Source organism: Marmota monax, unplaced genomic scaffold (genome assembly GCF_021218885.2).
Source record: "Marmota monax isolate L192 unplaced genomic scaffold, Marmota_monax_Labrador192_F-V1.1 WCK01_AAM20220418_F8-fsc00001, whole genome shotgun sequence".
Taxonomy (NCBI): Eukaryota; Metazoa; Chordata; class Mammalia; order Rodentia; family Sciuridae; genus Marmota; species Marmota monax.
This window is the reverse complement of record NW_026693777.1, coordinates 22,474,736-22,546,824: the sequence shown is the minus strand read 5'-3', so window position 1 is coordinate 22,546,824 and position 72,089 is coordinate 22,474,736. Positions and strand designations below refer to the sequence as shown.

The window sequence follows — 72,089 nt, the reverse complement described above, 5'->3', positions numbered from 1 at the left end:
CATTTATGTCCATGTTTTAAGGAAAAAAGAAGAGTAAGCTCTTGCTAATGAGCACAATGTCTAAGTGGCCTCTTAGCTGCCTTATTTGCCCTCTCCCATTATCTTTGCCTAATCTAGATTCACATCTAATTTCAAATTGTCACATTTTAGAAAGTCAACTTATCCCTCTAACTCCCAGTTTTCTCATTTGTATATAATATAAAACCTACTTCTTGGAGTGATTGGAAGATCTCTGTAAGAACCTGGCCTGATACACAGAGTAGGCACTTAGTTACCACCTGCCTTGTTTGACATTCCTTCCTATCTTTGATAAAGAAGGGGCTTAATTTCTTAAAAATAAATTATAGTTTAGGGCTGAGGCTATGGCTCAGCGGTAGCACATTTGCCTGCCATGTGTGAGGCACTGGGTTCAATTCTTAGCACCATGCATAAAAAAATAAAGGTCTATCAACAACTAAAAAAAAAATTAATTTATTTAAAAAAATTATGGTTTAGGCAAATAGGAAAAAAGAAAATGGCCTTCCTAGAAAAATTAAAAGGAGAAACTAAAAAATATCTCAGATGATTTTTGTTGTTCATTTGGCAAATTTTATGTCATCTTCTGCCAATATCATCAGCAATGTTGTATTGAAATCAATTTGTTCTTCAATTACTGACACTTTGGTAAGTCTATCGTTCAGCTCCACAAATCAGCCCTCAATTTTCTGGCTTTGATTTTCCTCGTACATTATATCTTCTATACTTCAGCGCTGCCTGGTTTTATGCATTTCATTGCCCATTTTCTTCTTAATCATGTAAAGTGTCAGAATTCAAAGTCATAACTTTGTTGCTAACAGATTAGTAAAAATTATATATAATATAAATAGTATATATTTATAACTTATTATTATATTATAAGATCAAGGTGGTTTTTAGAGCATCTCAGATGATTAGGAATGTTATAAAACCTTAAGCAGTTACTCTTCATTGAGTGCAGTTGGGTTGACTTGAAGGAAAGACTAGTTTAATCAAGCCCTGCTAGTAAAGGAATGTGACTTATATTGTCTTACTCCCATGCTCATTTTTCTTCATTTTTTAAAAAATTTTGGTACTAGGGATTAAACCCAAAGGTGCTTTATTACTAAGCCACATCCCTAGACCTTTTTATTTTGAGACAGGGCTTACTAAATTGCTTAGGGGCTTGCTATTGCTGAGGCTGACCTCCAATTTGTGATCCTCCCGCCTTAGCCTCCTAAGCCACTGGGATTACAGGCATGCACTAACACACCAGGCTTATTTTTCTCTGAGGCAAAACACTATTAAAAAATGAATCCTGTTTGTTTTTATATTGCATTATTAACATCTAGCCAAGTTTTTTCCCTTAAGGGATAAAATGTTTGAGAGTTCTGTTTGTTCAGTTTAGTTTTTTTTTAAGTTTAACTTCTCAAATCTGACTTTGTTTCCCCTGTGGCCCTTCTCTCCAATATTACTGTCTAATTACAGGGATACTTTCTTTTAGAGCATGATAAATGCAAAATTACAAACTATTCTTGCTACTCAGTCTGCTAATTTCAAATCTGAAAGAAATATATGTTTTGTAAGATTCAGTTAACCTACAAATATTCACTAATGTATCAAGCATCAGCTAGGGACATAGCAATCAGCAATGGATAAGATCTTTGTTGTTATTTATATTCTATATCCCCCTCTATTAATTCTCAAGAAGTGAGATAGCATTAAGCAAGAACACTAAAGTGAAGGTTGTGTTCATTGTGTAGAAGGGAATAATCAGAGTGGTGAAAGAGAGAATGACCTCAAATAGGGGTTTCTTGAATCATATTGCAATATCAAAAATGTGACTTATATGCTAATATTTTTGCCTCTCATTGAAAAATGAGGGTATGTGGGAGCTACAATATATGTTATCTTCCATAAATGTATACACGTCTTTTTCATTCTACTTCAGGTTTGCATATTTGCTGTTTCCCCTACCAGGAATGCACTTCTTTTAATACTCTAGAATGATCAACTCCCTCTTATTCTTCAGGTGTGGGTTCAAATGTCATCTCCTTTTCAGAAACTTGGCAAAGTTTTCCAAGAAGTTAGTAATCCTTTTGTGTACAATGCTATTTCTTTACTGTTTTACCTACTTGTTTGTGCCCCCACCCCTATCTGCCAGTACTGGGGCTTGGAACCCAGGGGCCTTGCACATGTGAGGCAAGTGCTCTACCACTGAGTACATCCCCAGCCCTCTGTCTTACTTTGACACAGGCTCTTGCAAAGTTGTCCAGGCTGTTTTAGAACTTGTGATCCTCCTGCTTCAGCCTCCTGAACAGTTGGGATTACAGATGTGTTCCATTGCACTGGCTTCTCCTTTCCTCCTTTTAAAAAAAGTAAATGAGGCCAGGCATGGTGGCACATGCCTGCAATCACAATGGCTCGGGAGGCTGAGGCAGGAGGATCTTGAGTCCAAAGCCAACCTCAGCAAAAGCGAGGCACTAAGCAACTCAATGAGACCCTGTCTCTAAATATAATTCAAAATAGGGCTGGGGATGTGGCTTAGTGGTCTTGTGCCCCTGAATTAAATCCCCAGTTTCCCACCCTCAAAAAAAAGTAGTGAAATGTTACTTATATTCTATATCCCCCTCTATTAAATTAGTATTTATTCTTTTAGTGGTTAACCTATAAATTACAACATGCATATTAACTTATTACCATATACAACAAATCTTTAGTTTTGCTACATTTTTTTTTTTTTGGTACTGGGAGTTGAACCTAGGGGCACTTGACCAGTGAACCAAATCCCCAACCTTTTTTCTTTTTAAATTTTGAGACAGGGTCTCACTAAGTTCCTTAGGGCCTTGCTAAATTGCTGGGGCTGGCTTTGAACTAATGATCGTCCTGCCTCAGCCTCCTGAGATGCTGGGATTATAGGCATGTGCCACCACTCCCTGCTACTTTTATTACTTCTTAACAGTCCTAGAACATCAGACACCTAAGTTCCATGTATTTCCTTCTTGCCTTTTTCATTGTTTTCATACATCTTAATTCTACATGTATTTTCAATTCCACAAGACCTTTCTAGTATATCTGTGTTAGTCAACTTTGTGTCACTGTGACCAAAATACCTGAACAACTTAGATGAGAGAAAGTTTTTTTTGGCTCATGGTTTTAGAGGGCTTAATCTGGACAGCTGACTCCATTGCTCTGGGCCCAAAACCAAGCAGTACATCATGGCCAAAGGGCCTGGTGGGGAAAGGCTGCTTACCCCATGGCAGCCAAGAAACAGAAAAGGAGGGGAAGGGGCTGCTGGGAGGATGCACACTTCCAAGGCATGCCCCCATGACCCACCTCCTTCAGCCATGCCCCACCTGCCTATAGTTATCACCCAGTCAGTCCATTCAAACCAGATGAACTGGTTAGGCTATAGCTCACAATCCAGTAACTTCACCTCCATAACATTCCTGCAGTAACACAGTGTTATGCTCAAATTCGGGACCCCCAAAAGACCACCAGAGACCAAGATCGATGTAAGCAGCAAAGAGGTGTTTATTGCGGTCCCCCGCGCACACACAACAACTGGTGAAGCTGAGAGGCCCTGAGCCCAGGGTATGCAGCAGTTTTATACACTCTTTGGGGAAGGCAGGGACTTCACATACATCATAGCATCTCTTAGTAAATCATCACACGTTATCAACCACCATAAACTACTGGGAGGGTCATCTGGCATCCCAGGTATTTTCCCAGTCTCATGCTGATTGATGGCTGCCAGGGGGTTGCTGTGGGTCCCCACCTAGCCTGACTGAGTCAGGGACACCTGGTGCAGCAGATCTCTCCAGCTAGGCAAGCGCTCCACCACTGAGCCAACAATCCCAGCCCAAAGAGCTAAGGGATTTTAAAAACATAGTTTGGCTGGAAAAGTACAAGTAAAGCTGGGGCCCAGGAAATGTGCTTGTGGAAAAGATGACAGCGCCTAAAGAAATGCTAAGTACTTTACACAGTGACAAGAGGAAAGATACCTTGAAGATATCTCAGGAATTTGCAAGACCTACTCTCTTGCAGGCTCCAGGGTATAGAAGGGGAAATTCTTGCACAGAGGGGGTCTAAGAATTTGTTTCACCCTTCTCATCCACAGGTGCTAGTTTTGCAGGAATTCTGAATGCTAAAGTTCAAGGGTCATGGAGGCTTACACCAAGATTTCAAAGGAAGGCCTGGGTGACCAGGCAAAGTGTTGCAGGGTCTGAGTCCTTGCAGACTGCCCCTGAGAGGGCAATTCATGAAGATAAAGCCCAAAGCAGGAATCGAGACCCCGAGAAGCTAAAAGATGACGGTTATGTAAACTGTCTGCCAAGGAAAGCATCTGACTGCTGGGGATTTGGGGGAGCCTGGCTAAAGATAGCCTGTGAGCACAGCAAACAGCCAAATGAAAGGGGTGGAACTGCCCAATGTCCTTTGGAGAGAACATATCAATACCTTGTGCCCTACATAATGGAGGCAGAACTACAGGAAATATTTGTGCCACTGAATTTAGGTCTCGCTTTGGTTTCATCCTTTTTTTTTCAATATCCCAATTCCTTTCTTTTAGAATAAGAATGTTTACTCTGTGTCACTGTGTATTGGAAATATGTAATTTGCTTTTGATGTTCATAAGGGCTCACAACCAAGGGATTGCCTTGAGTCTCTGAGAAGATTTTGGACTTGGATTTTTGGGCATTGTTGGAACTCTTGGAGATGGAGTAAGTATTTTGCAATGTGAAATGGATGTGAGCTTAGGAGCCTGACGTGGGATATTATGGTTTGTATCTGAGGTGTCCCCCATAATAATCCTGTTGAAAAACCAGCCTCCACCTCAGAGCAAAGCCTGTCCAAGGAAGGGGCATGACCTTCGTCCTTGGAAAGACCCATAGATCACTCCTAGGTACAGACCCACCCTGCTGAGTTGTTTATTTACAAATAACAGGAGAGATCTGCTGCACCAGGTGTCCCTGACTCAGTCAGGCTAGGTGGGGACCCATAGCAACCCCCTAGCAACCACCAATCAGTATGAGACAGGGAAAATACCTGGGATGCCAGATGACCCCCCAGTAGTTTATGGTGGTTGATAACATGTTGGGAAACCATGTAGTTCAGCACGAACACACCTCTTGGCTTAAACCAATCAGTTCAAACGAATCCTCCTCTTGTAGTAACCAATCACCTTTACCCAACTTGTTCCAGCCAGTAAATGTGCTAATCATGTTTTAGAGTTGTTTTATGATTTTCCCATGGGTGTGTGATGATTTGCTAAGAGAAGCTATGATGTATGTGAAGTCCCTGCCTTCCCCAAAGAGTGCATAAAACTGCTGCAAACCCTGGGCTGGAGGCCTCTCAGCGTCACCAGTTGCTGTGTGTGCGTGGGGGATCGAGCTAGCTCGCAATAATCTTGGTCTCTGGTGGTCTTTTGGGGGTTCCGAATTCAAGCATAACAGTGGCTTTGAAACTTACATGTTTTTTTCTTTCTCCCAATATTTTCCCTACCTAAACTTCTCCTCTCTGATCTTTTCCCTAATCTTCTCCTGCCTGATCTCCCTGATTTTTGTGTGTGTGTGTGTGTGTGGGGGGGGGGGTTAACTGGGGACTAAACTCAAGGGCATTGGCATTAGGGAGAAGAACCAAGGGGCATTGGGGAGGACCACTGAGCCACATCCCCAGCCCTATTTTGTATTTTATTTAGATATAGGGTCTCATTTATTTAGATATAGGGTCTCACCTCATTTTTGCTGAGGCTGGCTTTGAACTCATGATCCTCCTGCCTCAGCCTCCCAAGCCACTGGGATTACTGGCCTGCACCACTGCACCTGGCTCCTCTCTGATCTTCTTTTCCTTGACCTTCTCCTTTCTGATCTCTCCTCCCTAATATCATTTTCTCAGAATCACCTCTATAAAAGCTCCTTTTCCTGCTAATGGGCAGAATCACAGCCTTTGGGACAGGAGTCCCCTGTGTTTCTCTTTTGCCAGCAAAGCAATAAACCTTCTTTTTCCTTTTTCTCAAAACCCTGTCCTTGTTATTGGATTGGCAATGGGGATAAGGATGGAGCTAAGTAACTGGGATTACAAGCATGTCTTACACTGAACCTACAATCAATTTTAATTTATACTTTCCCACATGGTATCAAAAGCTTGGTTCTTGTCCCCAATGCCAATTTAATAAGGAGGATACAATTTTGAGAAAAAAAAAGGGAAAAGAAAGTTTGTTTTGCTGGCAAAGGAGGAGCACAGGGTACTTCTGTCCTCGAGGCTGTGATTCTGCCCTTAAGGGAGAAGAGAGGGCTTTTACAGAAGCTCTTCAAAGGCTGTATTCCAGGTGTGTCCAGACTGGGGTGAATAGGGTGTGTGTCTCTAGTACACCCTGGTATGTTGAAATTCACTTGTAATTTGGGAGATAGTCACTGCCTAGATCTTCCAGTGACATCTCCTTTCTGTGGTGGGTGTGTGCTGAAAGATAATTCTCCCTAGGAGGGAAAAAGGTAATCTTGTTTTCTGCCCACAGGTTAGGGAGGGGAAGAGGAGAAGAAAAACATGCTTTTTCTCTTTTTTAATATTTATTTTTTTAATTATAGGTGGATATAATACGTTTATTTTTATGGGGTGCTGAGGATAGAACCCAGTGCCTCACACATGCTAGGCGAGAGCTCTAACTCTGAGCCACAACCCCAGCCCAAATATGTACCTTTTAAAATAAGCAGTCAGGGCTATATTCAAAAGGTGAAGTGGACCGTTATCACACACACAGTTACTATCTGGAGACTCTTTATTTTTTTATTTCTAGGTTTTGGTCTTAAATCATTTTCCTTTATCTGAATAACCCTTGTAGTGTTTTTGTTGTTGTTGTTTTTGTTTTGGTACTAGGGATTGAAGTCAGGATGCTTAACCCCTGAGCCATACCCCCAACACTTTGTATATTTTATATAGAAACAGGGTCTCCCTGAGTTGCTTAGGGCCTCGCTAAATTGCTGAGGCTGGCTTTGAACTCAGATCCTCCTGCCTCAGCCTCCTGAATTGCTGGGATTATGGATGTAGGCCACTGTGCCATGCTCTCAGTATTTCTTTTAATGCAGGCCAGCTGATGAGTAATTCTATTTGTTTGTCTAAAAAACACTTTAATTTTTTTTTTTTTTTTTGGTGGTGCTGGGCATTGAACCCAAGGCCTTGTGCATGCAAGACAAGCACTCTACCAACTGATCTGTATCCCCAGCCTTAATTTCCTTTTTAACAATTTTTTTTTCTGCTTAAAATTCTGTATTGGCTGGGTTATTTTTTGTTTTTTTCATTTTTTAAAAAGTTTTTTCTTAAGATGGACACAATATCTTTATTTCATTTACTTATTTTTATGTGGTGCTGAGGATAGAACCCAATGCCTCACATGTGAAAGGCAAGCTCTCTAACTCTGAGCTATAACCCCAGCCCCTTGTTTTATCATTTTAAGTATTTTCTTTCCTGCCTCCTGGATACCAGTTTTTCTCTTAAGTTGGTTGTTAGCCTAATGTTATTGCTGAGAAGGGAGCTTGCCTTTTTCTTCCTCTAGATTTCAGAAATTTGATAATGAAACCATGCATTTTTTGTTTGTTTGTTTGTTTTTGTATTTATCCAGTTTGGAGATACTAAATTTAATGAATCTGTGGATCAATGACATTTTTAAAAAATTCGTGGCTATTATCCTTGTAGATACTTGATTTGCCCCACATTTTCTCTCCCTGTTCCTGCTACAGCTCTAATTATACAAATGGCAGAACTTATGGTCTCACATGTCTCCTAACCTTTTTTAAGGCTTTTTTTCTCTTTACTGCATTTTGTATATTTTTTATTGACTTGTCTTCCAGTTCACTAATACAGTCTTTTGCTACATCTGATATAAAATTCATTCACTGAGTTCTTAATTCAGTGATAAAATGTCCATAAGGATGTGTGTGTGTGTGTGTGTTAATTTTTTTTATATATATATAGTTTGATGCTAAGGGCTGGGATGTAGCTCAGGGGCAAACTGCTTGCCTCGAATGCATGAAGCCCTGGCTTTGATCCCCAGTTCTAAAAAAGAAAAGACAACAACAACAACAACAACAACAAAAAAGCCCAACTAACATTGTTTGATGTTAAAATAATCATCCTTCTAATCTATTGTCTATTTAATACATATTATCTAGTAATTAAGGCTTTGTCTGCCAATGATAATATCTAGATCAGCTTTTTTTCTTTTCCCATAGATTTTCAGTTAGTTTTGTCTTTTCATGTGCCTATGTATTTATTACAGAATATCAGATGTTGAGTGTAATCTGATGATATTGTCTTCCACCAGAGAGGATCCATCCCTCCATGAATGATTTTAATACAGAGAGAGGTTAAAATAACCACTGTACTTCCTAGGATATTAAATGTCAGACATTCGCACTGGTGATATTAAAGTTCATAAGAGCTTCACTTGAATTTGTAGGAAGTATCACAAACTTCTTTGAAATCGGTATAAAACAGCATAAAAAATGATTCACTGGAAGCTCAACTAGAAGGTGTTTTAAAGTTCACGTATGTCCATTCATCTGCCTATACCTATCTTTATATAATAATAGTCTCATTCTTTTCTGTCTTTCAAAATTCATATGAATACCTCTTATTTGCAGATTTGCCAGATGGATGGGAAAGACTGTTCTGAGGAATGTTCCTAACTTTTCTACAATGAAAAGAGAAAAAAAGCCTCTTAAAATGGAGGTGTTTGTGATGCCAAGCTGAAAACAAATAATTTATCACAAGAGAAACACCTGATTCAATGTCAGATTTAGTGATATCAATTTTTCCTCCTCATCATTTTATTACAGAAAGTATCTCAAATAACTTCAGCATTAAAAACACAAAAATGCTGGGTGTGGTGGCATGCACCTATAATCCCAGTGGTTTAGGAGGCTAAGGCAGGAGTTCAAAGCCAGCCTCTGCAAAAGTAAGGCTCTAGGGCTGGGTTTGTGGCACAGTGATAGAGCATTTGCATAGCATGTGTGAGGAACTCAGCACTGCATATAAATAAAATAAAGGTCAATTAACTAGTGAGTATTAAAAAAAAAAAAAAAGCAAGGTTCTAAATAACTCAGTGAGACCCTGTCTCTAGATAAAATACAAAATAGGGCTAGGGATGTGGCTCAGTGGTCGAGTGCCCTGAGTTCAATCCCCTGTACCCCCAAAACAAAAACAAAAACAAAAAAATGACCATTAGAATAATCAGTTAGTTTAATTCAAGTAGAATACCAAGTTTCAAACCAAAAATGTAATGAAATTTTTTTTTTTTTTTTGGTAACAGAGATTAAACCCAGGGGTGCTTAACCACTGGGTCACAACCCCAACCCTTTTTAAAAATATTTTTATTTAGACACAGGTTCTTGCTGAATTGCTTTGTGCCTCCCTAATTTGCTGAGGCTGGCTTTGAACTTGCAATACTTCTGCCTCAGCCTCCTGAGCTACTGGCATTACAGCATGTGCCACTGTGCCTGGTTTATAATGAATTATTTCCTTTTTTTTTTTTTTTGGCAGTGCTGGGTGTTGAACTCAGGGCCTTACACATGCTAGGCAAGTGCTTTTACCACTAAGCCACATCCCCAGCCAAATAATGAATTATTTCTAATGAAACTTTCTGTTCACACACTTGTGTCCTTGGTTGAATACTCTATAATCCAGCTGGTAAGAGGTAGCTGAAAGCAAACATATATATATATATATATATATATATATATATATATATAATATGTATTTCTAATTTCACTTATTTTTTGTTTTTATAGGAACAAATGGATCAGTAATATAATAGTAAAATTACAGTGAACAAAGTAATACTCACGTAGTTGCTTTCAACAACTTACACAGAAATTCACCTAATAGAATTGGATGGATATGTTATTACATACAGCAATGGCTGAACCTCCAGTTTGTTTGTTTAATTTTTTTTTAGTTGTAGTTGGGCACAATTTTGTTTATTTATTTTATGTGGTGCTGAGGATTGAACCCAGGGCCTCACACATGCTAAGTAAGCGCTCTACGGCTAAGCCACAACCCCAGCCCAAACTTTCAGTTTTTTTTTTTTAATTAATATTTTTTAGTTATAGGCGGACACAACATCTTTGTTTGTATGTGGTGCTAAGGATCAAACCCGGGCCGCACGCACGCCAGGAGAGCGTGCTACTGCTTGGGCCACATCCCCAGCCCCAAACTTTCAGTTTTTTAAAGGAAGATAGGATTTTCCAATGATCCTATCTTTAAAGAAGAGAACAAATTAATATGATTGACTCATAGAAGTAATATTAGGATCTGGACGTGATGATACATGCCTGTAATTACAGATACTTGAGAGGCTTGGCAGGAAGATCATGAGTTTCAGACCAGCCTGGGCAATTGTGGTTTTCTTCGTGTGACTGAAATACCTGACAAGAACAACTTCAAGGAGGAAAAGTTTATTTTGGGGTTATAGGTTCAGAGGATCAGTCCAGGCTTAGGTGACTTGATAGCTCTGGGCTGAAGGAAGGCAGAAAGCTGAGGCGGGAGAACATGGTAGAAGGGTGTTACTCTATTCATGGCCACCAGAAAGAAGAGAGAGTGAAATCTCTTTATCAACCACACCTCCTTTGGCCCCAGTTTTTCATGCACTTTTCTGGGCAAATTGTAAGTTTTTAAAATTCTTCAGGTCTGCTTTATGCTCCTGATTCTAACAGTAAATATGGCTGTCATCAGAATCCATGCCACTATCTGAATGCTTTGCTGTCTTGAAATTTTCTCCACCAGATTAACTAGTCCATCACTTTTATATTCAGCCTCAGGCAAAGTCTCAGAATATGGATGAAATGTAGATAAGTTCTTTGCCAGAATGTAATATGAATGGCCTCTAGTCCTATTTCCAATAGAGTCCCTGTTCTGAAACTACATGGACAGTCTTTACTGTCTGCTACGCTCTTAACATTCTGGTCATCACCAGCACCACCCATTAAGCTTTGGTTACAATATTTTAAGTTTTTTCCACCATGCATCTCCAAACTTTTCAAATTCCTTTGAAAAATCAGTTCCAAAGACTTGTGAACCAATGGTCAGGTTAGTCACAACAATGACCCCACTCCTGGTACCAATTTCTTTATTCTTTTTTATTAGATTTTTAAAAATTGTAGATGGACACACTACCTTTATTTTACTTATTTTTAAAAATGTGATGCTGGGCTGGGGATGTGGCTCAAGCGGTAGCGCGCTCTCCTGGCATGCGTGGGGGTTCGATCCTCAGCACCACATACAAACAAAGATGTTGTGTCCGCCGAAAACTAGAAAATAAGTATTAAAATTCTCTCTCTCTCTCTTTCTAAAAAACAAATATATATTAAAAATGTGATGCTGAGGATCAAACACAGTGCCTCATGTGCTACATGAGCTACAACTGAGCTACAACCACAGCGCCAAAGCAAATCTTTTAATCAATCACCATCAGAGACTTCTGTAACTCTGAACACTAAAGGGAGAGCTCAACTATAACAAGTTGACTGGCAGGCTTAAGAAGAAAGGATGGGGAGGAAGGCAAGAACAGTGAACAATGGTAAACGACAAAGGAGAAAAGTGAATTGCTACTACAATTGTACATATTATGGCACTTTGCCATCTGGATTTCACACAACATTTTGTTCATGCTTACAGCTCTTTCGATGCTGTATTTATTTATTTATTTATCGATGCTGTATTTAAATATGCTTAATGTAAACGTGTCTATCTCATAATCTGTGACCTCTTACAAGACACAACTGCATCTCACTCCATGGTATCCCTTCTGTAGGATCCATAGTAAATACTGGAACAGAGTTGAATTAATGTATGTCATTACCTAGGTTATCCATTTCCCTTCTAACAATCCAATAGGAGTCCAAACACAACTTGTATCTGAAGCACATTGACTAAAGTAAAATAGTGCAATTTAACTATTACTTCTTAAAGGATATGTAATATCTTTTAATATAGCATTTCCACATTAAGTATAATGGTTAGTGTAGGTTTTTTTTTGGGGGGGGGATTGAATTCAGGGGCACTTGGCCACTAAGCCATATCTCCAGCCCTATTTCATATTTTATTTAGAGACAGGGTCTCACTGAGTTGCTTAGCACCTCAATGTTGCTGAGGCTGGCTTTGAACCCGTGATCCTCCTAAGTAGCTGGACTTACAGGTGTGTGCCACCATGCCCAACTGGCCCTAAGGAACTTTGTGAGACCCTGTCTCAATATAAAAATATATAAAGGGCTGAGGATGTGGCTCAGTGGTAAAGCACCTCTGGGTTCAATCCTTAGTACAAAAAAAGAAAAAACAAAAAAGCATTCTGTTGCTAGCTTGGTATTTGTATTTTTTTCTTAAACAGATGTAAAATCTTCCCATGTATTTTTCTGTATCAATTAAGATAATCTTTTTTTCCCCTTCAGTATCATATAATTTTTTTCTTTAGTATCTCAGATTTTCTTTCTTCTTCTTCATTTTTTTTGCGGGGGGTACCAGGGATTGAACTCAGGGATATTCACCACTGAGCCACATCCCCAGCCTATTTTGTATTTTACTTAGAGACAGGGTCTCACTGAGTTGCTTAGCACCTCACTAAATTGCTGAGGCTGGCTTTGAACTCATGATCCTCCTGCCTCAGCCTCCAGAGCCACTGAGATTACAGGCATGAGCAACTGCACCCAGCCTCCTCTTTTTTAATGGCCAAATATCATCCTACTGAATGGATGTACTACATTTTGCCTATCCATTCATCTACTGATGGTTACTTGAATCATCTCTAACTTTTGGCTTTCACATGTTACAAAATACTCTTTTGGCTTTTGCTGCTATTTAAAGATATGAAAACCATTCATACCTCATAGGTCTTATAAAACTAAGCAAGGAACCTAGGTTGTAGCTCAGAGGTAGAGCATTTGCTTAGCAACTGTAAGGCCCTGGATTTGATCCCAGCACCACACAAAAAACACACAACAGAAAACTAATTATATAGTTTGAATATGTTAAACTATGACTTACCTATTTTGTAGTCTCAGGTGAGCTACTCTAGATCACAGCCTAATTGTAAGCTATATTTTTCTATATAAAAATAAATTTTCTTGGGCTGGGGATATAGCTCAGTTGGTAGAGTGCTTGCTCTGCATGCACAAGGCCCTGGGTTCAATCCCCAGTACCAAAAATAAATAAATAAATAGATAGATAGACAGATTGATTTTCTCCTAGTATCACAGATTAAAAGATGCCATTATTAATTAAGATTTAAAGAGATATAATGAAATACTTGTTTTTCATGACAATATTACTAGTATCTATAGAAAGATATTCTTACCCTTGAGAAAAGATAACAAACCTTCAGAATAATCAATTTCTTTTATTAACATTCTTTACAGAAATATTTTTTAAAAGAATGACAAAATTACCAGTAAGCGAAACTTCAAGGTTAAAATTAAAGATGAAACACTGTAAAAGGATTTTACCACAAATATTATTGAAAGGATATTTTGAAATAAAATAGTCCTATTACAAACATTTTTATATTTTGAGTGTCAAAATGAATTTCACAAGATAATTTCCTTTTCATCAGCAACTATTTAGATAAAAGTAAACAATATAAATATTAACTAAATATGTTTTTATCATTATAGGTAAATGCCTATGATTTATTTCTATTTATTTGTTTAGGGTGCTAGGGACTGAACCCAAGGCCTCATGCATGCTAAGACTTGGCTCAGTGGTTAAGCGCTCCATGGTACAATCCCTGGTACAAAAACAAACAAACAAAACAACAACAAAATCCACAGCTCAAACCACCTGTTTCTTTAAGATTCATCAGCTATCTACTTCTAAAAAGTCCTTATCAGAGCTATTTCTTCATACCCAACATTTACTAACCCAACAGATGGGTCTTTAAAATGAGGCATGTAATTTTACTTCCAACTCATTGATTTTCAAAACTCAACTGGAGGCTTAAAAATATTTTAGAATACAAACAGACCTCTTGAATTAAACCATTCTCAACATTTGTCCAGGATTTGTTTGTGAACTCATTTGTTGTTACATACAAGGTTTAAACATGCTTACTAGAGGTTACAGACAAAAACCATTACTTGAAACTTTGAAACCTATCAAGGAAACTCCTAATGCAACATCACTGCTTTTTCCTTCTCCTGTAAGAATCATTACTGTGAATGCGTACTCGCTGGTGCACAGAGGATGCTATTTTCATGCTGTCTTTCTTTGTAAACATCTTCTCTACTGTTCCAGGTTTCCAAAGTAACAACTGTGCATCTTCTCCCCCTGTCAGCAGAGAATCATCCTGTGTATTCCAATAGAAAGAACGAACGGTGGCGGCATGTCCTCCCTGAAGGGTAGTCACATGGGTCAGTCCTGACGTGGTGCAGTTCATTAAGTGAATCCTTCCTGTGTTTGTTCCTCCAATAACAAACAATTTGTCCATCTTTTCATGATAGAGGCCACCAATCAAATAGTCCAAATTACCTTCTTTCACGTTAACTATTTCTCTGACATCCTGGATGTTCAAACGTGTAATTGGTTCATCAGTATCCAAATGATTAAGATCCCACCAACAAAATCCTTCATCATGTGTCATGCAGTAAATCTGTTTATAATCCTTCCCAGACCAACCAATACAGCTTACGGATGACACTGAGTTACAGGTTGTAACTAGTGCATCTTCTTCATTATCAACATTAATATCAAATACATTTACCAAGCCATCAGTTGAACCGGAGACGACCATGTTGGGATTGCTGGGATGGAAATGTACTTGAGTGATATCATCACTATGTGTCTCTGAATATGTACCGAGTGGGTCTCTACTAGTAGACAAACCCTGAGAATTAACTCTTGCATCCCAAAATACCAACAATGCATCATCGTCCACTTTTTCTGTACCAGCACAAATGACATGATCATTACAATTGATATCAAAGCTGATGAAAACATTGGAAGTGTACCCCTTGAACAGCTGAACAGGTTTTTCACTGGCTAATCGAGCGTCCCAACATTTTACAGTGCCATCAGTACTTGCTGAATATACACTGTCACATGAATTGGAGAACTTGACTCCATTAAGAAGTCCAGGATATCCATTAAATTCTCGTAATATGTTTAATGTTTCTTTATCGTATATCCTTATTGATCCATTAGAACATAAAACAGCAACCAAGCTTCCTTTTTTTTCTTGTACAGTCTTCGATGTGTCTATGTCAAGCAGATAAGTGGGTTCCTTCGGTTCCGAGGAACGCTTAACAATATGCAGGTTAGAAAATTGTTCCTCAATCTTCTCCATATCAACAGTATCACTCAATGATAGTAAAACTCTGTAAAACAGAAATATAAAAAATAAAATTAAACTAAATTAAATTTAGTTTCTCTAATGTTGCAATTAGGTAATAAAAAAAAATTGGCACAGCTGGGCACAGTGGCATATGTCTGTAATCCCAGCAGCTTGGGAGGCTGAGGCAGGAGGGTTGAAAATTCAAAGCCAGCCTCAGCAACTTAGGGGAGAGTCCTAAAGCAACTTAGTGAGACCCAGGCTCAACATAAAAAATAAAAAGAGCTGGGGATCTAGCTCAGTAGTTAAGTTCCTTGGGTTTGATCCCTAGTTAAAAAAAAGGCACAGAATAGAAATGGAAGCTGTTCTAATATTTTAATCATTTCCCTATCACAATATAACTAAAACTCAGTTGCCTTCTAATTTACTCTTTAATGCTGCATTTACCATAGGTATTTCTTAGCTAGTAAGAAAAGATATAAATTATATATATATCACTTAGTAGTTCCTTTTAGTTCAAACCCAATTATTGGTCCTGCTCACAGTCCTCAGTATTGGCAAACACTGTGAATCATTATCTGGCCCCAGGTCCCTTATACAACTTTAAAATTTAGCAGGGATGTGTAGGCCATGGGGGGAAAAAAGTTCCCCAGAGATGTTCATGCCTTAATCCCTGGAACCTGAGTATAAGTTAGGTTACATGGAAAAGGAGAAATGAGGTTGCAGATGGAATTAAGGTTGCCAATTAGCCTAATTTAAAGCTGCTCTTAAAATAGGGAGATTACCCTAGATTATCTGGGTAGACCTAATATAATCACAAGTGTTTTTAAAAAGTAGAAGAGAAACACAGAAGTGTCAGAGGGAGATGTTACATGAAAGAAAGGCACAGAGAGATACAACATCACTGGTTTTTAAGATGGGGGTCATAAGCCAAGAAATGTAGATAGCCTCTATAAACTGGAAAAGGCAAGAAAGCATTCTCCTCCAGAGGATTCAAGTGGAAATGCAGGTCCACTGACACCTTACTTTTAGTCCAGTGACATCCACCTTGGACTTCCGACCTTCAGAACAAGAAGCTATGAAGTAAGTGTGTAGTCATTTGTTATAGCCCCATAGGAAACTAATAAGTCCCCAGGACAGAATCTTGGAGAAGTGTTTCTCAGGCAGTAGCAACTTTTAAATGGTGGGACTGGTTTTGAACACAGACATTCTGGCTTTAGGAAATGAACTCATACAACCACACTAGATTGCCTCTCCCTGGTAGATTTTATGTGGAGAAAGTTCAAAGCCAGAAAAGTCTGAACTCCTAGTGACTTTATCACAGCTTTCTTTCTTTTTTTTTTTCGGTACTGGGGATTTAATCCAGGGGTGCTTTACCACTAAGCCACATCCCTAGCTAATAGCTATCTATCTATCTATCTATATATTTATATTAGTTGGAGTTGAATACAATACCTTTATTTTATTTATTTATTTTTATGTGGTGCTGAGGATTGAACCCAGCATCTCGCAATGTGCTAGGCGAGTGCTCTACCGCTGAGCCACAACCCCAGCCCCTTTTTATTTTCTATTTTGAGACAGGATTCCATTAAGTTGCTTAGGGCCTCACTCAATTTCAGAGGCTGGCTTTGAATATGAGATCCTCCTGCATCTCCAATGACTGGGATTACAAGTGTGCACCACCACGTCCAGCTCACTACAAGTTTTTCTATGGTACTTTTCGCTAATGAATATCCTAGTCTGCTTCACTAACTAATCCACAACTTTATTCTTAATTTTTTTTCTGTTGCTTTAGTGATAGCTTTGGAAACATCCATCTTTTCATCTTTAAGAGAAGTGACTACTAACTCAACAGTTATGAGGATTAACTGAAATAATATGTGTAATGTGTTCTGCTTCACGTCTGATATAGCATAATACATGTTCAATAAACATAACTGTAAAAATCACCAGTATCACCACTACCTTTTCCACTAACACCAAATGATAAAGAAGTTGGATCTATCAGAGTGGCCTCAAACAGCATAATTGGTGGTTAAAAAAATATCAAAAAGTTGGGTCTAGGGTTGTGGCTCAGTGGTAAAAGGATTGTCTACCATGTGTCAGGCACTAGGTTCGATTCTCAGCATTGCATAATGAATGAAATAAAAAAAGGCCCATCAACATCTGAAAAAATATTAAAAGGTACATTCAAAATTGGCACATGAACTATCCCCATCTTTTAATTTTGAAATTTAAAAACTATAAAAACTGCTAGGCATGGTGGTACATGCCTGTAATCCCAGTGACTGGAGAGGCGAAGGCAGGAAGATTGCAAGTTTGAGACTAGCCTCAGCAACTTAGTGAGGCCCTAAGGTCTTAGTGAGACCCTCTCTCAAAATAAAATATAAAGGGCTGGGAATGTGGCTCAGTGGTTAAGTGACCCCTGGCTTCAATCCTGGGTACCAAAAAAATAAAAGTAAAAATAAATTCAAAAATAAATAAAAATAAAAACTATAAAACCTGCAAGAATAATATAATGAACACATATAAACACACACAGTCCTTAACCTCCTAGAGTCCCCAACTGTTAACTTCTTGCCACATTTGTTTTCTCTCTGTATCTATATACATACATCTTATTTTGTGTGAACCATATGAAAGTTTGTTACAGAAGAAATACCACTTCATTTCTAAATATTTCAGCATAAGAACACCTCCCCAACCTTGTTTTTCATGACACTGAATGTTTTTAAAAGTCCAGGCCAACTGTCTCAAAAGATGTCCCACATTCTCGATGTGTCTGTTTCCTCATGACTAAATAGCAGTTTAACACTGTGGGTAGGGATACTATTTAGGTGATACTAAGTACTTCTTGTTGCATCACCTCAGGGAGGCATATGATGTCAAGTTATACTGGGATCTGCTAAGCAGTTATTCAATCATTCTTTCTACCTCATTTTGACTTTCATCTAGAAAACTATAAAGATTCTCACTCTCTGCCCCTCCCTTCCTCTCCATTGTCACTAAGAAATTATTTTTAATAATTGTATAATAGTTCATTGCCTTTTTTTTTTTTTTTTTTTTTGAGATCGGAATTTGTTAGCTTTTTCGTTGCTGCAACCAAAATACCCAACAAGAACAACTTAAAAGGTGGAAAAGTTTATTTGGGGCTCACAGTTTCAGAAGTCTCAGTTCCATAGATAGCTGTTCCATTGCTCTGGGCCCAAGATGGGGCAGTGCAACATGGGGGAAGGGCCCAGTGGAGGAAAGAGGTCAGGAAGCAGAGAAAGGAGAGAAGGGGTGGGGAAGGGGTTGGCTCTCAGGGAAGATGAACCCTCTCAGGACACATGCCCCTGCTTACCGTTACCAGCCAGTCTCCAGGATGGATAGTGTGAATGGAGCTCTTATTATCTAGGCACTGTACCTCTGTATATTCCTGCAGCAACTCAGGAGCTTTGGGGAGACACCTCACATATACAAACCATAACATGGTCTAGTTATTTGTCCAGTTATTCCTGAGCTTAAGAAGTTCCTGCCTTAGTCTCCCAAGCAGCTGGGACCACAGGCATAAGCCACCACACCCAGCTTGTTGCCTTTGATGTCCAGACTGTTCCAACTGGACACTGAGAAATACTTTTGGTTTTTTTAAATAACATTACCCTGTCAGTCTATAATCCCTACATGGATAAAACTATGGAATTACATTAGACTAAAAATAGTAAACTTCCTTCAATTTAAGTATTCCAAGACTAAAGAACCAATGACTAGTTATGCTGTGGTAGTTACCAGCATAACTGTTGGTTTTCCAACCAAACAGGCTAAAATGGCTTCTTTCCTGGAACATATCATGGTTTCTCCTACCTCAGTACTATAACAACAGCTGTTTCTCTGCCTGGAATACTCTTTCCCCACATTTTCTACATGAATAACTCCTTCCTGTTATTCAGGTCATAGTATATGTCACCTCCCCAGAGAGAACTTCCCCATAAACCAACATAAAGAAGCCCTCTTGTTCCCTGTCACATTGCCTATTCTATTAATTTAAAAAAATTAATTGCTTAATTACAGAAAACTTCAAATGTACAAATAGGTGTAGAAGAAAGTATAACAGACACCCAAATATGTAATACCCAGATTTAACAGATGCTAACATTTTTGCCACATTTGCTTCAGAATTTTTATTTAAATAATTGAAACATTACAGACACAATGAAAACTTTTACTCCTATGCTTAAGAATTTATAAAAAGGAACTACATTTATGTGTATCTGCTGTGAAGTTTACACTATTCATTCAATAATTTTTGAGAAGCCCTGTTTTATTAATGAACATTATAGGAAAATGGTTGCTTATGCCATTAAAAACTGGTCATTGAGGGCTGGGGCTACAGCTCAGTGGTAGAGTGCTTGCCTCACATGTGTGAGGCACTGGGTTTGAGCCTCAGCACCACTTAAAAATACATAAAATACAATTTAAAAAATAATAAAAGAGCCTAAGAGTTCTAGGAGCAACAGAATAAACCTGAAAGGACATTGCATGCATCTGTGTGTTTGCAGGGGAATTCCACTCATGGGAATTTGTAAAATGAAGGCATTCAAAGTACAAAATGAAACTACTAAGATTTTACATTTGTGAAGAAAAAACATTATTTAGCATAATTTTTTACCACAAGATATTCAAAATATCCTAAAATGTGCATTTAACTTTTCAGTCCACAATTACAGGGTGACCTCATTTACATTCATGTTTTTAATTGCCACCTGTCAGTGAATAATCCCATCTATCTATACACAAATCCACATGTCCAACTGTCTACTGGTGATTTCTCCTTGGATGTGTCCTACCATACCCCAAAACAAAAGGGGCTATTTATTTATTTATTTATTTTTGAGAGAGAGAATTTTGTAATATTTATTTTTTAGTTTTCGGCAGACACAACATCTTTATTTTATTTTTATGTGGTGCTGAGGATCAAACCCAGTGCCCCGCGCATGCCAGGCGAGCACATTACCGCTTGAGCCACATCCCCAGCCCCAAAAGTGGTTATTTATGCTCCCCTCTTCCCAAAACCTTGCCCTTGAAAAATACTAAACAATTTATAAGTCTCAATTGTCTCCATTTTGTTCAATGGTATTTGCATCATAATGGTACCTTGCTCTATCTAGTTCTCACGTTAGAAATCCTCATAAATATCTCACTCTTCCATTCAGACCACTCATTCAATCTCCAAATCCTACTTTTGAGCAAGCTGCTTAGAGAAACATTAGATTAAATCTATTTCTGTAGATCAAAATGATATTGAAATTTCATATGGCTCAACCTAACCAACACATGTGGAGAACAAAATTAACCATGAATTTAATCTTTTTTTTTTGTCTGTTTGTTAGATGCACAAAATAATGCTTAATTAGCATTCTAGATCTCAACAGTTTAAGAAATATTACAGAGAGAGCTAAGGAGGTGAAATGAGAATATTATGGTTTAGATATGTGGTATCCTCCCAAAAAAGAACTTATGTATGAGACAATGCAAGAACAGAGGTGAAATGATTAGATTATGGGACTTGAACCTAATCAGTGGATTGAACCACTGACATGGATTAACTGTGTAGTAATTGGAGGCAGGTCACTGGGGGCTTGCCTCTGGGGTTTATATTTTGTCCCTAGTGAGTGCAGCTCTCTTTCTGCTTCCTGATTGCTATGTCCAGAACTGCTTTCCCCCACCATGCCTTTTTTCCATGTTCTGCCACACCTTGGGCCGAGAGCTATAAACTAAAACCTCTGAAACTTGGGAAGCTGAGGCAGGAGGACTTCAAGCTTGAGGTCAGCCTCAGTAATTTAGTGGGGCCTGAAGCAACTCAGTGAGACCTTGTCTTTAAAAAAAAAAAAAAGGTTAGCGAAATGGCTCAGTAGTTCTAAGTGCCCTTCAAGGTTCAATCCCTAACACCCACCCCATCCTTCCAAAGTTATTGTCAGGTCTTTTGGTCACAGCAGCAAAAAACCTGACTAGAAGAGATATATGAGAATACACACATACACAAACACACACATGCACACATGGAGGGACAGAAGAGTACCAAAGGAGACAATAAACGAAGATAGGCAAAAAGAGATCAATAAAGAGAAATACATAAGTGAAAACGAAGTTACTGCTACTTCCTTTTCAATCCTACAGATACACTGCTGTCCAAACCCTTCCCAACACTGAGAGGAGATAAGAGAAGGTCCAGATAAAGAAACAGGTAGAGGGATGGGGATGTGGCTCAAGTAGTAGTGCTCTTGCCCAACCACATCCAATTTAAATTTGGACCTAACTGTTCTGGGAATGGAGGTAGATTACTAATATCTCATCTTTTTTTTTTTAATATTTATTTTGTTGTAGTTGAACACACAGTATCTTTATTTATTTTTATGTGGTGCTGAGGATTGAACCCAGTGTCTCACACATACAAGGCAAGCACTTTACCATTGAGCTACAGCCTCAGCCCCTAATATCTCATCTTGACCTATAATTCCTTCAAAGAGCTATCTACTTCAGTCCAAGAAATAGCAGAAAACTAGCAGTGCCCTGGTGCTGAGCCATGGCAGCTGTTGTGATTGTTACTGGGATACAAAATTCTCAGGTATGTAAATAGTGCAGTGGCTGGGAGAAATTTAGAAAGATACCTCATGGACACCTTGGGGCTTCAAATAATAACTACTTGTTGAACAGCCATCCTGCAACATTTTCGGGGAGGGATACTGGGGATTGAACCCAGGGGGTGCTTTACCTCTGAGCTACATCCTCAGTCCTTTTTTATTTATTTTGAGACAGGGTTTTACTAAATTATTGAGGCCAGCCTTGAACTTTCAATCCTGTTTCAGTCTCCCAAACCGATGGGATTACAGGCATGTACCATTGCATCTGGCCCATCTTGCAATATATTACATGAGAAATGCTGACTGATCTCTGATCTGAATCATTGTTCTTAGCTGACTACTAGCTGGTACATGCCTATAATCCCAGCAGCTCGGGAGGCTGAGGCAGTAGGATGCGAGTTCAAGGCCAGCCTCAGCAATTTAGTGAGGCCCTAAACAACTTAGCAAAACCCTGTGTCAAAAAAAGGGCTGGGGATGTAGCTCAGTGGTTAAGTGCTCCTGGGCTCAACCCCCAGTACCAAAACAACAACAACGAAAGGTTGACTACTTAATAACAAAATCACTAAACTTAAGAATGAACTCCTCTTGCAGGTTTTTTTCTATTTTTTGTGGTACCAGGGATTGAACTCAGGGGCACTCGACCACTGAGCCACATCCCAGCCCTATTCCTTATTTTATTTAGAGACAGGGTCTGACTAAATTGCTTAGTCTAATGTTGAGAGCCACAGCCGAAGGGGCCTCAGCAAACTTCCAGCTGCCAGCACCATCTGCCAGCTGATGATTGGCTCACAGTGGCCCCAGCAAACTTCTAGCTGCCAACTGATTGGCTCCTCTGCGGTGATGCTCATTGGGTTGTTTCCCTGCCTTTTCAGACCACAGAGCTGCTCATTGGGGGACTTTTTTTGGCTCTGCCCACGCGACCCAGCCAATTGGCCTCAAGAGCAGAAGGAGTGGGGGGGTTGAGAGGCTTGTGGGAAGCTGGTGGTGGCAGTTGGGCTCTGAGGGTTTTTCCTGAAGAGCTGTGTGGTGCGGTGTGTGTGTGTTCTAAAAATAAAGTTGTTTCTTTTGACAAGTGGCTCCTGAATTGTGCCCAGCCAGACTGTGGCAGTCTAAGGTCCTTGCTTAGCATCTGGATGGCCATCTTAAGTGACAGCTGCCATTTTAAGGAAAAAGTTTCACTTTCCCACCCAAGGGACTTCCCTGAGAAAGGTTCACCACTCCCTTATACCAACCCAACACTTAACCTTCCTCATTAGGACCTGCCTGGTTCTGATTCCTGAGCCTCCCCCATAAAAGTCCCAGAACCCACGCCTGTTTTGCATCTCTCTCCTATAGAGAGGTGGCCTTTGTCAGCTCTGACAAACTCTTGTGTATATCTCTGACTGGTCTCTATCTTTCATTTCTCGCTTACCTGTCTCTCGTTCCTTGCTTATCCTTCACTTAGCACCTTTCTTTTGCTGAGGCTGCCTTTGAACTTGTAATCCTCCTGCCTCAGCCTTCAGAGCTGCTGGGATTACAGGCATGTGCTCACCACACCAGGCACTCTTGCAGCTTTAAAAAAAAAAATTAAGTTGTAGATGGACACAATATTTTTATTTCATTTATTTATTTTCATGTGGTGCTGAGGATCCAATCCAGTGCCTCCCACATGCTAGGTAAGTGCTCTACCACTAAGCCACAACCCCAGCCCCTCTTGCAGTTTTTGCCTAAATAAAATTTAAGCTATTTTTATATATCAAATGTTATTTCATTTTATTTCCTATTAAAAGAAACCAAATAATATGGTCTTCCTATTTTAAAATACATCTTAAATAAATCCAACTTCAACTGAGTATTGCTTATTACTCAACTGGATCAGTTTGAATATGAAATATGACAGAGAGACTAATTTAAATAATTTCATAAAAGAAGTAGATAAAAAGTATTAAATTACCTTATGAAATGTACTATAGTTGAAGTCTCTGTGAATTATTTTTTTAAATATTTCTTTTAGTTGTAGATGGACATAATATCTTTATTTTTATTTATTTATTTTTATGTGGTGCTAAGGATCGAACCCAGGGCCTTGTGCATGCAAGGCAAGCACTCTACCACTGAGCTATAACCCCAGCCCTCTGCGTATTATTTTTGTGTAAAATAAAATATAAGCAGTGCCCTTAGAAGTCTATTTTTATTTTTCAGGTTGAAATGTTCATCATTTTATGTAAAAGATTTGACAACACAATTAACAATTGCACAGAAGTATATGATTTTCTTTTGAGACAATTTATCAGATGTGGATTGGAAAATCCTAATTCCCCACAGCTGGAACTCAATATTGCCTACTGACTATAAGGACCTAGCTCTGATGATTGTGAAATACAAAAGTCCCTAACAAAGAAAGAAGTATAATGGGAAAGGTCATTCAGAAACGGGCTCTAAATATTTAGTGACCCATACTTACGATTTAACAATAATGTCACTACATCTATTAAATTGGGCCAGGATAATTAAGCCAGAGAAGAAAATCAAAATTGGAGTTTAAGAAATACTAGGTTATATGTCAGAAACGTTATCTCCAGCTTTTTCTAAAATCTTAATCATTTAACCCTGTGAGACAGTATTATCATCACCATTTTACAGAGGACACTGAAGCTCATGAGCTCACTTGTCCATGCTCTCTCATACCTTGAGAGCATGAGTAACCATACTGGGGGAATCTGGTTTGAAATTGAAGTAACCTCAAAACCTGTGAATCTATATTCATTCAAATACTAAGCTATTGCTGAACCGAAGTATTACAGGTTTAATTTTTTCCTTAACCAAAAACTCAAAATGTTCCAAAAACCCAAAGCACTCTAAAATTCAACATCTTTTTAGAGCTGACATGACAGAAAATTTTATGCTCAATCTTGTGATGGAGCACATTCAAAACACAGTTGTACTAAAAATATTGTATGAAATTGTTTTCAGGCTATGTGTAAAAGATGTATATGAAACAGAAATTAATTTGTGTTTAAACTTGGGTTCCTTCCTCAAGACACATGCATAAATATTCCAAAATCTGAAAAACTCTAAAATCTGAAACACTTAAAACACTCAATCTTTATTATCAACTTTAATTAAGAATAAGCACATTAGGCTTTGAGAAAAAGGAAGCAGTGTGATCGGAAAAACATACCAACCTAGAAAAGTTTATAGTAAGCAACCATCCTTTGTTTTTTTGGTACCAGGGATTGAATCCAGGGGAAGTAAACCACTAAGCCACATCCCCAGCCTTTTTTATTTTATTTTTGATAGTTGTAGATGGAGAGAATGCCTTTTATTTATTTTTATGTGGTGCTAAGGATCGAACCCAGTGCCTCACACATGCTAGGCAAGCACTCTATCACTGAGCCACATTCCCAGCTGTTTTTTGTATTTTATTTAGAGACAGGGTCTCATTGAGTTGCTTAGGGCCTCGCTAAGTTGCTGAGGCTGGCTTTGATCTTGGGATCCTCCTGCCTCAGGCCCAGTCACTGGGATTACAGGTGTACCACCGTGCCTGGCACCATCCTTTACTTTTAATTTTTGTATTCTACTTTTATTTATTTATTTACTTGCTTACTTACTTATTTATTTTTAGTTGTAGTTGGACACAATTCCTTTATTTATTTATTTATTTATATGTGGTGCTGAGGATCGAACCCAAGGCCTCGCACGTGGTAGGCGAACACTCTACTGCTGAGCCACAACCCCAGCCCCTACTTATTTATTTTTATTTTTAAATATTTTTTAGTTGTAGTTGGACACAATGCCTTTATTTTTATTTATTTATTTATTTTTATATTCATTTATTTTTTAATGTGGTGCTGAGGACTGAAGCTAAGGCCTTGCACATGCTAGACACAACCACAGCCCCTCCACTTTTATTTTAACAAACTTTTTGTTATGGAGTAGAGAATAGTAAAAGAAACCCCCTAAAGCCCTCACTCTGAAAAATAATTACATTCTCCAAAAGTTACTATTAGTTACAGAGGAGTCAGTTGTGTGTAATATTTCATTTGATGAGCAATTAAGAAACCTGAATGGACAGAATGATGGTACTCCTCAAATCCTTCTTCTTATCCTCCATGTGGCACCAGGATGGTTTCTGGATTTCACTTCAGCTCCAGGGACCAACCTTGATTAGCCTAGACCAACCACAGCATCTTATCCCTTTCATCATTAATTGGTTCAGAAACCTTACAAAAATGCCACTCTGTGCATCCATGCCCCTCCCTACCAGAAGTTCTAAACTGGAACCAAGCCAATTGATGGACAGAACTTTTTACACCATAGTTATGGGATTTGACATCTCCTGATTATTTAAGTCAGTTTGCTGCAGAATTTTTTGTTAATGCAACCAGCACCCCCTTAATTAGAGATAAGAGAAAAGGAAATAAACAAAGGAACTCTCAGAAGACTATAAAATATACTCAGTAATTATGGTAGAAGCCCTGATTCTAAAGACAGCAACAAAATAAACACAACACTGAAGTGAGAGATTCAAAAATTCTTAATATACAACTCCATCTGGGAAGTTTCTGTATGTTCTAATAATGTATACATATATTTATGAATAATATAGTCAACATGGTTCAAAATTCAAAAGGCTCCAAAACTACTGTTTTGGAATGTTTCTGTCTTCAAGACTCTTTCCTCTCCTAGGCAATAAATGTTACCAGTTTCTTATGAATACTTTCAGAAATTGTCAACTTGGATTTAATGTAAACATAACAGTGAAGTATTTGTAGCTTAACAAAAACTTGCCAGTGTGGTACAATTAAAATAGCAATGGGTTTAACCAAAGCAAAAATCCTCACTTTAAACACTTGTTTTACCACAAATTAGCAAAGCAGCCCAACAGAATCTCCTTCCCCAAGCCAATACCCCCTTTTCCTGAAGCATTACTGAGGCAAGTGAAAATAAAGCTTGAGTATTCTAACTCTCCTGACCTGGTGAGAAGGTAGTTAAGGGAGTGGGTGGGCGAACCCTCCTGCCTACACTGAGGGCCTCAGCAAAGAGCTGTGAGGGATGCCAATTTTTAAGGCCTCCAAGCCAAGTCTGAGAAATGAGAAACAGCTGACAGGAGAGAAACAACTTGGAACATGGGGAACTGCTACTTGCTATAGGGCACTTATTGGGACCTCAGCAGAGAGAATAGAACCCAGATGCCCAACCAAAAACTGCCACAGCCCCAGCACAGGAACACATTTTTGCCTGTGGAAGGGATGCCACGTCATGCCAGGTGATCAAGGGGTAATGTGTCTTTTTCTGCCTGCTGGTTTGATGCAGAGGACTCCAAGGCCCACTGGACAGGAGAGCCATAAAGCAAAAGAAGGCCCAAGTCCTCTCATCAGCACTTGAAAGGGTGAAAGTTGAACAGAAACGTTCGCTTGAGTGCATCAGTTAATTAATTGTGTACATATCTACAACATGTAGTTTAAATAAAACATCCAACTATAAAGATCTCAATTTCTAATATTTTTTTATCTTAAAAAAATAAATTTGAAATAAATTTTCAAGAACTAGAATACTGTACTAAACACCTGATTTACAGTCATTTCTTTCATTTTTTTGTGTGTACTAAATCCAACTTAAACTAAATAGAATACTACTTAGAGAAAAATGTATAACTTTATTTCTATTCATGCATATTCTGTCCATTGCAAAGGAAGGTGTCTAGAAAAATATCAAATGTATTTCAAAGTAATTGGAGCAGGCTGGGGTTGTGGCTCAGTGGTAAAATGCTTGCCTAGCATGTGAGAGGCACTTGGTTCAATTCTCAGCACCACATATAAATTAATTAATTAATTAATTAATTAATTAAAGGTCCATCAATAACTAAAGAAATATTAAAAACAAAAAAACAATGTAACCGGAGTATGTGTGTGTATGTGTGCAGGGGTAGTATACTTTCTAATTTTTCTATATTGTTCAACATTTTAATTGTCATAATAACATTCTAACAATCCCCAAGTATTACATGTCCATTTACTGATGATAAAAGCATAGCCAATATAAAACTACTTTCTGAATTCATCATTCTTATTCCAGATACTATGCTATTAATTCCTATACTATAATGCCTCTGTAATAAGTATATTATACTTTTTAAAAATAAGGATATACTATTACCTTTATGGAAGCATATATCATATTAATTTTCAAAAAGGGATGAATATTAGCAGAGCACTTGGAAACAATATCTGCCAATGTCTAATGTCATGTACCTATGGCAAGGTCAATGGCAAACCTGAAAAATCTAATGGTAACCACACTAGCTCTACACTGGACACTAAAGAGAGTTATTATTTATGAAGCATATCTAATGTCAGCTTATCCAAAACAACACTGCACAGGGGAAGCCTAGGAATCTGGGTATTAACATTTCAGAAAAACGGAAGACTGACACAGGCACAAATCACTCATGGCCATATGCAGTATGTCCTAGAGGGAATAATACCTTGGGATAAAAAGCATACATTGATTTAACTTCAGTAGAACATTTCCCATAAGACATTTATATCAACAATTTAGAGAAATTTGTGTGACATTTTAAACTAACATAGAATTGGCTTTAAACAACTTGCCAAAGAACCATTTGTTTTAAATTGGGAAGAAGTGCTGAATATTTAGTAGAAGGTATGCTAAACTGACATCTGCTACAATTGCAATATAATTTCAAATTTCATATTCATTAATGACTGAGACTTAATGTCTTCATAAATTAATCCAGTTTAGTGAGTGTGAATATATTATTCTTATTCACATAAATGTTCAAGATACTGGTAGCAGCAACATATGGCATCCCAGGCATTAAATATACTAAAATTCTAAGGAAAAGCACAATTTTGAAAGTGCAGGAATCTGTTACCAAGGCAAAGGGGGAGGGGTTGAAGAGAATGACACATACTTTCTCATGTAATGCAAGATTATCCCTCAGGTTCCAGATATGACATTCAAAACAACTTTTTAAAAACAAACACATTTTCCTCAATAACATCCTGAGTTGCCCAGTTTCTCAAGTAACTCTTCCATCCAAAGTCACCCTCCTACAGTAAGTCTATGAATGCCCAGCTTCTTTCAACAAGAACAATGAACTGCCTTTTCCTTTCCAGAACCACCAGCTGGTTAACCAAACACAGAGAAACCAAAACTTCCCTAGTCACCAGATGTCTTAATTTGGAACAGTTAGAAGCAATGTGGAATAACCCAATTCTTGAATTGTTACTATATATTTACTATTTCTTCTTCTAATTCTAAAAAGATGCTTTAAAAAAATTAAACAAATGCTATCTTTAATATCTGCAAAAAAAGAAGGCAAAATAGCCTGGCATGGTGGTGCACGCCTGTAAGCCCAGCGGCTCAGGAGGCTAAGGCAGGAAGACTGTAAGTTTCAAAGCCAGCCTCAGCAATTTAATGAAGCCCTAAGCAACTTAGGCTGTGGCTCAATGGTTAAGCTCCCCTGGGTTCAATCCCTGGTATCAAAAAAGGAAAAATAAAAAGAACCATGCTCTATTACAGAATGATATAAACATTATCAAAACATTACTTAAATACCACGCAAACCATAGTTAGAAATTGATAAGCTCTAACATTAAATCTACCCAAAAGTCCTATTCGAGAATTCAAAAACAAAGCCAGGCATGGTGGCCTACAGTCCCATCTACTCTGGAGGCTGAGGCAGGAGGACCACATGAGCCCAGGAATTCAAAACCAGCCTGGGCAACATAGTGAAACTCCATCTCAAAAGACAAAAATGAAACAAAAAACCAAAAACTCATAAAACCGCAACCAACCAAAATAGAATTCAAAAACAATTTATGAAGAGTTTTAATATGACAGGGTGAGGACATAACTAAATTCAGCAAAGAACACAGACAAAGTCCCCGACCTCAGGGAAGACAGCAAGAGGATAGACAGAATCACAGGCAAATAACTAGTTATAATAATAGAAATAGTCAGTGATGAGTGTTAGAAAAAGTATCATAAGGTAAGGCAAGAAAAATGAGGTAGGAAGTTCTTTTAGATTCAATTATCAAGGGAAAAGCTTTCCCATGAGGTGACATTTGATTTGGGACTGGAATGAAATGATGAAACAAGGTATTGGACTATGTGGGGCAAGAGCCTTCTATGTAGAGAGAAAAAACGAGAAGGCCAGTACAGTTAAGGCTGAGCCAGAGAAAGAAAGCATGGTGTAGCAAAAGTAGGTTAAAGAGGTAGCAAGAGCCATGCAAGAGCTTTGTAAGCCATGGTAAGAACTCTAGAGTATATTCTTGAGTGAGAAGGCCGCTGTGGGTTGAGAGTAGGTGAGAGACACTATGAACAGATTCTTCTAGTAATTGCCCAGAGAACAGATATTAGGGCAAGAGTTAAAATAGGTAAGACATTTGTGCAAAATTCTGGGCAAGAGTTATGATGGTAAGAAGTGTCTGATCTCAGATTACAAATCATCTTTTCAAGAATAAATAGAATTTTCTGGCAAGACTAAATATATGTGTCAAAAGAGGGATCAAAAATAATTCCTAGGGGGCTATAATTACACTCAGTGGCAGAGCACTTGCCTAGCATATGTGAGGCACTGGGCTTGATCTCTAGCAATATATAAAAATAAACAAAATAAAGGCATTCTGTCCATCAAAACTACAAAAAAAATCTGAGGTTTCTATCTGGGTGTGGTGATGCACGCCTGTAATCCCAGTGGCTTAAAAGGCTGAGGCAGGAAGATCGAAGATTTGAAGCCAGCCTCAGCAATTTAGCAGGGCCATAAGCAACCTAGTGAGATCCTGTGTCAAACTTAAAAATAAAAAGGGCTGGGAATGTGCTTCAGTGGTTAAGTATACCTGTGTTCAATTCCTAGTACCAAAAAAAAAAATCCTAGGTTTCTAGCCTAAGCAACAACACAAATATATTGTTTGCATATTACTTTTTGGATATTTACAAACTTTTAAGATAATAATAAAAGGATAAATTGGACAACATATGATTATATAATAGTTTAAATAGGGTTACTGGTAGATAGATTGTAGTACATCAATGCAATGGAATTCTACATGGCAATGAATACTTACTATTGGCATACACAAAAACATGGGGGAAATCACAGATCTGCTTAGTGAAAGTTACCTGACACAAAAGGAGTACTATATGATTTCATTTTTATTTTTTACTTTTGGTACTAAGGACTTAACCCGGAGGTATTTAACCACTGAGTTACCTACTCAGCCTTTTTAATTTTTTTTTGTATCTTATTCCTATTTTAATAAAGACTATATATGATAAATCATTCTACACATATGTTCATGTAACCTAATGAAAGATTTAAAAATTATATGAACAAAGAAATGTTTGGAAATATAAAGTTTATAAATATTGACAATTGATAAAGCATAGTGAGTCAATTTTTAAAATATTTATTTTACAGATATTTCACTACATACCTACTAATTGCATACCTACTATGATTCATGCACTCATCATGTACTTCAGAGTTATTAGTATGGAAGATAGCAAAGAAACATGGATTTTTGTAGAACTTACACTCTAGTATAGATGTAACTTTGTATGAAATCTTGGATTGGGTTTTTTAAATTGGTAACTACAAAATAGTTCATATAAAGAACATATAAATTAATTCAATAATGTATACAAAACTGCCTTTTGAAATTTAAAGTGTCTAATACTATAAAAAATAGTTAAGTATAGATATAATTATTTTATTTTCTTGTTTATTACTCTACATATATTTTCCTCAAAGTCAGTGACACAATACAGTTGAAAATAATGATTTTTAGCTCCTATCTATTAATTTAGAGCCTTTTTAATCTTGACACAGGGTCTCATTAAGTTGCCGAGGTGGGCTTTGAACTTATGATTATCCTGCCTCAGCCTCCCAAGTCACCAGGATTACAAGGCATGTGCTACCATGACTGATTATAATTTCATTTATACGAAGTTTAGGAATAAGCAAAACAAATCTATAATGGAAATCAGGGTACTAGTTACTTTTTTTTTTTTTTTTTTTTGGTACCAGGGATTGAACTCAGGGGCACTTAATCACTGAGCCACATCCCTAGCCCAATTTTGAATTTTATTTAGAGATACGGTCTCACTGAGTTGCATAGCAACTCGCTTTTTGCTGAGGCTGACTTAAAACTCATGATCCTCCTATCTCAGCCTCCTGAGATGCTGGGATTACAGGCACTAGTTACCTTTTGAGGGGATATGGACTGGGAGAGAGAATAAAGGAATTTTCTGGGTGGTGATTATGAACAAGTGTATATATTTGAAAATAAAAAGTCATCATGGTACTCACTTTCAAAGCATATATCTAAAATCAAAATGATACAGACAAGATTGGCATGGCACTGTACAAGGATGACACACATGTTCATGAAGCATTCCATATTCTAGGTACATTTTAACAAAGACTGGGACACAATTCAGTGGTACATTACCTGCCTAGCTTGCGCCAGGCTCTGGGTTTGATCACTAGCACCAAAACAAAAATAAAGGAAACATAAAGAGTGTCATACTAAGACACAAATGTCTCCAAATTTAGCCCACTGGCAATAAAGGAAAGATTTTGACGGGGGTGGGGTACCAGGGATTGAACTCAGGGACACTCAACCACTAAGCTACATCCCCAGCCCTATTTTTTTTTTTAAATTTTTTATTGTTGGTTGTTCAAAACATTACATAGTTCTTGATATATCATATTTCACACTTTGATTCAAGTGGGTTACGAGCTCCCATTTTTACCCCATATACAGATTGCAGAATCACATCAGTTACACATCCATTGATTTACATATTGCCATACTAGTGTCTGTTGTATTCTGCTGCCTTTCCTATCCTCTACTATCTCCCCTCCCCTCCCCTCCCCTCCCCTCTTCTCTCTCTGCCCCATCTACTGACATTCATTTGTCCCCCTTGTATTATTTTTCCCTTTCCCCTCACTTCCTCTTGTATGTACTTTTGTATAACTCTGAGGGTCTCCTTCCATTTCCATGCAATTTCCCTTCTCTCTCCCTTTCCCTCCCACCTCTCATCCCTGTTTAATGTTAATCTTCTTCTCCTGCTCTTCGACCCTACTCTGTTCTTAGTTACTCTCCTTATATCAAAGAAGACATTTGGCATTTGTTTTTTAGGGATTGGCTAGCTTCACTTAGCATAATCTGCTCTAATGCCATCCATTTCCCTGTAAATTCTATGATTTTGTCATTTTTTAATGAAGAGTAATACTCCATTGTGTATAAATGCCACATTTTTTTTATCCATTCATCTATTGAAGGGCATCTAGGTTGGTTCCACAGTCTTGCTATTGTGAATTGTGCCCAGCCCTATTTTGTATTTTGTTTAGAGACAGGGTCTCAATGAATTGCTTAGTACCTTGCCTTTGCTGAGGCTGGCTTTGAACTTGTGATCCTCCTGCCTCAGCCTCCGGAACTCCTGGGATTACAGGCATGCACCATTGGGCCAGCTTAAAAGGAAAGATTTTAAAAGTGTCCAAGGAGGGCTGGGATGTAGCTCAGTGGTAGAGAGTTTGCCTAGCAAGGGGCTGGAGTTGTGGCTCAGCGGTAGAGTGTTTGACTGGCACAGGTGAGGCCCTGGGTTCGATTCTCAGCACCACATACAAATAAGTAAAGATATTGTGTCCAACAACAACTAAAAAATAAACGAATATTAAAAAAAAAAAAGAGAGAGTTTGCCTAGCATGTGTGAGGCACTGGGTTCAATCCCCAGCACTGCAAAACCAGAAATACATACATACGTAAATATGTCCACAGAGAAAAGAGGTCACAAAGAATCATAATAGCATCAGATATTTCAATAGCGGGGGAAATGAAATAATGCCTTCAAAATTCTAGATCAAAATTCTTTCTTTCTTTTCTTTTTCTTTCTTTTTTATTTTTTTTCTTTTTTTGGTACCAGGGATTGAACTTAGGGGCACTTGGTCACTGAGCTACATCCCCAGCCCTATTTTGTTGCTGGGAGCCATTAGCCAAGTAGGTATGACAATTTCCTTGCCAGCGTACCCCATGTTGCAGTGACATTGAATGTAGGTGACCTTGCTCAAGGACCAAGGCGGATTAGGGCGTTCCTGGTTTAGGTTCCAGGTTTAAGATTATTCCTGCTGGGAATAGGGCGTATCCTGCTGCCTGAGTTCCCCTTGAGTTCTCACGGGATTCAGACAGTATTTTTTGGGAGATAGAAGCCCAGTGGAGGTGGATTTGGGCAGAGAATGTGGATTTCCCCAGAACGTGATTGTAGACGGCTGGTGTGAGTTCGGGAATAAAGAGTTGCTGTTTGAATCTACAAGCTGTGTGGTGGCTCGTGATTGTGTGCCCAGCCAGACTGCGGCATTTGTGCCCAGCCAGACTGTGGCATTTGGCGGCCCGTACGGGGAACTTCTGAAGCTTGGAGGTAAGTGAAATTGCTCGCCCCTGAGGAAGAGCGAAAGAATGGGTGACCAATTCAAAAAACAATGTGTTATTGTTTTGATTTATCTTGTTTTTGTTTCAAGCTGCCTATCCCTAGAAATTTCTCAGGCAAACTGGAAAAAATGGTTGACTAAAGGTTTGAAGTTTGTCGGCCCTGAGGAAGAGAAAATTGATACAACGATTTTTTATTCCGTTTTTGTTTTATTCACTTTCGGTTTTGTTTTGTGTTATCTTATTGGGTTGCGTTACCTTTATAGTAGATTAGAAATTAGTAAAAAACAAACCGAAAAGATGTTAAGTAAATTGTTAGAGGTTCAGACCATGGAGAAAGACATTTTAGATCAAGCAAAAGAGAAGGTCTCTCGAGCTAGTCAGACAGAGGGAGAAAATTTAAAGGAAAAGGGGTTGTTAGGAAAAAGGCCACAACAGGAGGCTGTTACTAACTCCGTTTTATCACAAGAGGGCGTAATTCAACCAACAGCCCCACCGATGGAGACAGCTGAGTGGCCCTCAAACCCCGTAGTTGATAAATGGGATCCTGAGACAGGACCTCAAAGATTAGCATGCCCTGTACTTGAACAGGCAGGAGGGCAGCGAATTCACCTTGCTTTAGATTTTAAAACAGTGAAGCAGTTAAAGGAGGCTGTAACAACCTATGGTCCCCAAGCTCCCTTCACGGTAAGCATGGTCGAGTCCATTACTAACTTGGACATGACGCCAGCAGATTGGGCTAGCATGTGTAAATCTGTACTAAATGGAGGACAATATTTGTTATGGAAGGTTGCCAATGAGGAATTTTGCGCGGAGACAGCTAGGAGAAATGCAGCAGCCGGTTACCCTCAAAGAAATCTAGATACATTGTTAGGAAAAGGACCTTATGAGGGTCAACGGCAACAAATTGAATATGATCCTGCTATATATGCATAAATTGCTGCAGACGCAGTTAGGGCATGGAAGACTTTACAAGGACATGGAGATTTACAAGGTCAGCTATCTAAGGTAATACAGAGAGCTAATGAACCTTACGCTGACTTTGTAGATAGGCTAATTCAAACGGCTGCCAAAATTTTTGGGGATACAGAACAAGCAATGCCATTAATAAAACAACTGGCTTATGACCAAGCAAATCGTTGCTGCAGAGAGGTTATTAGACCATGGAGACATGAAGATTTAAACACATATATTAAATTATGTAGAGATATTAATGAACAAGGGCAAGTCTTGGCAGCTGCAGTACAACAGGCTTTAGATGCCAGGCCAAAAACATGCTATGATTGTGAACAAACAGGACATTTTAAAAGGAATTGCCCCATAGGAGGAGGGTTTAACAAAAGTAGGTATCAAAGGAATAGAATACCGGGTATTTGCCCACGATGCCGTAGAGGGAGACATTGGGCTAATGAATGCCGTTCTCAAACCACCATAGAGGGTACTCCCTTATCAAAAAACGGACAAAGACCAGGTATTTATCCACGATATCGTGGAGAAAAGCATCAGGCTCCATTGCCAAAAAACGGACAGGGGGGCCCAATGCCCCGGGGCCCACAACCACAAATCTACGGGGCAGTGGAGGAACCCAGCAACACCATCAGGCTAGTGCCCAGGACACATTGTCCATTAAATCCCTCATCAGACAAACCCGAGGGAACGCAGGGTTGGACATCTGCGCCTCTGCCAGAGCAGTATTAACTCCAGAGATGGGAGTTCAAATCATTCCCACAGGAGTAAAAGGACCTCTTCCCCAAGGAACAGTAGGCTTATTATTGGGACGTAGTTCATCTACATTAAAAGGACTTATGATAAGTCCTTGGGTAATTGATCCCGATTATGTAGGTGAAATAAAAATTATAGCTAGTTCTCCAAGAGGTATATCAGTAATTTCACCTGGAGATAGAATAGCACAGTTGTTAATAATACCCAGCCTACATAATAAATTTCCTAGTCATAGTGTAGAAAGAGGTTCCAGGGGATTAGGCTCCACAGGTGTAGATTGGGCTATGTTGTCTTTAAATTTAGATTCTCGCCCAATGCTAAAACTAAATATTCAAGGTCATGAGTTTAATGGGCTACTGGACACAGGAGCTCACCTTAGCATCATATCTCGTCAAGAATGGCCAAAACACTGGCCATTACAACAAGCCACTCAAACGCTTCGTGGCCTAGGAGTGGCAACTAATCCCCATAGAAGTTCTATGATATTAGATTGGAAGGATCCTGAAGGATGTGAAGGAACTATACAGCCATATGTATTGGATCATCTTCCTATAAATTTATGGGGACGAGATGTCCTAGATCAATTAGGTTTGATGTTAACAAATAACATCAATCCTAATGCGCCCACTTCTAGGGCTAGACAAGGCTTTAGGAAAGAAAAAAGATTAGGAAAACAAGGGCAAGGTATAGCAGCACCAATACAAATAGATCAAGGAACAGACAGACATGGGTTGGATTTTCAGAAAGGGCCACTGAGACAATCAAAATTACTTGGAAATCAGAAAGACCAGTGTGGGTTCCTCAGTGGCCCCTGACTAAAGAAAAGATACAAGTAGCCCATGATCTGGTCAAACAACAATTAGCAGAAGGACATATACAACCTTTCATATCTCCCCATAATACTCCCATTTTTGTCATCAAAAAGAAATCTGGTAAATGGAGATTATTGCAAGATTTAAGAGCCATTAATAATGAGATGGTTATTATGGGACCTGCTCAATCAGGGATTCCTCAATTGTCTGCTTTGCCAAAAACCTGGCATGTTTTAGCTATAGATATTAAAGATTGTTTTTTTTTCAATTCCAATTCATCCCGAGGATAGTCCACGTTTTGCATTTACTATCCCTGCATTAAATCATGAAGGTCCTGATCAGAGATATGAATGGAAAGTACTCCCTCAAGGGATGGCTAACAGTCCAACTATGTGTCAAATATATGTTAACAAAGCAATCCAGCCACTTAGAAATCAAAATCCTGAACTACAAATATTTCACTATATGGATGATGTATTATTGGCACATAAAGATAAAAACATATTGCTGGAATGTTATGCCACACTTACAAACTTATTAAAAAATTATAATCTAGAGATAGCAATAGATAAAGTACAATTAAATTTTCCAATTAATTATTTAGGAGTTCTATTATCCTCAACCATGGTCCGTCCACCAAAAATTCAAATACGAGTAGATCAACTCAAATCACTTAACAACTTTCAAAAGTTATTGGGAGACATAAGTTGGATAAGGCCTTATCTAGGTATACCAACAGGAGAGTTGGGACCTTTATTTGATATTCTAAAAGGTCCATCAGATCCAAATTCACCCCGCATGTTAACTCCTAAAGCAAGAAAGGCATTAAAAATTATTGAAACATTATGGAAAATATGCATTTGGGTAGAATTGATATAAGTTTGCCTTTATTATTTATTGTACTACCAACAAAAAATATTCCTACAGGAGTATTTTGGCAAGAAGGTCCATTATTGTGGATACATTTATCTTATTCTCCTAACACTATTCTTACTAGGTATCCTGAGGCTGTAGGACAATTAATACTCAAAGGAATAAAAGCAGCAAAGGGAGTGTTTGGAATTTCTCCCAATAAAATTATTACTCCATATACTATGAATCAAATTGATGAGTTAGCTAATGAGTTAAATACTTGGGCAATAATCATGTGTAAATCTAATGTTTCATTTGATAATCATTTACCATCTAATCCTTTGTTGTCTTTTTGGTCTAAGCATCCTGTAGTTTTTCCTAAAATGACAAGAGAAACACCTATCATGAATGCTCCAAATATATTCACTGATGGGTCAAATAATGGTACAGCAGCAGTAGTTACCCCAGATCAAACTTTTACATTTTTAGTACCGAAACAATCAGCTCAAAAGGTAGAGCTTAATGCAGTTTTACAAGCTTTTTTGATGTTTAAAGATTCTGTATTTAATTTATTTTCTGATAGTCAGTAAGTAGTTAATGCTATAGTATCTCTTGAAGATGCTGGTAGGATTTCCCCTTCTTCTACTGTTTTCTCTTTGTTTTCCACTATACAAAGTCTAATCTGGGACAGAAAAGATCCATTCTTTATAGGACATATTAGGGCACATACAGGATTGCCTGGAGCCCTTAGTTTAGGCAATGATTTAGCAGATGAAACTACACATGACATACATATTTTCTCTACATTTGAGGAAGCTACAAATTTTCATAAAAGGTTTCATGTTAATGCTAATACTTTACAAAAGCGTTTTAAAATAACTAAGGAACAAGCCAGACATATAATAAAACAATGTCAAAATTGTGTGACATTTTTACCACAAGTTAATCTTGGAGTCAATCCTAGAGGATTGATACCTAACCATATTTGGCAGATGGACGTCACACACTTGCCAGAATTTGGAAAATTAAAATATTTACACGTTACAGTTGATACTTCTTCTGGATTTTTGATGGGCTCCCTTCATGCCGGAGAAAAAACTAAAGATGTTATAGCTCATTGCTTACAAAATGTTGCCACTGTGGGCGTTCCTAAACAGTTAAAAACCGATAATGGTCCTGGCTATACCTCTACCTCTTTTAAACAATTTTGCTCATCATTTGGTATTACTCATATAACAGGAATCCCATACAATCCACAGGGTCAAGGCATAGTTGAAAGAGCTCATCAAACTATTCAAACATACTTATTAAAGCAAAAAGAGGGAATTGGAAGGGGGTATATATCCCCCCAAAGATAAACTTAAAATAACACTTTTTACTCTAAACTTTTTAAATTTGGATTCATCAGGACTTAGTGCTGCGGAAAGACACATGTATCCAAAAAATGTACATAAGCCTAAAGTACTTTGGAAAGATATTCTAACAGGACAATGGAAAGGTCCTGACCCAATGATTGTCTGGAGTCGGGGGTCTGTTTGTGTTTTTCCACAGGGAGAACAGCAGCCGATTTGGATTCCAGAGAGATTAACTAAAACAATTTCTACAGATCGAAAAGAAGATGATTTGACTCAAATCCATAACAGCTGATATCCAGAACTCCAGCTTGGCCATTCTTACATCTGCGACAGTGATTAACCAGGGTGCTTTTTTCAATAGCTATTTTATTATTGCATTTTTCCACATCATAAGGTTCTATTTTTTATTTTTTGAGCTCATACAAACCTAGGTTAATGTTTTTCTGATCAGTTTTATTTTTTTGACTGTGGAGTTTTTAAACATTGCAATGGAGATTTCACCTAGGTAAAGCTACAAGACCTTTACTATTTTCTTATGTGTTGTACGTTTGTGTACACTCTTGTGTTTTGTGTTGTATGTCTGTATGTGCGTATGTCCACATTTCTTATATGAGGAGCGCTCATGAAAAAATGGATCCGAATTATTATTATTTTTTTTTATTCACGTGATTTAAATGGTTTAATTTAAATTAGGTAAACAGCTGTTAAGGATTGTTTTTAAAGTAGGTTAACAGATCTGTTTGTTTACTTTCACCTTTCCTTTTCATTATATTTAATAATTCTTTTCAGGATAATGTCTTTTTAGCATCATTGCCAGAATTCCTATCTTTATCCCAGTGCCGGTGAAGACAAAGATAAAACCAGACTACAGCTTCTATGATAGCTATCACAGTAAACTGTATAAACTGATGCATCAATGAATTTAACTCAACAAGTAATGCTCAATCAAGGAGTCAACTTACTTTGGGAGGAAACGGATTTTGGGAGGAAATGGACATATTGATAGATTCCTCCGCTTTGAACTGCTTGCAGAACTTGCCTGGACTATGTAACTATCGTTTGGTGCAGCGAATTGTGGTAATGCTGGCATATCTTTGCTGATGGTGTCACTAGTGATGCAATTTTTATTTCCTTGCCAGCGCACCCCATGTTAATTGTGGTAGTGCTGACATATCTTTGCTGATGGTGTCACCAGTGATGCAATTTTTCCCAAGGAGCCGTCAATTGGCTTGGTGTCGTGGCATTTCTGTATCCTCCTCCCTTCTGCTAGTGATGGTCTAAAATTTGGGGGCCAATGGCTATATGCTGGACCGGTAGTCAGTGACGGGTACGATCCAATTGCAGTGGTATCAACCTAAGACAGGAGGCTGACGCCTAAAGGTCAGTTTTCCGATGACGGGTAAGAACCATATGTTGAACTGGACAACCTACCAGGCACGGTCCTTAAGCCACATTAACCTCACTCCCCCACTGGCACCAAGGCCAAATTTGGGGGCCAACAGAGGTGAGGCAAAGAACCTCACCCCCCCACTGGTGCATAGACCTATCCACAAGTATGGCTGTATGCTGGACCGGTAGTCAGTGACGGGTATGATTCAATTGCAGTGGTATCAACCTAAGACAGGAGGCTGACGCCTAAAGGTCAGTTTTCCGATGACGGGTAAGAACCATATGTTGAATTGGACAACCTACCAGGCACGGTCCTTAAGCCACATTGCTTGTTGTTTAATTAATCAGAAGGGGGGAGATGCTGGGAGCCATTAGCCAAGTAGGTATGACAATTTCCTTGCCAGCGTACCCCATGTTGCAGTGACATTGAATGTAGGTGACCTTGCTCAAGGACCAAGGCGGATTAGGGCGTTCCTGGTTTAGGTTCCAGGTTTAAGGTTTAAGATTATTCCTGCTGGGAATAGGGCGTATCCTGCTGCCCGAGTTCCCCTTGAGTTGTCACGGGATTCAGACAGTATTTTTTGGGAGATAGAAGCCCAGTGGAGGTGGATTTGGGCAGAGAATGTGGATTTCCCCAGAACGTGATTGTAGACGGCTGGTGTGAGTTCGGGAATAAAGAGTTGCTGTTTGAATCTACAAGCTGTGTGGTGGCTCGTGATTGTGTGCCCAGCCAGACTGCAGCATTTGTGCCCAGCCAGACTGTGGCATTTTGTATTTTATTTAGAGATAGGGTTTCACTGAGTTGCTTAGCGCTCGCGCTTGCTGAGGCTGCTTTGAACTTACAATCCTCCTGCCTCGGCCTCTGGAGCCCTTGGGATTGCAAGCGTGTGCTACCGCACCTGCCTGGATGGAAATTATTTCTGAGAATTTTTTTAGCCAGCCAAGTATGTGGGAATAATTACATTTCTATGTAATTAATAATTATATTTCTATGTAAAAAAAGAATACAAAACAAACAAACCATCATGGAGAAGGGCTCCTAGCCTTGAGAAGGACTCTTACTTGAGAAGTATCTTACTGAGAAAAGAGCAATGATTCTGATGTCCAGAATTCAGTTTTAAAGAAAAAACAAACAAAACAAAACAACCCCAAACCAAAAACCTCCCAAATTGTCAAGAAATGAAGCGAAGAATATAACAGACATCGAGATCAACTTGATGATGGACTTTAAAATAATTATGAATTGACTATTTTGTACAAACCCAGGGGCTGGTGGTGCAGCTGAGACGTTGAATGCATGCTGAGTGTGCAACAGTGCCCAGATTCAAATCCCTGGCACCAAAAACAAAAAAATAAAGTCCCATGAAAAACTGAAAGATAGAAAATATTAAGTGTCGACAAAAATGTGAACAAACTATAGGAAAGACATTATAGAAAATCATATAGAAGTTTTCAAAAAAATTATACATAAAACTATTATATGATCCAATAATCGTACTATTAAGCATATATCCTAAGAATTTGAAACCAATATTCTTTTTTTAACTAAAAATTTTTTTTTCACAATACCTTTATTTTATTTATTATTATTATTTTATGTGGTGCTGGGGATTGAACCCAGTGCCTCACGCATGCTAGGCAATCATTCTACCACTGAGCCACAACCCCAGTCTTGTTCTTCAAAAAAGTTTTGAGATGAGGTCCTGCTGTGTTGTCCAGGCTATTCTCAAATTCCTGGGCTTTAAGGGGTCCTTCTGCCTCAGCCTTCCAAGTAGCTGGGACTAAAATTAGTTATGTTGAAGAGTTATCTATATTGTTCATTGCCCATGTTCATTGCAATACTATTCACAATAGCCAAGACATGTAATCCACCTAATCATTAATGAATAGAGGGGATGCTATTCAGCCTTTAAAAAGAAGGAAATTGTATTATTTGTGAAATAAGGATAAATCAAATGGATTAATCAACTGATTAGATTATAGCCCTCATAATCCCAATTATTTCACTTCCTGCATTAACACAGTAGTTTTGGCGGGGCGACTAAACCACAATATCTGTCAATAAAAGAAAATAAAATTTTCTGGGCATGGTAGCACACACCTATAAGTCCAGCTATTTGGGAGACTGAGGTAGGAAGACTGTAAGCTCAAGGCAGCTTTGGCAATGGAATGAGGCCCTTTTCTCAAAAAATGAAAAGGGCTGGGGATGTAGCTCAGCATGTACAAAGCCCTGGGTTCAATACCCAGTTCTTGGGGAGTGAGAGGGAAGAATAAAAGAAAACTTTAAAAAAAAGTATATGAAATTGGAACCCTTCTACAGTGCTGGTGGGAATTTAAAATATATCAGCCTTTCTGAAAAAGTCTGGCAGTTTCTCAGAAAGTTTAATACCTTTTCATCTATGAATATTCATAGTAGCTTTATTCATAATAGCCATAAAGTGAAACAACTCAAATAACCATCAACCAACAAATGGATAAACAAGATGTATATGCAGCCATACAATGGAATATTATTTAGACCCAGAAGGAATGAAGTATGATACATGCTACATCATGGATGAATCTTGAAAACATTACACTATGTTAAAAAAAGCCTGATATGAAAGATCACATGATGTGTGATTCCACTTCATTAAATATTAAAAAGAGGAAGTTTAACTTGTTGGGGTTGGGGTTGTAGCTCAGTGGTTGAGTGCTTGCCTCACATGGGTTCGATCCTCAGCACCACATAATAAATAAATAAATAAAATAAAGATATTGTTCAATCTGGCACAGTAGTGCACGCCTGTAATCCCAGCGGCTAGGAAGGCTGAAACAGGAGAATCGTGAGTTCAAAGCCAGCCTCAGCAACAGTGAGGCACTAAGCAACTCAGTGAGACCCTGTCTCTATAAATAAAATACAAAAATAGGGCTGGGGTTGAGTGCCCCTGAATTCAATCGTGGTACCCCAATAAAGAAACAAATAAATAAAAGGGCTTATCAGTAGACTCAAACCAGGTGAAGAAAGAATCAGAACTTTCAGGGAAAAAGAAAAATGTATGCAAGATGGGCCTGGTGGCTATGCCTATAATCACAGCTATGTGGGAGGCTGAGTCAGGAGGACCAAGAGTTTGAGGCCAGCCTGGACAACTTAGCAAGACCCTGTCTCAAAAAAGGAAAGGAGACTGGGGATTAGCTGAATGGTAGAGTGCTTACAGAGCACGTGCAAGGCACTAGTTTCAATCCCCAGTACAACTAAGTAAATAATATTTAAATGATAAAACATTTTGAAGAGATACTTCACTAAAGTATATGAATGACAAATAAGCACATGAAAATAGGCTCAGCATTATTAGTCATCAGGGATATGCAAATTTAAACCACAATAAAACACTAAGACACATTTACTAAACTGACTACAATTAAAAAGGATTGACGAAACCAAATGCTGGTGAGAATGCAAATCTTCAGGAACTTTACTACATTGATGGTACAATGGTATAGCCACTTTGGAAACCAGTTTAAGTTAAATATACACTTACTCAGCAATCCCACTTTTAGGTACTTACTCAAAAGAAATAAAAACATGTCTACCCAAAGACCTGTATACAACCATTCATCACAATTAACAGCCAAATGCCTGGAAATAACATTAATATCTATGGTCTGGTGAATGGAAAAAAAAAAACTATGTTAAGATTCATATAATGAACTTTGATTTCTACACAAACACATGCGTGTATACATAATTAGATACGTCTAAAGTATATTCAGTGTAAATGTGCCTCCAAAAATGCTACCCTAAGTCACCTAGCACAAAGACACTTTTAATGTATTTACATTAAGGATTTTTAAAATTTCCACTGTTAGGATACTGATCCATAATGGGGTGCATGGGAAGAATAGAGGAACTTTGGGCAAAGAGGGAGACGAGCAGGAGGGGGCACAGGGGCATGGGGGCAGGAAAGATGGTGTAATGAGATGAATATCATTACCCTAGGTACATGTATGACTGCACATATGGTGCTATGCTATATCCTGTACAACCAGAGAAATGAAACATTGTGCTGCAATTGTGTACAATGAATCAAAATGCATTCTGCTGCCATATATGCCTAATTAGAATAAATAAATAAACTTTGAAAAAATTTCCACTGTTAACCAGAGACTGAAATAAGATAAAGACAGAATGAGATGAAGCCAATAAAATTAAGCCAGAATTTCCTGACACTGGATAGCTTATAAACATGTTAGCATCTTTTATACAATAAAGAAAATTTTTTTAAATTTATTTTTTGGGGGGCGGGAGAGGTGGTGGGGATTAAGCCTAGGGCTTTGCACATGCTAAGCAGGCACTGTACCATTGAGCTACATACCCCCAGCTCAGGCAAAACTTTTTTTGGGGGGGGTAGCAGGGATTGAACCCAGGGGCACTCAACCACTGAGCCACAACTCTAGCCCTTATTTTGTATTTTATTTAGAGACAGGGTCTCACAGAGTTGCTTAGCACCTTGCTTTTGCTGAGGCTGGCTTTGAACTCACAATTCTCCTGTTTCAATTTCTTGAGCTGCTGGGATCCCAGGCATGCTCCACCGCTGGCCAGGCAACATTTTTTAAATGGAAAGGTAGAGATGCTTTTCTTTACATTTTGAGGTAAAAATCGCTACTTAATAACTCCAAATTCATCTATTGAAGGGCATGTAGGTTGGTTCCACAGTTTAGCTATTTGAATTGTGCTGCTATAAACACTGATGTGGCTGTGTCCCTGAGTATGCTGTTTTTAAGTTCTTTGCGTATAGACAGAGGAGAGGATAGCTGGGTCAAATGGTGTTTCCATTCCCAATTTTCCAAGAAATCTCCACACTGCTTTCCTAATTGGATGCATCAATTTGCAGTCCCACCAGTTCCCCACATCCTCGCCAACACTTACTGTTATTTGTGTTCATAATAGCTGCCACTCTGACTGGAGTGAAATGAAATCTTAGAGTAGTTTTGATTTGCATTTCTCTAATTGCTAGCAATAATGAACATTCTTTCATATATTTGTTGATTGAATATCATCTTCTGAGAAGTGTCTGTTCAAGTCCTTGGCCCATTTATTGATTGGAAACTGTGGAACCAACCTAGATGCCCTTCAATAGATGAATGGATTAAAAAAGGTGGCATATATACACAATGGAATATTATTCAGCAATAAAAGAGAATAAAATCATGGTATTTGCAGGTAAATGAATGAAGTTAGAGAAGACAATGCTAAGTGAAGTTAGCCAATCCCCCCAAACCAAATGCCAAAATCTTTCTCTGATGTAAGGAGGCTAATTCATAGTAGAATAGGGAGAGGGAGGAGCAAGGGAAGAATTGAAGAACTCTAGATAGTGCAGAGGGGTTAAAGGGAGAGGGAGGAGGCATGGGGTTAGAAATGATGGTGGAATGTGATGGACATTACTATCCAAAGTACACGTATGAAGGCATGAATTAGTGTGAATATACTTTGTATACAACCAGAGATATGAAAAATTGTGTAATAAGAATTGTAGTACATTCTGCTGTCATATATAAATAAAAAAATATTTACTGAAACTAAAAAAATAAACTCCAAATTCAGAGTATATTCAAAAGGAATATGTTGAAACAAAAATTTAAAAAGTGGTAAAAGCCTTGAACACCAATATTTATAGCTTGTCCAATACTTGTGCTACAGAGTATTAAACACTTGTGCTGTGTCATGGGAAGATCAGAATCTAGGAAGTTCTAAACTCATTTCCTTTCCTCTAAACACAGTAGAAGATCCTGACTTCAGAGAAACAACTAACAAAAGGCATAATTCTGTAAAAGCCGGATATTAAGAGAAAAAAATTTCACACTTTTACAGAAAAGCGTGATGGATGAAAAAGACTGCAAATAATGTACTGTTAACTGCAACTTTACTTACAAATAAGACTTCTGCTATGAAACTGTTTCAATACTTGTGTTCCTTGCCCCTGGCATTGATTACTACTGCCATCTAGCAGCAGGTTCAAAAATAAGAGAACTGAAAAAAATCAAAATGTAACTCCAAACATAAGGATATTTTAACATATTAATAATTAAAGTTCTGCTGTTAATCATGATAACTGAAATTGAACTGTTTCTCAGAAGTTCCTCTCTTCCCTGAACAATGTAAATTATTGGCTCCATATGAACTAAACTTTTACCTCAACTCTATTCTCCCCCAAATTCCAATCTGTTTCTGCCTAGAACTCTTCACCTGAACATGCTGCCAAAACTTCTAAAAAGATTAACTTGCGTCCCTAAAATCTCTCTCTGTTAGCTGGTCAGGTAGGTTCAGAATCAGAATCATTTTTCATTAAAGGGAAGCAAGAGTCAACTAGCCAATGAATCCTACCTTGAAATCCACCCTTCGTATCTATCTCCTCAAGCTGCCTTTACAAGATCCTCTTTGTTTCTCATTATCTCTCATCTGCAAGTGCAGTGACCTACCTCATTCCTGACAAAGAGGACAGGAAACACTATTTAACACCTAAATGGCTCCTGGACAAAGATGGTAAGAACAGAAGAATTCTTGCATCCCCTAGGAGAAATTTCAACCATAAAATTTCACGTCATAAAAAAAAAAAAATTCAGGATGACATTACCTGGGGGAAAACAAGCAAATGTATGATTTCACAAACACTGCTTGATATTTTATGGGGGGAGGGGGTAAAGTACCAGGGATTAAACCCAGGGGCACTCGGCCACTGAGCCACATCCCCACATCTATTTTATTTAGAGATAGGGTCTCACTGAGTGCCTCACCTCCATTGCTTAGTATCCCACCTCCATTGCTGAGGCTGGCTTTGAACTCAGAATCCTCCTGTCTCAGCCTCCAGAGCAGTTGGGATTACAGGCGTACACCACCACGCCCGGTTTAATGCTTAGTATTTTTAAAGTATAACATGCTTTTCTTGTTTCTGTATGGCTGCAGACATTGAAGGAAAAATTGAACTTGTGAATTTCTGTATTTTGTACAATCTTCAATATTTATTGTGTAAAATGTATTCCATTGGTCAGTAAAAATTTTTCCCCCACAATAAACTACAAAAAGGATTGCTAGTCTCTCCAAGAATCCTACATCCTACCCATACTCAAGAGCTACTTCAAATTCTACTATACCTTTATTAATCCAGCATACAATGAGTTTTTACTTCCTCTGCCAAAATATTGTTTATACAGCAATAATAACATGCTAAATATACTAGAGTATTAATATCTCTGTTTTACATATTTATTTTTGTTTTCCCCTTTTATAGAGTATAAAACTTGAGGACTAGTAACATGTTCTCCAATTCTTTAATACCAATTCTACTGCCAGTCTAAGAAATCCTACTTCCTGTAAGAGGAGTATGCATACTAACCCACACAAAATATATTCAATAGAGGAAAACAAGGAGGCAAAGATAAGAATTACATACATATGTGAAACAATGGCAGTTTAAACAGGAAAGGCTCACAAAAACAACTCCTGAGCCTCTGAGGCAGTTATCTTCCCCACCTTGTTTAAGAAAGTAAAGTTCTTACATAAGAAGTAAATTGAATAGTAACAATATGGATAGAACATCCATAACCATAACTTTGAGAAGGTGAATTTGCCCCAAATTGTCACCCCAAAGTGTCAGGAAGCTAAAAAAGGGTTAAAATTTGGAAACATTACCTTCCAGTCTTCCACAGTAACTGATGAACAGAAAGTATTCAACAAACATTTGACAGTTTAAATGTAGAATCTAGCTAGTTCTAGAAACTCAAAAGTAAATAATATATTCAAAATGCTACTTTGATCTCACAGAATACCTTATAGAATCAAACTATCTCAAATTTCCAGTATGTAATAAATATTATATGACATAAACATGTTTTGATACAAAAAATCCATATAATTAATCATTCAAGACTTTAAAAAATAACCCAGTGATTCATAAATTATATTCCTCTTATCAGAAATGCCTCAGGGGATCTGACTCTCAAAATGCATAGCTCCTAAGAAAAACATTAATTTGATTTTATAATCTCAGGGAAAAATAGGGAATATGTTTAGGGGGAATAAAATAACAACTCAGTATTACATTAAATGAAAATTAGTGAGAGTACACGGGCAGGGAGGGGTTGGAAATCAACTAAACAATGTGAGAAATTTAGCTTTAATGCCTATTTCTTGTTTTCTGAAAATACACTGCTGTTCCACATACTAACACCTTTAGGTCTCCATAATGCAAACCTGATGAAGGATCAAGAAAGAAAGAGAAGGGCTCTGACAGAATGAGAATCTCCATAAAAATACAGTGACAGCACACAGGAGTTGGAAAACAAAATGGGAAATGAAGGCAGCATTCCTGGCATTCAGCATGAGCTGAAGAGGTGATGCTGTGGGAAAAGAGGCAGCATTTTTATAGGAAAACACCTGCAGGAGACATTCGACAGGATGGACTTACTTTTTTGACAGGAGGGTTGAACTTCAGTGAATCTCAGATCCTACCTAAACCTTGTTTTTTTTCACATACCACGTTTTTTCTTGGTGCATGTGTGTGCAATGCGTGTGCTGGGATTTGAAGGCTAAAACCTCAGTCCTTTTTATTTTTTGAAAGAGGGTCTTGCCAAGTTGCTGAGGCTGGCCTCAAACATGGTATCCTCCTGCCTCAGCCTCCCAAGTCACTGGGATTATAGGCACCCGAGCACCACCTTGCCATTTGTTCTAATGACTGTTTATTTTGTGTGCACTGATGATACAATATTAACTAACATTAATGAATTCCTGCTATATGCAAGACATTTTTCTAAATAACTTTATTATACAGTATACTTCAGCCTTCCAGACAGCTGTATAAATTAGGTACACTCCTTCCATTTTATAATTAGGACAAAAAGGCTTAGAAAGGGTTGGTGATTTCCCTAAGGTCACTCAGTTCACAAATGCAAAGCAAGAATTGGAACTCAAATCTGGTTGTAGGAGCCCACACTCTTAAACACTTACCTATACTGCCACTCAAATGATACAAAGGACCTATTACACAGCATTTTAACTTTTTTTCATTAAATTTTTTTTTTTTGTAATTGTAGATGGGCAGCATGCTTTATTTATTTATTTATTTATTTATTTATTTATTTATTTATTTATTTTAAATATGGTGCTAAGGATGGAACCCAGTGCCTCACACATGCTAGGTAAACACTCTGCCACTGAGCTGTAGCCCCAGCCCATATAAAACATTTTTAAATGTTCACTCAAATGTAAAGTATTATTAGATTTATTATTTACCCTAAGGAAATTAATAATAATTTGAACAATCATACTGTTAAAATATTTTATTTTATTTTATTTATTTTTTTAAAGAGAGAGAGAATTTTTTAATATTTATTTTTTAGTTTTTTCAGCGGACACAACATCTTTGTTTGTATGTGGTGCTGAGGATTGAACCTGGGTCACACGCATGCTAGGCGAGTGTGCTACCGCTTGAGCCACCTCCCCAGCCCTAAAATATTTTAGATACATACATGTGAAAAGCCTTGATATTAAATGAAAAAAAAAATTATTTTTAAGAAATGAAAATATCAATGACGTGAAATCCAGTGCAAATTGTGGTTACCTGTAGCACACATGCAAGTTTCTAAATATTTATAGGCTTAAAAAAAAAAACATTTAAAATAGTATCAGTTGTGATACATAATAAATTAAAAATAGCCATCTTGTGTAGCTTGTTTTCTTATATCACATTAACACTTATTAATTAATGGTACTGAATAAAACCAGTGGGGAAGGAACATAATTTATTTAACAGTATTTGTCAGGCACTGTTTTAAGTCCTTCCAATAATCACTAGTGTAATTATTATTATTATTTTTTTGAGGTCTGGGGATTGAACCCAGGGCCTTGTGCATGTGAGGCAAGCACTCTACCAACTGAGAGATATCCCCAGCACCCAACACTAGTTTAATTCTGATGACATCCTACAAGGTACTTATTGTTACTACTGTTGGGCGAGGTGGCACATGCCTGCAATCCTAGCAGCTCAGGAGGCTGAAGCAGAAGGATCGAAAATTCAAAGCCACCTGAGCAATTTAGGAAGACCCTACCTCAAAAACAAAAAAGGGTTGGAGATTTGGCACAGTGGTTAAGAGCCTGGGTTCAATCCCTGCTGCCAAATTAAAAAAAAAAAAAAAAAAGATACCTACTAACACCAAGGAACACGTAAAAGAAATACTTAGATATGACAGACTGATCTAAATTATCAGGAAAATGTTTTTGGTTAAGATGGAACACTAAGCTTTAGAAGAGGGCTCTTCTAATTTTCCTATGACTTTGTAGTATTACCAAAGCAAAATTAAATTTTGAGGCATGGTAATATCAACTTAAAACCTCAGAGAGACAAAATGTTTTACATTTTTTTTGATCCATTCAACATATGAAGAGGAAAACTGTCAAAGAGCTTAAAAAAAAAAAAGAAAAAAGAAATCACATATACTTGTAGAATTAAAAACAGAACACTAAATTTGAATATAACCTTACATTTTGTTTATAAAATAATTTTACCATTTTGCAAAGGATGACAGTATTTATCATCTTGTCTGATTCTACAACTTCGCAAGTAGGACAAGTACTTGTAAAAATTATTCTTATTTTATAAGTGAATACACAAAACTTAGAAAAGTTAAACATTTTGCATGATCTAGATATATATATTCTGACTCAAAGCACTTCTCTGCACACCATGCTGCCAACAATTTTATGCTTTATACTTGTTCAAGTTGTTTCGCAACAATTAATGCTTGGCCAAGAAAATTTGGAAAATAATACAGAACACAAAATGGAGTTTTATGATCTTTAAAATGTTAATAGAGTTTTACTAATTATCATGTGCCGTACAATCTTTAGCTAGAATGATGTACCATTTTTTCCTGCCAAAATGAACCTGGAACCCAAGAAAAATCTGCATTTAAAACTAAGAGAATCTAATTTTAAATGCTTAAATATGAAATAATATGGCCGTGCAACAGTATGGGTTGGGTATCCCTTATCTGAAATGCTTGGTACCAGAAGTGTTTTGAATTTTGGAATATTTCCATATTCATAATGAGATATCTTAGAATAGGACCCAAGTCTGAACACAAAATTCACTTATGCTTCCTATACACCTTATATACATAGCCTAAAGGTAATTTTACAGTTTTTAGTGATTCTGAAACAAACTCATGATATCAAACTGTCCATTGTGGCATCTGTTGGCCCTCAAAAAGTTTTGGATCTTAGTCACTTGAAGGCCACTTACTAGATCAAGAAACAGGGCTAATTGGGGGGGGGGGGGGAACAGGGCTAGTGAACCCAATGTGAGCTAACAAATAAGTGAAATAGTTTAGGTATAGATTACTGGGGAGAATTATTTTTAAAATTATATAATTAGATAATTAAGAAAACTCTTCACAAAAATGAAGTGTATAAACATTAAAATCTTCACTGGGTGTACTGTTGCATGCCTATAATCCCAAGACTCCAAAGGCTGAGGCTGGATTGTGAATTCAAAGTCTCGGCAATTTAGCGAGGCCCTAAGTAACTTAGGGAGACCCTGTCTCTAAATAAAATATAAAAAGGGCCAGGGATGTGGCTCAGTGGTCAAATACCCCTGGGTTCAATTCCCAGTACCCTCCCCCCCAAAATTTAAAATTTTGTGGCCTATAAATTGTATACTATATATATCTTCATATCCTGAAGTTGAGTGGTAGACCACTTAAATTGGAGATGGACCAACACTAGTTCCATAATTTACCTGACACCTACACTGAAGACTGTAAGTACCAGAGTAAAGAAGTTGGAAAGATTTCTTTGGAAAAAGTTTATATGGACTATTATAGAATTTTTTCCCTTGTTTTCAACTATGTACAAACATAGTTTTGACCTGGTCCCCTGTAAACTGCTGATACAGAAAATAAATAAATAAATAAAATGAAAGGTTTTTTGCTGTGGATATGTCAGCATCACAGGTCTGGAGACAGCTTAAAAGGGACTTTGCCCAATAAGAAACATTTAGATGACAATGGGAAGTTTTAAAGAAAAGTTTAAAGGACTGGAAACTAAGGACTGTTAAATAGCTGGTTAAATGTATCACCAATATAGATAGCACAGACTGCTAGCACATCAGCAGATCACTAGCTAGAGACAAAATTACATCAGTTAGGTATAGATATGTGATAAACTTCTTAGCTAACAGGATGTAAGAGAAAACAATATGGGTCATTTCCTCCCTGGTCTGAAACTTCACAACTTGCGTTTCTTGCTCTTTGCCCTTCCTACTCCCTGCAAGAAGCAGAGATTGTCACTGAATAGTTATTCTATGTTGAATGCCAAACTGAAGCTGATTTTCATACATTCTGTTATCCTAATGTATCTATACCAGTATCATAGGGAACAAACCCAGATTTTTATTGGGTTCCAGGGTCATTGTGGCAGGACTAAATGGTACATCATTCTATGGTTTGGATGTGAGGTGTCCCCCAAAAGCTCACATGTGAGACAATGGAAGAAGATTTGGAGGAGACATGATTGGGTGATAGCTTTACCTAATCAGTGAGTTAATCCCTGATGGGGTTAACTGAAGTGGTAGGGTATGGCTGGAGGAGGTGGGAATTGGGGCATGGCTTTGGTGTATATATTTATATCTGGCAAGTGGAGTCTCTCTCTCTGCTTCTTGATCATGATGTGAGCTGCTTCCCTCTGCCACACACTCAGTCATGATGTTCGGCCTCATCTCAAGCCCCCCAAAATGGAGCCGGCCTTCTATGGACTCAGACCTCTGATACCATGAGCCCTCAAATAAACTTTTCCTCCTCTATATTTGTTCCGATCAAATCCTTTAGTCACACAGCAAAAAAGCTGACTAAAACACCAACTCAATCAGATCCTGTCTCCTGAAAATTATGAATTCTAGCCACAGATGAGAAAGCAAGGACTTTCTTCTAAGAAAAAAACCTGAAGTCATCAGAGCTACTGTCTTCTTGATGGGAGGCTGTAGGGGATCCTATCGGTCCAGTTCTCTATAAAGCCTACTAAACATTCTGGGATAGGTGCAATGGGACTCAGAGGATTGATTTGATGGTTGAATGGTTTCTTATCATGAATTCCCATCACAAGACACAAACCTATGACTACAGTAAACTGGGAAGGAAGCAACAGTATAAACAGTAATCTCTCTCCTTCAAACTGCAATGTTATGATGTAATAGATAATTAAACAGCATCAATCATGAGCATATCAAGAAACTGAATGCATACATCACAGAATTTTTAAGATAGAAGATAAGTTTAAGATTTACTCTTCTAAAAGAATTCAGGTCTTAAGTGCAGATATGATAGGAATGTTCATTTACCTCTGCTGTTAGAGATAATTCAATGGAAAAGTTGGAGAAGCACCAACCTCCGGCAACTCTGAAAGTTCTTTTCATAGTAAACTGAAAGTCTAATTCACTAGTCATTTAACATGATTTTTTGCCTCTCTTATATCCCCTACTAAATCAGATGGACAGCATGCTTTTATTTTGTTTATTTTTTTATGTGGTGCTAAGGATTGACCCCAGTGCCTCACACATGCTAGGCAACTGCTCTGCCACTGAGCTACAGCCTCAGCCCCACTACTAAATCATTATATGCTTTGTGGTAGAGTGAATATGACCCCCAAGATACCTAGGTCCTAATTCCTAGAACCTATCAATATTCATTATATGACAACAAAAGGGCTTTACAAATGTTACTAAGCATCTCGAGATGGAGCAATTATCCTTGATTATCTGGATGGGCCCTACATGTAAATATGAGTGCTCTCATAAAAGGGAAACAGAGGGGGACTGGACCGCAGAAGAGAAGGTGATATGATGATGGAATGATACGCTTCGGAAAAAGGAGCCACAAGCCGAGGAATATAAAAAAACAGTAGAAGCTGAAAAAGGCTAGGAAATGGATCTTCCTTCATCAGAAAGAATCCGGCCTGCAATATCTTAACTTTAGCCCAGTGAAAATTATTTCAGTCAGGCTTCAGACCTCCAAAACTGAAAGGAAACATATTTGTTTTATCAGTAAGTTTGTGATAATTTGTTATAGCGGCCATACAAAATTAATACACCTTTTGATAGTTTAGCAGTGATGTGCACATGATCCAACTTATATTAAACTGAATTAACATGAGGATCGTTCCAGTTTAGAAATAGAGAAATTTTCTTGTTTTTTGCTATAAAGTAAATGAAAATACACAGAAATCACTGCAAATACAGTTCCTTCAAAGAAGTATGGTGAAAAAACAAAAGAGATGGGCATGGTGGCACAGTGCCTGCAATCCCATCGACTGGGGAGGCTAAAGCAGAAGGATAAGTTCAAAGCCAGACTCAGCAACTTACTGAGTCCCTAAGCAACTTAGCAAGACCCTGTCTCAAAATAAAAAATAAAAAAGGCCTGGGGATGTAACTCAGTGTTTTAAGCTCCCCTGTGATTTCAACTCTATTTGTAATACATATAAGCTGCAGAAAGGGTAGTCCTAACTTTAGGTTAAAACAAAAATACAACTCAAATAGTGATGAACAAGGTGAGAGAAAAGAACTCAGAAAAGCAGTTATGTGGGCTGCTTTATTTTTGTCTTAAACATAGAACAGCCTAAGGAAAGAACACAATCCAGACACTTCTCAGTTCACACACCAGAACTGTCCCTGAACCCTGGACAAGAAGGCAAGTGATCTAGATAGGTTTAAGAGGTGTGTTTCTATGCTATGTGCTACCACTGTTCTACTCTGTACAGTGGGTTCAAATTACAGTCCAAATATCAGAAAAGAATCTGAAACGCAGATACAGTCAGGTGTAGTTGATGTAACACATTTTATATAAATTTCTCATTTGATCCTCACAACTGTAAGAAATAGACAAATTTGCTACTGATTTTAATTCTACAGTTGAAGAAGCAGAGGATGACTTAACCAAAGGTCCAAAACTGCCTCCACTCTGATGTCTTTCTACTTTATCAGTTTACCACCATTATCATAATCAATTTAATTTCAATTTATTTTAAAGTAATTTAAAATAATCTCAGTTTAGAAAACAGAAGTAGCATTTTGTAAGTAACACAATCTTTTAATTTTACATCCCTGTAAACCGAATGCCACACTCTGCATTTTCCTTTGCGCTTTGATTCAACCAAGCTAAACACATGGACGTGTAAATTAATGTCTAAGACCATTTCTTTCTGTGAAAATGAGAACTATTAACAGCGCCTACCTCTAGAATGCTGTGAGGATTCAATGTTATAATACATACAAAGTGCTTAGCACAGTAGCTGTTATTATAGCACATACTACAGATTTTCACCAGGGTCTCTTCCCTGGTGAAAATCTGCTAACATGGAAAAATGCCAAATGCAGAAGGCGTGAGAGGGAGAGTGAAGGAAAAAAGGACTTGTGACCCTTCCTTGGAAACTGGTGCTTAGCTTTTGCCAGAAAATAACCCAGAGCACAGGAGCTGGGGTAGGCGTCGGCAACACCAGCCTGACCTGCACAAGGCCCTGCAATGCAGCAGGACGTGCCGGTTTGATCCAGGGACTCTGACCCCAGGTGAGAAGCCGCAGGACGTGCCGGTTTGATCCAGGGACTCTGACCCCAGGTGAGAAGCCGCAGGACGTGCCGGTTTGATCCAGGGACTCTGACCCCAGGTGAGAAGCCCCAACACGTGCTCCCTCCTCCCCGTCATTTCCCATTTCCTCGGAGTTACCCACCCTAGAGGTTCAGTGACTCGGACTTTCATGACTCCACCCGGGCTCTAGTCACCTGCCCATCCCAGGACCGTCCCGCTCAGCCCTGCAAAAAGTACCTCTACTGCAAACCCCAAACTGGAGCTGGAGAAAAGTCGAGAGTTCGGTAGTAGATGAGAGCTGACATCCGGAACTCCGCCCCCCCCCACCTCTTTGATTGGATAAAAGCGCAAAGGAAAATGCAGAGGATTGGTTAGTAGGAGAAAGGCGGCCAAAACCCCCGGGAAGAAAAAAGGTGGGGAGTGAAGGCGCCAGGTCTTCTTCATAAACTGTCCTCTCTAGCTAGCTCCCGATTGGACGGTAGAAAGGCGTATGCGCCTGCGTAGACCCAGTATACGTAAAGCGTCACACAGCACCGCCCATACGCTGCGTTAACGGAAGTTTCAACCACCCCATTGGTTGGGATGGAAGTTTCAGCTGCGTCCAATAAAGGGCAAGAATAAAGCAGGTTCCGCCTCTTCCTCAGCGCCCCAAAACTTCCTGTTGATATTGGGATATGTGGGTTCTTTTCAGCGTTTAGACGCTAGCGCTTCCACTGATCCAGACACGGGTAGAGAACTGTTATGGTGACTAGGAGTCTTGTACTGAGGGTGAGAAATAATTTGGAAGAGTCAGGCTCTGAAAAATCAGGGCAGGAAGCCTAATTCCATGTTTGAACGCGGAGGATCCACTCCTTCAATTCCTCACTGGCACGACTGTGGTTTAGGAAGTCTGTGGTTATCATTGGATAAAAAAGATATCAATTTGTAAGTAGCTCCGCCTTAGCCCCAGGGTGCTCTGGGATTTGTGGTCCCGGACGCTAAGGTCCTAAAGAATAAGTGTGGTGGTTGCTGTAGTTTTTCCACATTGTTCTTAATACCTGTTGACGTTTATTGTGGTTTTGATGTGATGCGTTGTGCTTTTATCCTTTCGTATATCAGCACTGTTAAAGGCAAAGATAAAATTGAAAAATGTCACGTGTGCTCATAAAAGATAAATGTTAGTGTTTTCAAGAAACTTGTTTACTGACTGATGTGCCAGGCACTCTGCTAGGTGTTCATAGTTAGTGTGCATTAAAATTGTTTGTAAATTTTTGCTATTACAACAAAACCGCCTTTAATTTTCATATGGGTGACCATTGAAAATATTTGAACAGCCTGGTGCGGTGGGTTGTGCACGCCTGTAATCCCAGCGGTTGGGGAGCCTGAGGCAGGAGGATCTTGAGTTCAAAGCCAGCCTGAGCAACTTTCCGATGCCCTAAGCAACTCAACGAGACCCTGTCTCTGATAAAATATAAAAAGGGCTGGAGATGTGGCTTGGTGATTAAGTACTCCTTTGGTTCAATGCCTGGTACCCCCAAAAAAGCAATTTTTCTAGATTTAAAAGTTACACTTTATAGGATTAAGCTAATAAAAAAAAGGCTCTTATGACTGATGGTTGGAATTAATTCATCTTTGTTTAAAAAATAAAATTATTTTTAAAAATCTTGTCCTGTATTTTTCTTCAAAATCATTAGAGGTTTCAGGTTGTATGTAAATGGAACATTACAGATGTAACTCTTTATTCCCAATAAATGAAGTGTCACGTTGGATGAAAAACCACTTTAGTTCTCCTTTAATACTCTGTGCAGTATACTAAGTGAAATGTATCATTACAGTAAAGATTACCCTGAGTCAAAAATGCAAAATTATGTTTTAATGCTTTCATTAATCAACATTTTAATAGTATTTTTTTTTTTACCTCCTGTTTTATGTTCTTTTCTTTGCTTTTGCATCCTGTTTTAAATCAGTGATCCATTTGGGATATAAATTGAATATTCTATGACTAAGAATAAAACCCATTAAAAACTGTATCACGGCTTCTGTGGTTCAAGGCATCAAGGCTGTTACTGTGTAGTGGTTAGCTGAGTGATAAATCAACTGATTGAATAAATTGTGTGCACTTTGGCCTGTTGTGTATAAACTTTTTTTTTTAAGAGGTGAGGTGAAGCTCTTTTTGAGAGAGAGAGAATTTTTTTAATATTTATTTTTTAGTTTTTCGGTAGACACAACATCTTTATTTTATTTGATTGTGGTGCTGAGGATTGAACCCAGCGCCCTGGGCATGCCAGGTGAGCGCCTTACCGCTTGAGCCACATCCCCAGCCCGTTGTGTATAAACTTTTTTAAGTTCTCACTTAGCAGGGCTTTTGGACGATCCCCAAGTGTTCCATTTCATTTCTTTTTTTTTTTTAATTTAATATGTGCATGGTATGTGTTTCTATTTCTCTTGGGTGCAAACCTAAATGTAATATTGTTGGTTTGTTTGATAACTGTTCACTTTTTTTTTTTTTTTTTTTGGTGCTAGGGATTAAACCGAGCCGTCCCACATGCTAAACATATACTCTACCCCTGAGTTACACCCCAGGCCCTAAGTATTCCTTTCATTCATTCATTCATTCATTCATTCTTTCATTCATTGGTACTGGAGATTAAACCTAGGGGTGCTTTACCACTAATCACATCCCCAGCCCTTTTTTTTTTTTTTTTTTTTTTTTTTTTTGAGACAGGGTCTTGCTAAGTTGCTTAGAGCTTTGTTAAGTTGTGCAGGCTGGTCTGAGTTTGGGATCCTCCTGCCTCAACCTCTTGAGTCACTGAGATTACAGTTGTACACCACTGCCTATTAAGTGTTCTATTTTAAAGAGAAAAAACTTTTAATCACTTTTTTTTGGTGTGAATTTAAAAACTGAAACTCAAACAGATACCATTACTTTTTTTAATGGGATGAACCTCTCAATCATCTTTGTACATCATCTGTTGGACTGTAGCTTAAGGAGTGCATCAAAGTAAATACAAGGTGACTCTTGAGATGCAGGGAGAAAATATTAGAACCCCTATTTGTATTTAGTGTTTTTTTAAAGAGAAAGAGAGAGAGAATTTTAATATTTTTTAGTTTTCGGCGGACACAACATCTTTGTATGTGGTGCTGAGGATCGGCTGCACGCATGCCGGTCGAGCACGCTACCATTTGAACCACATCCCCAGCCCCTGTATGTACTTTTCAACCTTATTTTTCTTCTCATCCCTGTGTTTTAAAAATTTTGTACATGATATAATAGTGTAAACTTTTTGATATATATGTAAAAATAAATTTGTATTGGAATAAGTGATAATTTTGTTATTGACTTATGTGATCAAAAATAAACCAATCAAAAAATCAGTGAAGGCCAGGTACAGTGGCTCACACTTGTAATCCCAACAATTTGGGAGGCTCAGGCAGGAAGCATATGTCCTCATAAATTTGAGGACAGCCTCAGCAATATAGTGAGACCCTATCTCAAAGTAAAAAGGGATGGGGATGTAGCTCAGTAATAAAGCCCCTGGGTTTAATCCCCAGTAAATCCCATACCCCACCCCACCAAAAAGAAGGAAGAGGTTATTCTTTAATCACTAAAGAGCTAGTTTTAAGAAATAGTTTTAAATTGCATTATGAAGGGGGTAAATTATCATTTAATTAAAATGGTAAATAAAAAATTATATATACCCATATACACACATATGTACACAAAATATTTGTATTTGCTACTATTAAAATATACTATATAAGGGCTGGAGTCGTGGCTCAGTGGTAGAGTGTTTGCCTTGCACACCTGAGGCCCTGGGTTCAATCCTCAGCACCAAATAGAAATAAATAAATAAATATAAAGATATTTTAAAAAAAAAAAATATATATATATATATATATATATATATAAAATATGCTGCAAAGCCCAAATTGTACATAATACTGCTTGCAAATTCTTACACTTAATCATATATCTAGCTCAGCCAGAGAAAAGGAACCTATAGGAGAGATACTGTAAGGTTTTGTTTTGTTTTTTTTTCCCCAAGGAATTGATTCATACAGTTGTTGGGGGCTGGCTAGGCAAGTCTGAAACAGTAGAGCAGGCCATCAGGGAAGGCAGGCTGGAATTCTCAGGCATGACCTACAGTCCAAGAAGAATTTTGTTGGGCAAACCTGTTCTGCTGTTTTGCTCTGAAGGCCTTTCAATTGATTCAGGTTCACTCAGATTATCAAGGATAATATCCTTAAAATCTACTGATTATGAAATGTTAATCTTATCTACAAATACCTGATTATTACAGTCATATATATAGAAGAACTTCAGATCATTAAAGAGTAAGATTTGAGATTTAGAATTCATTCCAGAGAACCATGTTTGATATTTCGTGTTATATTTGTGGGAGTAGGTTAATATAAGCATATAATATATATAAAGTATCTCATTTCCCCTTTCTGATAAAATATTTCTGAAAGGAACAGCCCTGGCCTTGGCTCTCTAACTCCCTGCCTTATTCCCCTGACTATCCTTGAGACCCTAGCTTTTTAAGGGCTAGTCCTAAGCACCATGTTCCTTGGCCCAAATCTTGAATCCCAGAGTTCTTTGAAGATTGCCCAATACATAGAGGCCCACACCCAGACAGACATGCCTCTACCACTGTCTCTGCTACATAAGGAGTACTTGCTGGCAAGCCACCAACTCTGGAGCTTCCGGAAATGTCAACAAGGCTGTCCTTGAAACCAGAGGTTGGGGGTGGTGAGAACATCTTGTGACAGGTGCCGGCTGGTTTTATATCAGTCACTATGACAAACTGCTCTTTTCAAGAGGTATTGGTGTTAAAACTCCTTCAGTTTTAAGATGGACTTTATTAACCTCTTTTGCTTTGTACAGATGAAAGTGGGGGAGGAGGTAGGGCTGGTACTGAAAATGATAATTATGTTAATCAAAAATACCACCTACCTCCAGAAAACTTTTTCATACAGCTACCAAAAAGTGATGTTTAAGCTTCATTATTCTCTCTTATTTATTTTTGAGGTGCTGAGGATTGAACCCAGAGCATTGTTCACCAAGGCAGGCACTCTACCAACTGAGCTATACTCTTAGTCCCATGCTTCATTATTCTCTTCCTACCCCTTTGAAGTTAAAAGAATGAACAAATATCAAAATAGCTACAAATGCATGGAATTAGGAGAAGAAGGAAAAAAAGTATTTGACAAACTAGTGTTTGGATCTTCTGTTTAATTAAGGATTAGGACCATGCTTTATTTTAAACAGAGAAATTATGGTAGGACCAAAAGAAATGGCTTGGGATCTTAGTAATTATATGAAAAAAAATTCTTTATTACATAAAATGTGAAAGTGCATATTTACCCTTTCATGTGAAGTTAATCAAAGGAGTATGCTACCAGGTTGACTCTAAATGTATATAAATGAAGAGCTGAAAGAGATTGAATTACTGCCTAGCACGGTGGTACACACCTACAACTGCAGCAATTCAGGAGGCTAGGACAGAAGGATTGCAAGTTTGAGGCCAGCCTCAGGAATTTAGCAAGACTCTCAAAATTTAAAAATCCAAAGGGTTTGGTATGTATCTCAGGTAGAACTGCCCCCACCCCCACCCCAGCTTCAATTCCCAGCACCACAAAAAACGAAAAAAACAAAGAGCTATTGAATTGCTAAATGAATACAACTACACATTTACACTTTCCTTTCTTACCTTTTAGTCTTAATTTTTTTTTTTTTTAATACTGAGGATTTAACCCAGAGGTACTTAACCATTGAGCCACATTCCCAACGCCCCCCCCACCCCCCCACACACTGAGCTCTAAAAAAATAGGAAAATCTTCCACTTTGTTTTGTAGGATTCCTGGAAACATCGGCCCACAGACTCAAATACATACCAATAGTATCTCTATTCACTGTGTGTCTCTTTTTGGAAGAATTTGTTAGGAGGTTGGATTTAATTTTCTAAGCATTATATTAAACAAAATTCCATGCCAGATTAATACAATATCTTAAAATGCACTAAAGATTTTAAAGATAGGTCTAATCATGATTGTTAGGGGTGTGTGTGTGTGTTTTACTGGGATTGAACCCAGGGACACTCTACCACTACATCCCTGACCCTTTTTATTTTCTGTTTTTGAAATAGGGTCTCACTACATTTCCAAGGCTGGCCTTGAATTTGTGATCCTCCTGCCTAGCCCCCGCCCCCGCCATAGGTGGGATTATAGTCCTGGACCACAACACCCAGGTTTGATTGCAAGGATCTTAATAATATGAGCAATAATAGTAGTATCATATTGCAATAATGCCATGTTTTCTCTCATTTTTAAAAATACATTTAAGGTGGGCATGGTGGTGCATGCCTATAATCCCAGCTACCTTGGGAGGCTAAAGCAGGGGAATGCAAATTCAAGGCCAGCCTGCTGGGCTCAGTGGCATAGGCCTGTAATCCCAGCAACTGAGGCTGAAGCAGGAGGATGCAAGTTGAGGTCAACCTAAGCAATTTAGTAAGATCATCTCTCAAAATAAAAAATAAAAAGGGCTGGAGATGTAGCTCAGTAGTAAAGTATCCATGGATTCAACCCCCAGTATTAAAAAAAAAAAATCAAGGTCAGCCTAATAAACTCAGGGAGACTATCTTAAAAATGCTGGAGAGATCCTGTCTAGCATTCCTAGAGCCTGGGGTTCAATCCTCAGTATACTGAAAAAAAAAAAATGTGTTTTGGCACATGCCTTTAATCCTAGCAACAAGAGGATCATAAATTCAAGGGCAGCCTCAGGCCCTAAGCAATTTAGAGAAACCCTGTCTCAAAAAAAATAAAAGGACTGGAGAAATGGCTCAGTGGTAAAGCACCCCTAGGTCAATACCCAGTACCAAAAAAAAAAAAAAAAAATGTTGTGATGGAGATAAATACTCACCATGAGAGCCAGCAGCTTGAATAAATTTGTAATCAGATGATTACAAATGATTACAGATGATTGCTGTCAGGCTCATGAAGTGAAACTTATTCCTAGGTTTGGTAGAAGAAAAAGAACATTAAGTAGATTACAGTCTCAACATGAATATATTCATTTAATTAATTAACATTTCCCACCCTTAGGTTAAAATATTAAAAATTGATGCATGATAATTGTTGGTTTGTGCTACAATATTTATTACTTTTGATAAGCATTTCTCACCTAAACTTGTAGCATGTAATAACTTCTTCCAGAAATCTTCCACATTAAAAAAAAAAATTACAAAAACTTATTTGACTACCACTTAGAACAAAATGAGCAGTGAAAAAAAAGAAGAAAATTATTTCTTTCAAAAAGCAAAATCAGCCAGGCTCAGTGGCGCATGCCTGTAATCCCAGCATCTCAAGAGGCTGAGGCAGGAGGATTGCAAGTTCAAAGCCAGCCTCAGCAAAAGTGAGGCACTAAGCAACTCAGTGAGACCCTGTCTCTAAGTAAAATACAAAATAGGGGGATGTGGTTCAAGTGTCAAGTGCCCCTGAGTTCAATCTGTGGTACTACACATACACACACAAACACACACATACACACACTAAAGCAAAATCATGAGGCTGGGGTTGTATTGTAGTTCAGTGTCAGAGTGTTCGCTCAGCATATGTGAGGCCCTATATTCAATTCCAGCAGCAAAGAGAAAAGAAGAGAATAAAAATAAGAAAAACTAAAATCATAAATGTATACCAAGTGGAATAAATTATAGTATTTGCTCCCAACCCCTAGAATGCTCTAGACAGAAGTAGGCAATTCTTCTTTTATTTATAGATTACTTAATGACCTATTTGGTCAGCTAAGATAAGGAAAAGCAAGAATTTAATGGTTTGCTGGATCTTGGAATAGGTGAAGTTACTCACCCTAGATGTAGTGACTAAGAAAGGAAATGGTCATGATTATGGTCCTCATTTGGGAAAACAGAGTGCTGAAGATGGAACCCAGGGCCTGGGGCATGCAAAACACACATTCTACCACTGAGATACAGCCTCAGTCCCTCATCCTCATTTCCTATATATAAGTAGAACTTTGGGCTTAAATAGAAGACTGGAGGGTAAAAAAATGAGGAACAGAAACCTGACCTTATGCGGCTTATTTTCTAGTAGGCAGAAAAACAATATTTATAATTTATATTTAAAAGTACATAATGTGGGGGGCTGGGGATATAGCTCAGTTAGTAGAGTGCTTGCTTCACATGCACAAGGCCCTAGGTTCAATCCCAGCACCACATAAAAATAAATAAATAAAATAGAGATATTGTGTCCATCTACAACTAAAAAAATATTAAAAAACAAAAACAAAAAAAGTACATAATGTGGTTGTGACTCAGTGGTAGAACATTTGCCTAGCACATGTGAGGCACTGTGTTGGAGCCTCAGTGCCCCATAAAAATGAAATAAAGGCATTATGACCATGAACAACTAAAAAAATACTTAAAAAGGTACAATATTATAAAAAAAAGTACATAATGTAACTTTAGCTATGGTAACTATGATGCACATCCTCTATGCTCCCTTATATTTGCCATCTTCCTTCTCTGATTCCCCCTTTTCCACTCACACCAACTTCCTTGACATTGAACTTACCAATAAATTGTTACTATACAATAGTCCCCCTTTTTCCTAGTTTCACTTTCTGCCCTTTCAGTTACCCACAGTCAACCATGTCCAAAAATATTAAATGGAAAATTTCAGAAATAAACATAAGTTTCATAGACCCATTAGTCACTTAGTAAATCCTCTTGACTATCAGATTGACTATCATAGTATCACAATGCTTATGTTCAAATAACCCTTATTTTACTTGACAATGGCTCCAAAGCACAAAAGTAGTGATGTAACCTTTTTCACAGCATAATATTATAGTTCTATTTCATTATTAGTTATTGTTAATCTCTTACTGTGCCTAATTTATAAATTAAACTTTATCACCATTATGCAAGTATAGAAGAAAATATACTACTCTCCAAGGTTTCACTGGGGGTCTTGGAACAAATCCCCTGCTGATAACAGGGAACTGTTATATAAATTTGAGCATATGATTGGTTCCCACGTACTCCCCTCCTTACTCCTACCTTGGCCCAGTCAGAACATGAGCTAGTCTTAGCCTCCTTGTGACTGGCATTCTGTCTTTAGTTGCTGGATAATGGGAAGGTCTAGGAAGTACTGGAGTAGGAGGAGGGTGGATGCACTCAGGATCTAAGGCAGCAGCTATTTCCTTATCAGCTTGGTAGTCAAATATTCCAATAATACAGCAACTGATATAGCCATGCTAAAATATATTAGCTGAATATTAATTGGTGTTATGAAAAAAATAAAGTAAGCAAAGAGGATGGAGAGTGATGGAGTAACTCGGTACTCTTTTTGAGAAGTAAGGTGGACTTGGGAGTTCGTGTGTGTGCTTGTGCATGCGACATGCAGCAGTTATCTGTTGGATGACTAAGTAGACTGGGCAACGTCTATTTACCTCACACTGATGAAGAGACCTCAGTGGTGACTAGAACTGGGAGTGCCAAAGTAAACCTTAAAACTGACCAAGTCATATTCTTATATTGTGTGCATGTACAAATATGTAACACGAACCCCACAATTATGTATAATTATAATGCACCAACAAAATTTTTAAAAAGTTAACCTTAGATTCTTCTGATGATGCTCCCTTCATCTTGCTCTGTACTGAATTCATACTTCAGGATAGTATTACAATGAATTATTGCTTCCTGCAGATTAATCTGTTGCAAGACCCAAAACTTGTGAGTGGGTGAATTTTAAGGAAAGCAGAGATTACTAGAAGGAGACACTAGGAATATCACAAGTGCACTTCTCTCTGAAGTTGATCTCTTTCCAAGAGCTTGATCACATGTCTTCTGAGGCCTTGAACTAATAATTGTATCCTCATTTTATTTTTAACCTATTTTTAGGACTAGATTTGTCTTCTTCCTGAAAATCTGCAAGTCTCTTCCATTGTGAAAAATAATTTCCTGCTGGGTGGGGTGGCACAAGTCTGTAATCCCAGCAACTCAGGACACTGAGGCAGGAGGATTGCCATTTTAAAGCCAGCCTCAGCAATTTAGGGAAGCCGTAAGCAACTTAGTTAGACCCTGTCTCAAAAAATAAAAGGAGCTGGGGATGTAGCTCAGAGGTTAAGCACCTCTGGGTTCAGTCCCCAGTACCCCTCTCCCAAAAAACAACAACAACAACCTGTGACTCTACCTTTAATTTATTATTTCAATTTCTAGAGAATTTTATATGCTGCCTCCATTTCATCATCTCCCTTTGATCTCCTAGAATATAGCTTTAGTCTATAGGGCTTCTATGAAAACCTCTCTTAAAGGTCACAAATCAACTCCTTAATGACCAAATACAAGAGCTTTCTCTACTTTTATCTGACATGACTGTCCAGCCATCTCATGAAACACCTTTCCCCTTTGGTTCTGCTCCATCCCAGCCTTAAGTCCTTTGGCCTTTCCTAATTGTAAGTGTCCCCATGTTCCACAAACACTCTCCTCCTTCTGTGTTTCCTATCTTAGTGCTTCACCATCCCAGTCAACTACACTGAAACCCTTGACATCATTTTTAACCCTCAACTTGATACTCTGCATTCAGCTACTGGTTGATGGTGCCTAGGGAAGAAAAAGCGTTTTCCTGTACTCTTGCTGTACTCTTGCAACAAGTCAGCCCCTCACCATGGTCTGCTTGCACTTTGCTATAGCTTTAAATCACCTTTGTCTTCCTACATGTTGCCCCTCCCCCAATATTTTCTCCAGTCACCAATGTTTTATCTTTTAAAAGGGAAAAACAAGGAGCTGGGCATGTGGCTCCCTTGTACAGTGCTTGCCCAGTACAGAGCTGGAAGCGGGTAATCCTGAGCACCAGGGGCAAGTGCCTGCCCAGCCCTGTCCCCCAGCGGCCATCTATCCAGGTGATCCTGTCTTCTCCAAGTTCTAACAGCTTACTGTGAAGATCTGCAGCAGCAAGTCATCAGGAAGAGGAAGACTTTCCATTGAGTATCTAAGTAAGATGAAAATGTTGACAATGTAATTTTCCAGAAGCAGAATTTTCATAATCAGTGGCACTTAACCACTGAGCTACATCCCCAGCCCTCCCTTTTTTTAGAGAGAGAGAGTCTCACTAAGTTGCTTAGGTACTCACTAAGTTGTTGAGACTGATTTTGAATATGAGATCCTTCTGCCTCAGCCTCCCAAGCTAGTGGTATTACAGGTGTGCACCACCACACCTGGCTCATAATCAGTCTTAAGATTTACTGTGACCTATGGATTTGAATCCAATTAATTGGAAGATCCGAGGACACACTGATTTGTAGACATTATGCAATGCCGTATTTTATCTTCTGTGTAGATTCTTCAGAAAGTGATCTTGGCATTTTAGATCCAATTCAAGTATTGGTGTGTCTGTGAACTGGATTTAATTTTCCATGTGGATAAGGTACACAATATTTTTGTGGATATGGTGATAAGGGAATGTTATTGGAGACCAACATGAATGAGGATTTCACAAATTAATGCATAAAATAAACTGGAGAAATATGAGAAATATTAACATTGGCAACATTAGTATTAAAGTGCCAAACCTGCCCTCTTTTAAATAAAATATTAAAAAAGGCTACTCCCAGGTAAAATCCAGGGTGGAATTCATCTAAATTTACCATGCAGTTGTTTAACAAAATAGAGGAGAGTATTAACTTTTGTTCTTGGATTTAAGTCAAGGTACTATATAGAAACTGTGTAACATCAGCAAGGAAGGTCACAGTGCTGCTTTTCTTTCTCAGTGATTTTAAAGAAATTGAGAAGTTCCAATGTGATTTTTTATTTCTTTTTAACCTGTATTCCTACACCCACCTAAGGCATTCCTCTACGTATTGTCTATCACAGTGTTTTAAAAGGTGAAATATTTCATTATGTTCAATCCAAAATGTTGGTGTTTTGTATGGATCACAAGCTCAGTTTTTCTTAAGTCTTTCTGCTTTTTGCCACAATTATTTAAAAAGCCAAATATGTGTTGCATGAAAACATTATGACCTTTTCCTCTTAGTTTAAATAAATTCCAAGGTAACTGGATTTCTAAAGCACATTTCTATTTGCTTGATATTGACCTTAGAAATTATTTTTGTGACCCTTTGATTCAAAAGAAATAAAAGCATGTGTGTGTGTGTGTGTGTGTGGTGTGTGTGTGTGTGTGTGTGTATTTTTTGTACTGGGATTGAACCCAGGGGCACTTTACCACTAAGTAACATCTTAGCCCTTTTTATTTTTATTTTGAGACAGGATCTAACTAAGTTGCTTAGGGTGTCACTAAGTTGCTGAGGCTGCCCTGGAACTTGCGATCCTCCTGCCTCACTCAGCCTTCCAAGTTGCTGGGATTTCAGACATGTGCCACCAGGCCCAGTTGTTTTGTCACTCTTTAAAAATAAAAATGTGTGGGCTCAGTGGTAGAGTGCTTGCCTAGCATGTGTGAGGCACTGGGTTCAATCCTCAGCGCCACATAAAAGCAAATAAAATAAAGACACTGTGTGTATCTATAACTAAAAATATTTTTAAAATAAATAATTAAAAAATAAAAATGTAGAGTAAATTCTTAACTCTTAACTAATTCCTAACTAAATCTTCAGTGGACTTTTGGTTTAAAACTGTGCAGTAATCTAAGAGCTTCTTTTCCCTCCCATTTTCTAAAATGATTATAAAAGAATTTTTTAAAAGTTAATTATAAAGGACAAAGTAAACACAGAAGAAAAATATTTTTCATTTGTTTGTTTTGGTATCGGAGATTGAATTCATGGACGATTTACCACTGAGCTACCTCCTCAGCCCTTTTACTTTTTGATTTTGTGAGACAGGGTCTCACTAAATTGCCGAGAATGGCCTCAAATTTACATTCTTCTGGTCTCAGCCATCTGACTTTCCTGGATCATAGGCTTGTACCACTGCACCAAGCAATAAAAAGATTTTAATGATTTATAAAAGATGGAAATTGGAGGGAAGTGTGGTAATTGATTTAATAGCGTTGAGGAAGTCACAATTTAAAGAGCAAAAATCAAAAATGTTAATGAAAAGAAAGCTAATTAGCCATGAAGAAGGCTTCAGAGGCTCAGCACCAAGTCTACAAGAGAACATTAGACATAAGAACAAAAGTCTGCACTCAAAGTTATTGGAATCCCACCCAGTTCCCCCTCCCATTTCAGAGCTCCTCACTCAAAAAAAAAAAAAAGTCAAAAATTCCAGATATTTGAGAAAAACTTGTGACATAGTCTTCATAAAACAAATAAATAGGGGCTGGGGTTGTGGCTTATCAGTAGAGCACTCACCTCCTAGAATGTGCAAAGCCCTGGGTTCAATCTTCAGCACTACATAAAAATAAATAAATAAATAAAATAAAGGTATTGTGTCCAACTACAACTAAAAAAATAAGTATTAAAAAAATAAATAGAGGGCTGGCATGCGTGCGGCCCGGGTTCGATCCTCAGCACCACATACAAAACAAAGATGTTGTGTCCGCCAATAACTAAAAAATAAATATTCAAAAATTCAAAAAAAAAATAAAAAAAATAAATAAATAGAGAAAAAGAACCTGGAAAATAGGGCCAATTCAGGGAAACCTTTAAAATAATTATAAGAATAATTTGCATCCTCAAAATAGTAACAGGCATATTTATATATGATTATGTAATATATATCAAGTAAATATCTTTCTTAGTAATTGATATATTTAATTATAATATATCTCAGTTAACAAAGAATTTGACATACATTGTGTATTATGTATTTTAGTATGTATATATAAAAGCTCCTGGGAAATAGAATAAAAAGAAAATAAGAGGAAAAAATTCTTAGAGAATATGTTCACAAGATTGATTAATATGAGGTCTGAAAGAGAAAAGGGATAAAACAGAGAATGATAATTTGTCAGAGAAATAACATAAGAAAATGTCTGAAAACAGAAGGACTTAAATCTCCACTGCTCACCCCAAACAATGAGAACACACTCTAAGACACATTTGGTGAAATGTCAGTATCTTGGCCTACAGAGAAGACCTGGAAATCATCCACAGTGATGAAAAGCGTGGGCCATGGCCTAACAAAGTCCCCATACACTTTGATAAAAAAGCAAGCAATGTTTAAAAATAACGTCAATTGGGCTGGGGTTGTGGCTCAGTGGTAGATCGCTTGCCTAGCATGTGTGAGGCACTGGGTTTGATACTCAGCATCACATATAAATAGGTAAATAAAATAAAGGTATTGTGTCCATTTATAACTAAAATATAAAAACAAAATAAAAATAATATCAAGCTGCGCATGGTGGTACATGCCTGTAATCCTAGCAGCTCAGGACTCTGAGACAGGAGGATCACAAGTTCAAAACTAGCCTCAGCAAAAGCAAGGCCCTAAGCAACTCAGTGATACCCTGTCTCTAAATAAAATACAAAAGAGGGCTGGGGATGTGGCTCAGTGGATTAGTGTCCCTGAGTTCAATCCCTGGTACCAAAAAATAAAAAAAAATTATGTCAAGCCAGGCTTGCACCATGGGAGCCTTAGGCATGAAGATCCAAGTTCGAGGCTAGCCTGAGCAACTTAACTTAAATCTCCACATCACACTTTCTAAAGTCAGGCCTTCTCCTGCCTTCTGATCTCATCTGTCAGCACTCTGTCCCCAGATTCACATACCTAGTGTGGTGACCACATTCCTTTAATGACACATACTGAGCCCCTTCTTGTGTGCTAGCAAGCATAGGAAGATGGGTAAACATTTTTCCTATCCTGAAGGAATGGTCTAACGGCAGGAACAGAAGCATAAACAAATCAATATGCTTCAGTGAAATCCATGTAAAAGCAGGGACAACAATATTTCCGTGGGAATCCAAAATCCCATGTTTGTGTCTCACTCACCACTGCGTGCCCTTGATGTTGATCAATGTGTTTGAGGTGTGTGTGTGTGTGTGTATGCGTATGCGCATAGGTACAGAAGCACCATGAGGCTCTTCTCACTAGTCCTGCCTTCTCTCTCTCCCAGGGACAAAGACTTTTTCCCTTACATCCTAATCACTTTGCCAGTTTTGCTCTGAGTCTATTTCTGTCTGGAAGTATTACAAGGCAATAATTAAGAACGCCAGTTTGAGAGTTCTAAAGACTCTTATCACTTCTTAGATTCGTAATAGGGAAAGCCACACATCCACTTAGCATTCAATTACTTTATTTTGTTTGTTGTGTTTTCGGTACTGGAGAGGGCCTTGTGTACACTAGGCAAGCTCTCTACCACAGAGCTACATCCCCAGCCCAGTTACTTCATTTCTCAAACAGAGGCAACAGGACCAGTGATCTGATAGGCTTATTTTGAGGATAATTCATTTTGAGATAATTCATTTAAAATACGTGGAACATAGTATTTATGATCATCATGTCTGTCTCCCCAAATGTCCTGATGATGACAGGGACTATATGTGGCTGATTCTATATCACTAGTCTCTATCCCAGAGCCTGTAATTCCAGGTATGGGAAGAAAGAAAAGATAATTCAAGATTTCCTGGAGATGGTGTGATCTAACACTGGGGTGGATGGGTAGCATCTAACTATGGGTGGGAGTGGCCAGGGCTAGCAACCTGACTTGGAGAAGGAGTGCTGCTGGGTTAATGAGAGATAGACTGGTAGGTGGAATAAAGCTGTGAACATAAACATAGGCAGAGGTATTTATGCATGAGGTTGTAAACAGGGACATTATCGTCTCCTGGTCAAGAATAACAATACCAATCCTTGAGCAAGGTGAGTAGGTAAATTAATAGGAAACAAAACTGAATTCCTGGTATGTTCCCTTCCCAAACTCCACACTGGATAAAATACCACCCTTGATCTGGGGCTAAGAGAAGACCATGAGAAGTTTTAGCAATAAAAGGAAAAAGAGTCAACAGCTATTAGTAACAAGCATCAGAGTCAAGCAAAGATGAATTTGAATAAGGAGAGCAAATTTGTAAGAAAACCAGGACAGCATGTTTTTGAAATTCTGCA

At 38.1% G+C, this 72,089-nt stretch overlaps 1 protein-coding gene and 1 non-coding gene across 3 annotated transcripts; one reads left to right on the top strand and one right to left on the bottom strand.

Annotated features, from left to right (window-relative positions):
• Window positions 1–13,355: 13,355 nt before the first annotated feature.
• Window positions 13,356–56,430, bottom strand: Wdr89 (WD repeat domain 89). Of its 2 annotated transcripts, XM_058584603.1 has the most exons (3): window positions 56,332–56,430; window positions 23,333–23,472; window positions 13,356–15,347 (listed from the first exon to the last, which is right to left on the bottom strand). In XM_058584603.1, exon 3 carries the CDS (start codon window positions 15,314–15,316, stop codon window positions 14,153–14,155), a length of 1,164 nt encoding a protein of 387 aa, XP_058440586.1. In that variant the 5' UTR covers window positions 15,317–15,347; window positions 23,333–23,472; window positions 56,332–56,430; the 3' UTR covers window positions 13,356–14,152. The 2 variants fall into 2 exon arrangements, with proteins under 2 accessions (XP_058440586.1, XP_046317212.1); XM_046461256.2 differs by lacking the exon at window positions 23,333–23,472 and having other exon boundaries at window positions 56,332–56,424.
• On the top strand, window positions 32,232–32,336 carry LOC124104882 (U6 spliceosomal RNA). Its single transcript, XR_006855562.1, has one exon. It is a non-coding gene; the product is annotated as a U6 spliceosomal RNA (small nuclear RNA).
• Window positions 56,431–72,089: the final 15,659 nt, after the last annotated feature.

What these genes read in the sequence shown, in the direction of transcription:
- Wdr89 (XM_058584603.1), bottom strand. Translation starts at nt 15,316, where the DNA reads ATGGAGAAGATTGAGGAACAATTTTCTAACCTGCATATTGTTAAGCGT.